This window comes from Phyllobates terribilis, unplaced genomic scaffold, assembly GCF_046119375.1.
Source record: "Phyllobates terribilis strain yellow unplaced genomic scaffold, ASM4611937v1 Scaffold_10__3_contigs__length_209671492, whole genome shotgun sequence".
Classification (NCBI taxonomy): Eukaryota; Metazoa; Chordata; class Amphibia; order Anura; family Dendrobatidae; genus Phyllobates; species Phyllobates terribilis.
In genome coordinates, this window is record NW_027362770.1 from 168,980,237 (window position 1) to 169,052,325 (window position 72,089).

Here is a 72,089-nt window from a genome sequence, read left to right on the forward strand (position 1 = left end):
GTTTCCAAAATGGTGTCACTTGGGGGGGTTTCCACTGTTTAGGCACATCACAGGCTCCCCAAACGCAACATGGTGTCCGCTAATTATTCAAGCAAATTTTACATTCAAAAAGTCAAATGGCACTCCTTCTCTTCCGAACCCTGCCGTGCTCCCAAACAGTGTTTTTCCCCACATATGGGGTATCAGCGTGTTTAGGAGGAATTGACAACAAATTTTGTGGTCCATTTTTTCCTGATACCCCTGCAAAAATAAAAAAAATTGGGGTCTAAAGTAACATTTTTGTGAAAAAATTTAAATGTTCATTTTCTTCTTCCACATTCCAAAAATTCATGTGAAGCACCTGAAGGGTTAATAAACTTTTTGAATGTGGTTTTGAGCACCTTGATGGGTGCAGTTTTTAGAATGGTGTCACTTTTGGGTATTTTCTGTTATAAAGGCCCCTCAAAGTCACTTCAAATGTGATGTGGTCCCTAAATTTAAATTAGAAGATAATAAATTCAAGGTGATCTAATTGAAAAAAAAAATCTATATATACTGTGTGTATATATATATATATATATATATATATATATAGAAAATACAATAAAAATTAATAATAAAATTAGCGCTGATCTAATTGAAGAGCATAGACAGTGGAGGAGTAAAATAATAACGTTTTATTTTTAAATAAAAGATACAATTAAAAATATCTACATGTGTATAGTAAATTTTGGTTGTTTAGAACAGGGTTCCCCAACTCCAGTCCTCAAGACCCACCAACAGGTCATGTTTTCAGGATTTCCTTAGTATTACACAGGTGATAATTCCATCACCTGCACAGGCAATAATTCCATCACCTGTGCAATACTAAGGAAATCCTGAAAATATGACCTGTTGGTGGGCCTTGAGGACTGGAGTTGGGGAACCCTGGTTTAGAATGCTAAAAATAAGGCACAAAGGGTCCTGGGGTATTGTTCAGACCTGGATGTAGATTAAGGTGGATCCTATTAAGAGAAGAGAGGAAGAATGAAGTTAATATGAATTACATGCTAGGGTGAGTTTAAAAGAAGTTAGAAGGACAGGGACGTACCTGTGGAAGGGTGCGGGTATTGTTTATCTTCTATTAACCCTAGGTGGGGTTTGTGTGGATCCTGGTTGGGGACTTGCTTGGGGTCTCTGGAAGTTAGTTCGTTGGCACAATAGTATTATCCTAGAACGATTTAAGGTATACTTGGTTTATGGGGGGTGTAACCGATGACATCCGGTATAAAGGTATGGTATAGGAGGGGTAGTTACCTGGTACAAGCAGCCATTACCTGGAGTATCAGGTGGACTGCCAGGTGGATGTATTCACTCCTGGTGTATCGGTCTGGGATTTTTTTTGAAGATTGGCCCAGTGGGGGCTAGGGGAAAGAAGTGTAAGGGACAAGGAAAAAATGACACAGTGGGTGTGAGAATCTGCCAGAGCTTGCTGGGGGTATCTTTAGGTGCAATAAAATGCAGGAGATATATAGTAAATAGTACCGTATATATAATGGATATAGGAGTCCTTGAAGGTACAGTGCTACTGAAGGCGATCCTTCAGGGGCAGGTAGAGGTTGTCAGATCTATTAGACTGACCTGTAGTTCAACCGATTTTTTGTTGGAAAAATTAGAAATCGCTGCTCAACTTTAACCCTTATAAATTCCTTACAAAAAAAAATTGGTTCCAAAACTGTTCTGATGTGAAGTAGACATGTGAGAAATGTTATTTATTAACTATTTTGTGTGACATATCGCTCTGATTTAAGGGCATAAAAATTAAAATTTTGAAAATTGCAAAATATTCAAAATTTTCATTTTGTTCACAAATAAACGCAAGTCATATTGAAGAAATTTTACCACTATCATGTAGTACAATATGTCACGAAAAAAACAATCTCAGAATCAGGGGGATCCGTTGAAGCGTTCCAGAGTAATTACCTCATAAAGTGACAGTGGTCAGAATTGAAAAAATTGGCCCGGTCATTAACGTGCAAACCACCTTCGGGGGTAAAGGGGTTAACATGTCTGAGAATGGTTCATAAATAGAGAACAGAAACTGGAAAGTTCGGGTTTCGTACCGGACACTTAGTGTCCGGCGCTAAACTATGAACACGGTCTTGTCCAAGAGAGAGAATTTTCCAGCTACAAAGTTCAAGTCCACATTGATTTCAATGAGGTTCTAGTTCGGATAAAGTTCTGGTACTCGAATCAAACTTTGGACTAAAGTTTGGTCGGGTACCAGAATCAGAACTTCAACTAGTCCGCTTATCCTTATTCATAAATGATCCAGATCCTTTTCAAACTTTGCTGCTAGGATATCCCTGACGTGTTCCCTCACTCTCACTTTTATTTCCTGGGTAGTGAGTCCCACAAATATTTTGGGGCATGTGCAGGTAGAACAGTAAATCACTGCTTGGGTGGTGCAGGTAATAGTCTGAGTAACATGATAGCTTTTATTGCCAGTGGAATCAGCCAAATCAGTGGCCTCCTCGATATTCAAGCAGGCCACAACTCTTCCACGGGGAATGCAGACCTATTGAGGACCAGAGGGTTGTTTTTTGTCTTATAATAACTTCTAACAAATAGATCTCTTAAATTCCGTGTTCATCATGCTGTGAAAGTCGGTTAAGAAGATAAAAACTTCTGTAGAAAAGAATCTGGAGGACAATTGGCCAAAATATTCTTAATACAATTTTTCATCAAGCTCCAATGTGAATGGTGCTGAGTCGTAAATCTTACCTTTGACTCTACTGGTCACTTCTTGGCGGAGTGTACTAGTTCATATTGACTAGTATTTCTGGCTCTAATTATGCCTATTTAATAGATCATGGTATCCACTTAATCCTATGCAGCACGATCTATACTACTGGATGACAGAGACTCTAGATCAGTAAAATCAATTTTATTTGATAAATGCAAATTTAAAAAAAACAGTAAAGAAAGAACAGAGTGGGGACAAGAAACCTCCAATGCAGAGAGGTGCAATGTAAAGCTGCGTTGCATCAATCTAAAATTACTACATAAATAAAGATCCTAACAGGTATGACTAGGAGCTAGAACAGAGCCGAACAATGTACAATTCAAAAAATTGGTACTATATAGATGGGAATATCCATAAACTGCCAACAGTGCATGGTGGGGTACGTATTACCAGAATGATAAATATCCAAATGCTAATTACTACCAGCCAAAGATAAAGATAATATAAAGTAAAGTGCCTGTATACTTTGGTGGTCATTAAGCTCCTATCTACCAATACATCCTAACAGAGTATCTAAATGAGTACAGCTCTGCTTACATATACTTCCATCACAATAACATACAAACAAGGGATCACTTAGGTGTAGCAGTAAATTAATTGTAGTTGTGTGGTATGTCAGGGACAACACGCAAGTGTATAGCTTCACTTCTTAGAACCCGTACGCCGTTTCGCATCACGCTTCTTCCGGGGGTGTGTCAGTACGCTAAGGGGCCAGTGTATATGACGCACCCCTGGACCTGTGTCGCACAGCGTTGCGCATGCAGGAGCTTACCCGGAGCCGGATCTGTTGAGGGTTGTAGTCTCGTGGCGGTGACCCGGTCCGTGCCCAGGGAGTCAGACTAAGTAGCGTTGTATTAGCGGTAGGTGTTGGACGACTACGCCACCCGTTGAATGCAGCGAAGGAGCTGCCGCTGCAGGACAGACCGCTGAGGCCGGTGGTAGGATTGTGCAGCGTGATAGTATCACCCCCAACGGGAGGGGTATGGCCTCAGGGCAGCCGACGTGGATGATGGGGGAGCAGGAATCACTCAGAGACGATGCGGTGTAGTTCAGGGTCTTTACTGGTGATAAAGATAGACCCTCCCGGAGTACTGGCTAGCGATCGGGGCCTGGTCAGTCCTTGAGCAGATGGGATCTCCCCTGGCCAGGCGGAGTTGTAGGCCTCCCAAACTGACTGTACTCTTCTGGCTACCTTGCTAGAGGCGGGTATAAGTAGCCCACGTCCCTGAGTGTACCGTGTGGTGCTCACCCGTATGGCCGGTGACTCGGGGCCTTCTAGTGGCGTCCGCTCCACGATGGCGGTGCTGGTCCCACGCGTGTGACTGTGCCTTCGGGTTTCTTGGCCAGAGGACCTGAAATCCCCTGCCGGGCGGTTTCTGCTGCTGGGTAAAGATTAGTCCCCACAGCCTCGGACTCCGGGTCCGGTGATAGCTTCCCAGTCAGGGCGAGCTCTGCAGCTGCCAGCCCCTGACTCCTTATAGCACTGCTCCCACAGAGCTCCTGATGTTCTTTTCCTAGATCTGCTTCTCTTCTCTGTCTCTACTTCTTCTCTACTCTACTCACTAACCCTGCCTCAGCCCTAGGTTTATATAGGGGAAGTTCTTCCCCTCCCAGGACTGGGCAGGAGGTGTGGCATGCATAGGATCCCTGACCAAGAGACCTCCCACCTGCTCTCAGACGTAATATCTCTATTACTGTGGCAACCAGACCCCTGGGGTGTCACATATATATAGTGTGATCTATCCAATCCGGTTGCTTAATGCATAGGAGCAGAAAGGAACAGTGCCAAGGATAGGCGTAATCCTAGAAGGGGCGGTCAGCATTCAAATGAACTGACGTGATATTGTACCAGGGCAAATTTTGAACAGCTGCGGGATTGACTGTAGCGGGGCATCGCGTGCATGTTCAGTCCCCATAAGTGCCAAGTAATGCCCATGGGCAGAGTATTTTCCCAGCGGCTGTCTTTGGCTACCAGGGGTATATCCATGTCCGAGCACCGTATTATGGTTACCAGTTCAATGAAAAAGGATTTGAATGTTTGGAAACACTTTCTCCTCAATTTTAATGGTCGCACTTGCTGTCAGTCAGCCGAAGTCTCCAACTCTGAATTGCAGACGTTCACCGACTCTGTGGGGTCCACCGGTGTTGGTGCTATTTTTGGCAGTGAATGGTGTGCAACACAGAGATTACTAAATAAGTGCCTGTCAGTTACAATGCTGCAAGCCCCCAAACCATTGGGAGAGAAACACCTCTATAGTATAGCCAGCAACAACAATCCAAATCCTAATAAATGGGTGCCTATCGGCTGCAACCCTATAATTGTCCCAAGCCTTTACTACACATTGCAAAAAAAGGGGGAGACATCTATAAGATATAACGAAAACCAATATATAGATCTTAAACAGGTTACCGCCAAGTCTCATCACAATCCTGTCTATTATTGGAGGTCACCCAAAATCTTCACATATCTTAGAAAAGAGTCTTTTTCTTTTATCTTATTTGCAGGAGAAATTGCTATTCGTGCCTTAACAACCTGTCCAGAGGGGAACCCAGGATACAGGTAAGTGGAGGACAGGATGTGGGGGGAAAATAGTCCATTTCATGTGGTTTCAGGAATCTCATCTTCTTCTTTTCCTTTTTGCAAACAGTGTTGCCAACGATGTCCTACAAATACTCTCGCAGGAGCTAAACCTCAGGTAATTCTGAAAATGCAGTCTTCATTTTTTCTTGTTTTCAGCCAATATTGCCATCCGTGTTACAGCGAACTCTCCCATGGGAGCCCAAAATAACGGTAAGTAAATGGCCGGGTTGAGGATAAAGGTGCTCCGCTCTGAAGTCAAAAGATACAATGATATTAATGAAAATACAAGTACTAGGATTACTTGGTGCCAAAAAAACAGAAAACTAAATTAAAAAGATGTGGGAAGTAGTGATGAGCGAGTATGCTCTGTTAACCCTTTCAGCGCACTTGCTCAGGCGAACACCAAGCATCTTCAGCGTGCTCGGGTGTTATGTTTCATTCTCTCTGTGTCCATGATTTGCGACTGTTTGACAGATTTAATACATGTGAGGAATGCTTAAGAAACAGACATTCCTCACATGTATTAAAGCTGTTTCAGAGAGACTGAAGCATAACACCTGAGAACGCTGAAGATACTCATCGTTCGCCTGAGCAAGTGCGCCGAAAGGGTTAACAGAACATACTCGCTCATCACTAGTGGGAAGGTTAAAATATGGCATTAACCACCAGGAGATAAAAGCAAACACCAATAAAAATAGTCACCTAAGAACACATGAAACCTAACTAGCATTAAATAAACATTACAAGATTGATCCAAAGCCGGGGGTCTTGTTAAGGCCCTATGGGCTTAAAGTGCAGTCGAAAGATCCATCGGCTTTCGAACTGGGCTAATACTTTTCCAAAATCCCCTCCCCTTTGACCCAAATCAATCTGGTCGATAGCTCTAACTTTAAGACCTTTAGGGCTACAATTATGGTATAACTTAAAATGCTGCGGAATAGTCTTAAGTACAGTGGGGTCATCAATACTACTTGCTTTTTTGATGTCCCGCACATGTTCCCTTACCTGTATTTTCAGTTCTCTGGTGGTAAGGCCAAAGTAGAGCTTCTGCCAAGGACATTCAGCATAGTAAATAACTCCTTTAGAGCTGCAGTTTAGATGTTTACGTATCCCAAACGTTTTTGTACCATTGAAGTTCTGTAAATCTTTGATTTGAATTAGATTCCAACAGGCCTTACAGAGGCCACAAGGGAAGAAACCATTAAGGATGGTATTACTGGAAGGTTTTTTGTTATTACGAGCTGGATCGTAAAAACTGTGGACAAATATGTCCCTAAGGTTCCTACACCTCTTTGCCACCATTGATGGGGCTATCGGGAGAGTTTTAGACAATATGGGATCTGTAAATAAAACCTTCCAATGCTTTTTCATAATTGATGTAAGTTCGTCCCATTGGTTGCGGGGTGTGGATATGAAGCGTACTGCATTATCATTCTTTGCAGGAATCTTTTTTTGGCATATTATAGACTAATTGTTCTCTTGGTGTCCCCTTGGCTTTCATATATCCTCGTCTAATTTGTCTCCGACTATAGCCCCTATCAAGGAAACGTTGTACTAGATTAGCGGCCTGATTTTCAAAATCGTGTTCCTCTATGCAGATCCTCTAAGCCTTAAGGAACTGGCCGATGGGAATCCCCCTTATAGTGGAAGACAAATGGGAGGATTCCGCATGGAGCAGTGAATTGGTAGCCGGAGATTTTCTGTAAATATCAGTAATAATGCGTAGCAACAGGCTTTGATTGCATCAAAGTCATGACCTATGTCAAAGATATTGCTGGGGGGGCATATTAATCTTCTGCCCAATGATCATGGGATCATTGGGCAGTAGGTTTTTCATCTGGCCATCTGTTAAGGAGATAAAAAGCTAGCAAGGGTTGAAAGGGGTGTCTGTACCTGGACAACTTCTTCATTGGTTTGATCCCTGCTCCTCCTTGTCTGGCCACCTTTTCTGCCTTTCTTCCTTCAGAAGTGGTTTTCAACCTGACAGCCAAACTTCTGAAGAATTGCTGTCATGGCCTCAACAACCTGTCTGCTTCTTCTGCAGAGCTTCCATGGGTTGGTGCAGTCAATGATGCTCCAGACTCCCCTGCAGGGACAAGTATTGGAGGAGGCAGCTGGCAGTCCCAGCCCAACTATGACACATTCTTAATGTGGGTCAAAGATGCTCCGTCCCTGCGACTCCACTTCTCCTGAACAAAGGCGGACTTCTGGTGGTCGGGATGTACATAAGGGGGTCACTTGCCGTTCTTGAGTGGTGGCACTTGGTGTAAAAAAAAAAATAATTTAGTAGATCATAAATTAAAACGTGAGTCATGAAGTGGATGACGAAACACAGCAGGAGGCAACGCATTATATAATAGTGGTATAGGGGTCCAGAATATTAAGGTAACAACATGTTCCAAGTGCATATCAAAAGAGCTGAGCCTATAGACAAGTATAGACAAGAAACTGGACATAGAGTATGATAGAAATACCATGGAGAAATAGGCAGTTGGACACCTCTAAATATACAGTATATGTATATACTCATGGACTATCCTACCCCTGACGTGACGCCAACCCTGGTGCTTGTTTCGGCACAAACTGGCTAATAGAGCAGACTTGATTGGCGCATGCTATGATTAGAGTTTGGGATCAGGCGCAACTCTCTGAATAAGTCATGAACCGTGTAACGTCAGAACATGCGACCAGAGTCTCAATCCACGTGAAGTGATACGCGGAAGGGAGTCTGATCACACGACCACAACAGCCGCTGCTCTAGATACAGCCGGGGATGCAGCCTGTCCTCCTGCCCCGCACATGTGCACTACCGGTAGTATGCCAGTGTATCGGCCAGAAAGGAAAACTTACAGCAACTGGCAGGACTCCTAGCAATGAAGTCTGGTCATACCACATACTGAATATCACAACTTGACTGTGACATCATCCTCCTACCTCCCCTCTTATACTCCAACCTACCCGCCTTCATCAGTGTACAGTCATGGCCAAAAGTATTGAGAATGAGACAAATAGTAATTTTTCCAAAGTTTACTGCTTCATTTTTTGTAATGGCAATTTGCATATACTCCTGAATGTCAAAGAGTGATCAGCTTAACAGCAAATACTGTACTTGCAAAGTCAATATTTGCCCAGAAAATGAACTTTAACCCCCAAAACACATTTCAACATCATTGCAGTCCTGCCTTAAAACGAGCAGCTAACATCGTTTTAGTGATTGATCCATTAACACAGGTGTGGGTGTTCATGAGGACAGGGCTGGCGATCAATCAGTCATGATTAAGTAAGAATGACATCACTGGACACTTTAAAAGGAGGCTGGTTCTTGGTATCATTGCTTCTCTTCAGTTAACCATGGTTATCTCTAAAGAAACACGTGCAGCCATCATTGCACTGCACAAAAATGGCCTAACAGGGAAGAGTATCGCAGCTACAAAGATTGCACCTCAGTCAACAATCTATCGCATCATCAAGAACTTCAAGGAGAGAGCTTCCATTGTTGTCAAAAAGACTCCAGGGCACCCAAGAAAGACCAGCAAGCGCCAGGACCGTATCTTAACACTATTTCAGCTGCGGGATCGGACTACCAGCAGTGCCGAGCTTGCTCAGGAATGGCAGCAGGCTGGTGTGAGTGACGCGCCCCCTGGGACATATTCCGTTTTGAGGGGAATACCCGGCACCGGATCAGATGGGGGGGGGTTGTAGTCTCCGAGCGGCTGTGACCCGGTCCCGTGCCCAGGGCGTCAAGCTCAGGGTTATGTGGCAGTCTTTACTGATGTTATTAAAGTTCGTTGTGTCGACTACGCCACCCGTTGTGATGCGGTCACTGTGGCCGCCGCTGCAGCAGGGTCCGCTGAGGCTGATGGTGGATGCGCAGCTTGGTGGGATAACCCCCAACGGGAGGGGTATAGCCTCAGAGGGGACAGGCGCAGAGGATGGGGGTTGTGGTGGTGCGGTGCAGCCGGTAATGAGGACAGACTCGGGTAGTGCAGTTAAGGGTCTTTACTTACTGCAGATGTTCCTGGTCACTCTAGCTCCAAGTGACCTCCCGAGCCGTGCTGCGTCCACCAGGTCCTGGATCCGGCCAACCCCCAAACAAGTCCGGAGCGTGGCCCTGAGCTCTCCCTCTGTCCTTCCTTCAGCCGTCCCCACCAGTGATTCACCTAAATCCAGCTCCCTCGGGCCTTCTGTTGGGCAACCTTTGGCCTCAGGTTCCCTGACCCTCCATGTGGTGTGCCTTCAGGGTGAATGTAGTGGGTGACCGTGACAGACTCTGCCCACGGTCTCCGGTCTCTGGCTGGGGAATGTCTTTACCCCCACCAGCTTGGGTTCCGGTACCCTTCTGCTGACTCCTCACCCGGTGTTCTTATTTGGGTTCTTGGGTCCCTTCTTTGTCCCCCTCTGGGTCTCCTTCTTTACTCCACTCTCTCTCCAGGGCTGTTGTTTCTTTCTGCAGGCTTGTCCTCTGCATCTGACTTACTCTCTGCGTCTGACCCTGATCCTAGTTGGTGCCCTCCTTATATATCCCTCTATGTGTGAGCTCAGGTGACCAGCACCCAATGAGCTCCTACCACTACCCAGACTGCTCCCCCTATCTGCCCCTACACTACATGGGATGTTCCTCCCCCCTCCCACTCCAGCCAGGAACAGGCTCGGTCGCACCTGCACATTTCTAAGTGGGAGTGCCGTCGGCCTGCTCCTCTGGAATGGGATGTATGTAGTGCATGCAGTCTATCTGAGCTCAGTTCCACACTCCATCCTTACCCGGGAGTGGAATATCACACCTCTGGGTTGAGGTGCAATACCCCTGTAGCAGCCGAATCCTCAGGGTGCTACATTCCCCCCTGGTAAATCACAGCACGTCCTCGGGCTGCAAAGACAAAAACACCAAACATACAAATTTTTATAAACATATAAAACATATAAAATATTATATATATATAAACTTTTTCATATAAACATCATCATAACATTCTCGTCGTCTCTTTCTTTCTTCCTCCTCTGGTCACCGTGCAACTCGTGACCAGGTAAAGTGCGACAGTCTTTTGAAAAGCAGTTTCTCATAAAACCAGTAGGGGGCGCCTTAGGAAGCGCAACTATGTACAGGGAAGTTTTGGCCGTTCTCAGTCCCCGGCCAGGTAAGGGAAAGGGATGGCTGCTCACAGTCCTCAGCCTGGTTTGGGTAAGGGACACATGGGTTAAACTGTTCACTGGTCCCAACGGGGACTAAACGTTAAAGCAGCCACGGTTTCTTGTGTACCCCGACGGGTAACTATATACAGTTTTTCTTTACTACTGTTCTTAATCGTAGTACCTCCTAGCCTTGAACCCGTCCGGGTCTTCTGGCTCTTCCTCCCTACACCGCAACTCCTCCTCTGTCAGGCGATGCACGTGGAGGGCGTAAGGTCCCTTGGCACACTTGTGCCGGGTGAACGTTACCTCGTCACCGACGTAGAGGTCACGGCCTTTGTGACCCTCTGGCAGGTGAGACTCGACATCCCGTCGGGTAACGAAGACGTCACCCATGGTGTTCTGGTCCTTTATGAAGCCCCACCCATGCTGCGCATTAAACTTTATTACCGTCCCGATGGTACGGGGACGATCTGCTGCACGGGGGTCCCTTCTGGTCCGGCTCTTTTGCTCCGCGCTGCGGGTCCGGGCCCATTGCTCTCTGGCCCGCCTCTCCTCCCGCTCTCTCTTGAACTCTGCCAGCTGTTGACGGCAACACTCGGTACGCTCTGCTGCAGCTGCCCGAGTCTCTCCGGTGAACCCCATCAAATCTTCTCCCGTGGGGTCCCACACGAACTGGGCTTCCTCGAGTGGAGGCGAGACCCGAGTCACGGGCTTTGGAGCCGGGATCAGGGGCTCACACAAGGGCCCTAGTCTTTGCTGCCGCTCTAGCTCAGGGTACCCTTCGGGCCAGATGAAGGGCCGCCCGTCCGGCCATGTGAGCTGGCCGAAGAGGTCCTCCCCCAGGTGTGGCACCCTTGGTATTACGGGCGCGGGCGCGGTGGTGATGGCGCCCGGGTTGCCCAGGCCTTGCGGCCAGGCCTGGGGCACCTGGAAGGTGAAGGGCACCGTTAGGACGGCGGCGCCCTGGGTTACCTGGCCTTGCGACCAGGCCGGAGGCTCCGCGGAGGTAGATGGCTCTGCTTTGGATGCGGCGCCCGGAAACGCTAGGCCCTGTGACCAGGCCGGAGGCTCTTCTTCCTGCGCCACGCTCCGGGTCACGACGCGTGACGTCACTGGGGTCGCGACGGCGGCTTCCGGTCGGGGCCTAGTCGGTGGCGGTGTCATGGCGGTCTCGGGTACGGCAGGGGGACTTTCGGGCTCTGCGACGGGGAGCTGGGGCAGGTGGGTGGTCTTCCGGTATGGGGTATAGGCATCCCCCTTACCTGCTGCCATACGTCTCGCTCCCTCTTCTGCGCCGTCTCCGGCCTTGGGTCCTCCCGCGTCATCCGCAGAGGTAGTCGGTGTCTTCTTCCAAGGGAGCGGGTTCCGTGGGCGGATTCCAGCTTGCTGGGCCATCTCCCGGCCCCACTCCGCCAGGATCTCCCTCTGCACTCGGGCCATCCTTCCCGCGAGGCCCTCCAGGGCACTCCGCGCGCACTCCCGATCTCGGGGAAGCTGCGCCAGGATCTCCGCTAAGCCTAGCGGGGTTGTTGACTCTAGCAGGCTCCTGACCATCGGGTCGGTGCTGCTCTGCTCTTCTTCCGGCAGGCTCCTGGCCAGCGGGCCGGTGCTGCTCTGCTCTGCTCCTTCTTCCTTCTGCAGGCTCCTGGCCAGCGGGCCGGTGCTGCTCTGCTGCCGCTCCATTCCCGGGTCTACTCTTTCTCTCCTCGACTCCGGGTGCTCTCGCTCTGGACACCTCGCCTCCGGGTGCGCTCGTTCTAGACTGCTCCAAGCGACACCCATCTTTGCTCTTTTCTTTCGTCTCCTCCCACTTCGAGGGCGGTCCCGGGGCAACTCGGTGACTGTCAGCTCCAGGGGTAGTTCTTTCACGCTGACAGACACCTCCAGCATCACAGTCTCTGTTGGTGGGGGCGGTTTCCACTTTTGGCGCCATTTTCTGTCCCGGCCCACGATGGGAGGTGGCCTCTCGCCCTCCTTTGGCACGCCCATAATGGCGTCCGCTGCTCTTCCAAGGCGGGAAATCTGCGGTTTTGGCGGGAAGCGTCGCCCAGTGGCGGGAAACTCTGCAGATGGCGGGAACAAGCTGGAAATGGCGGACAATCGGCGGGAAACGACTGGTGATGGAGTCCGATGGCGTGGACCCTCCGGAACCGGCAGGAGTCTTCTTTCTGAGGTAAACTTGCACTTTTCTTCAGGCACGCAGTACCCGGGTGTTGCGGGCACGTAATCCTGCCGACTACGCCAAAGTTGACGCGCCCCCTGGGACATATTCCGTTTTGAGGGGAATACCCGGCACCGGATCAGATGGGGGGGGGTTGTAGTCTCCGAGCGGCTGTGACCCGGTCCCGTGCCCAGGGCGTCAAGCTCAGGGTTATGTGGCAGTCTTTACTGATGTTATTAAAGTTCGTTGTGTCGACTACGCCACCCGTTGTGATGCGGTCACTGTGGCCGCCGCTGCAGCAGGGTCCGCTGAGGCTGATGGTGGATGCGCAGCTTGGTGGGATAACCCCCAACGGGAGGGGTATAGCCTCAGAGGGGACAGGCGCAGAGGATGGGGGTTGTGGTGGTGCGGTGCAGCCGGTAATGAGGACAGACTCGGGTAGTGCAGTTAAGGGTCTTTACTTACTGCAGATGTTCCTGGTCACTCTAGCTCCAAGTGACCTCCCGAGCCGTGCTGCGTCCACCAGGTCCTGGATCCGGCCAACCCCCAAACAAGTCCGGAGCGTGGCCCTGAGCTCTCCCTCTGTCCTTCCTTCAGCCGTCCCCACCAGTGATTCACCTAAATCCAGCTCCCTCGGGCCTTCTGTTGGGCAACCTTTGGCCTCAGGTTCCCTGACCCTCCATGTGGTGTGCCTTCAGGGTGAATGTAGTGGGTGACCGTGACAGACTCTGCCCACGGTCTCCGGTCTCTGGCTGGGGAATGTCTTTACCCCCACCAGCTTGGGTTCCGGTACCCTTCTGCTGACTCCTCACCCGGTGTTCTTATTTGGGTTCTTGGGTCCCTTCTTTGTCCCCCTCTGGGTCTCCTTCTTTACTCCACTCTCTCTCCAGGGCTGTTGTTTCTTTCTGCAGGCTTGTCCTCTGCATCTGACTTACTCTCTGCGTCTGACCCTGATCCTAGTTGGTGCCCTCCTTATATATCCCTCTATGTGTGAGCTCAGGTGACCAGCACCCAATGAGCTCCTACCACTACCCAGACTGCTCCCCCTATCTGCCCCTACACTACATGGGATGTTCCTCCCCCCTCCCACTCCAGCCAGGAACAGGCTCGGTCGCACCTGCACATTTCTAAGTGGGAGTGCCGTCGGCCTGCTCCTCTGGAATGGGATGTATGTAGTGCATGCAGTCTATCTGAGCTCAGTTCCACACTCCATCCTTACCCGGGAGTGGAATATCACACCTCTGGGTTGAGGTGCAATACCCCTGTAGCAGCCGAATCCTCAGGGTGCTACATGAGTGCTTCTGCACGCACTGTGAGGCGGAGACTCTTTGAGCAAGGGCTGGTTTCAAGGAGGGCAGCAAAGAAGCCACTTCTCTCCAGAAAAAAACATCAGGGACCAACTGATATTTTGCAAAAGGTACAAGGAGTGGACTGCTGAGGACTGGGGCAAAGTCATTTTCTCTGATGAATCCCTTTTTCGATTGTTTGGGACATCTGGAAAACAGCTTATTCGGAGAAGAAGAGGTGAGCGCTACCACCAGTCTTGTCTCATGCCAACTGTAAAGCATCCTGAAACCATTCATGTGTGGGGTTGCTTCTCAGCCAAGGGAATCGGCTCACTCACAGTCTTGCCTAAAAACACAGCCATGAATAAAGAATGGTACCAGAATGTCCTCCAAGAGCAACTTCTCCCAACCGTCCAAGAGCAGTTTGGCGCCCAACAATGCCTTTTCCAGCATGATGGAGCACCTTGCCATAAAGCAAAGGTGATAACTAAATGGCTCATGGAACAAAACATAGAGATTTTGGGTCCATGGCCTGGAAACTCCCCAGATCTTAATTCCATTGAGAACTTGTGGTCAATCATCAAGAGACGGGTGGACAAACAAAAACCAACAAATTCTGGCAAAATGCAAGCATTGATTATGCAAGAATGGACTGCTATCAGTCAGGATTTGGTCCAAAAGTTGATTGAGAGCATGCCAGGGAGAATTACAGAGGTCTTGAAGAAGAAGGGGCAACACTGCAAATATTGACTTGCTGCATTAACTCATTCTAACTGTCAATATAACCTATTGGTACTCATAATATGATTGCAATTATATTTCTGTATGTGATATAAACATCAGACAAACACTAATAAAAACCAGAGGCCAGCAGATCATGGGAAAATATAATTTTGGTGTGATTCTCAAAACTTTTGGCCATGACTGTATGATTGCGTGTTTTTTCATAAGAAAAAAACTCATTTGTCACCACCCGACTGTTTATATAATAATTATTGAAAACTTAAGATCATACTGAATAGATTTTTTGTAAATCTTAAAATCATTCAATAAAAATTATTTTAAAAAAAACTTACCTTTTTTTTTTTTTTTACTCTGCCGCTGTACTGCTGAAGCAGCATAAGAAAGCTGTGAGGAGCCTAAGAGGAAGCCAAAAAATTGTTCAATAGTGTTTAGAATGGAGAAGAAAGGACGGGAGGGTCGGTGAGTTTAGAAGTCGGGAACTGAATAGGGAAATGATTTTCTCCCACTATGGGCAACGGCCCACCAGTAACTGTGATTCTTTAGGCCCACTATTCAGCTACATGCAAAAATAACCTGAGCCTAGTAAACAAATTTACTTTTGCTTCTATGTAATATTAACTTGGTCGCTTGTTCAATGAATGATAAGATGATACTTTTTTCTGCACTACTCATTAGCACTTCTTCACAGGGGCGGCCTACCGGAGGATTCTCCTGTTCTCCTGTGGGCCAGTCCAAGCCTGGATGTATATAGATAGACATTTAAATATTGGTTTCTTCCATTAAAATATACAATATAGTATAAAGATATAAAGGGAAGACACAATATTATGAGCCTCAGTGTAACAACACTTCACATACTATAATGGGGGAAGCTTTTACTTACTTTGGTGGATGTTGCACATTTTCATTATTATCTCTTCTGCTGCTGAAGAAATAGAAGAAATGATCACAAATAAATACCTTGTAAAATAATTATTGGGAACAAATCCTAGTCCCAATAGGACACAGACAATAAACATAAAGTCTCTCCTATACATTTCTACATGATGTAGATATATGGATAGATGTCATTACGAATTATTAGCTCCTAGCATAAATATCACTTTCACATTCATGGGGACTGATCTTCTGCCAGGATGAATCATTGAATACTTTTGCATCTAGAAGACAGCAATTAGGACATAAGGGGGCGTCCATTTGTGGGAAGAGGGTAAAGTACCTACATGTATTTGACATGGCTCCTGCTCGATCTTGTGATGCATTTTAGTATCCACCATTTACGTTTGCATCTTAAAAAAAATCCAAACAAACAAATTGAGATACAGACAGTTCACATTATCATCCTGATCAGTCTATGAGGATATATACAGTGATAGTGTCCAGGTCACTGGAAGTTGAATAAAATGACACCTTGATATCTGCGATCCGATGTCTTATTCCAGAGAAATCCACGTTTTCTTGCCTCTCCAAAGTGGCCATGGGGCACTGGAAATGGTTTTGCTGATGGCCACTGTGACTACCAAGGTTGAAGGTAGAGGAGATGATGGCCACATTGAAGCGGCATCGCTAATCAGACAAGACCAGGAGCTCAGAAAATTGTTCTTACTATAACCCTGGTGTAGGGGACCCCCAAGTCAATAACCCCCCAATATGTACAAACATGTTTTATATCCTCCTCAGTCTAAGTGATAACAAGTCATTCATCAGCTACTAAACCATATGCAGCCTATAATATCCGTATATGTCACTGTCTCTCTACTTACAGGCTGGTGGTCTCTGCGCTGTGGTCTTCTTCTCTACTCTCCAACTCTTTTCCATCCATTTCTTCCTCTCCCTCCTCTTCCTCACTGCTGGACACATAACATAGACTATATGTAGTAACGCTCTCATAAATGACCACTGTTGTAATCGCTCTTTTATGGGGAGTGTTGTAGTGGGTTCATGCCCCTATTTCTCCCCAAATAACAATCATTGATCCCTTTACAGAGGTAGAACTACAGACGAGTGTATGGGCATCCATGTTTTATATGTTCCTCCATCTCTACCCCGATATAATCAGTCATTCATCAGTTACTAATAAGCATCTACGATCGTATACATCCCATAATATCTGTATATGTCACTATCTCTCTACTTACAGTCCGAAGCTATCTCCGCTTCCATCCTCCTCTCTTATCACTGTTATTATGTGAGCCATGAATATTTTTCCTTCCTCTTCCTCACTACTGGACACATAACAAAGACTATATGTAGTAACGCTCTCATAAATGACCTCTGTTGTAATCGTTATAACAAGTCATTCCTAATTTACTATCAAATATCTACAATCGTCTACAATCTATAATATCAGTATATGTCACTGTCTCTCTACTTACAGTCCGATGTTCTCTTTTCCGCCATTTTCCTCTCCTCTCTCTGATGTTACACGCTCTATAATCACTTCTCCCTCCTCTATCTCACTATTGGACACATAATATAGAACAAATGCAGGAGGTTTTGTTATTTGCAGTATTTTTATAATTGAATTCATAAAACAAAGTAAAAAAAAGCAGCATTCAGAGTTCTGCACATTTATAGTAGACGTCCCATCCCCAGAAAACTCCATCTTGTATAGTAAATAGTTTATTGCTCCTTCTGTGACCTTCCGTTCATTATCTCCATTCTCACCAATTGAAATTAATTATCCTTTTTACAGAACTGCAGCCGTATCAGCCATAGGGACTGCAATAAAGAAAGCAAGTTGGCCTGAGAGGTGGAGCCGGGAGAGAGAGACAAGTGCAGGAAGAGAGCTGCACAAGTCTCCCTCTCCTGCCTGACAATGATCGGTGCAGGAGAGGAGGCTGGAGGTTACCTGGAAAGGTCCTAATCAGCTCTAGGCCCCTCCCTGATGTCACTTACTGCAAGGAATTTTATAGAATGGAGGAACAGAAATGGAGAACAACTTTATAGACGGTAGGGAAATGCTCATGAATAAAGGATCTCAATGGTCTTTTGTTTTTGGCTCCTCCATCAGTTATTATTATGTATATGCAGTCATGTTTTATACTAAGTGACTGAATGTGCCATAACTATAAGTATACAACGTTCTATATTGTATGTATATATCACTTATTATATATTTAGTCTCACACTCTCCACTTACCTAATCACACTACTATTCTCACTCTTCCCAGTTGTTTCCTCTTCTTCCTCGCTGTCATCTTCCTCACTATCAGACACATAAAATAAGTCATATAAATAATATATAATCTACTTTGACATCCAGAGGACAGAGGGTTATATGAAGACTGGGGTAGTATAGTTAACCCCTTATTGAGGGCGCACTATCTCTCTATGATGCGGGCTCAAGAGTTGAGTCTGCTCCCTGCATCACTGGTGATGACTGTTACATAGCTGGCACCCAACAGTAACTGATGCAATAGGAGCTAGTCAAGATTACATTAGTTGAACCCTTTAAATGCTGTCACTTTGTATGCCGGTCAGCTCCCCACGCAAGGCGATTGTAGGGTGCCTATTGGCTGCCATTGCAGCTAGGGGTCTGCTGGAGGCCTCCACTTCTGCCATATGTTATCTCCTACGACGTCCAGCCTGAATCTTCTGTACCCATACCAAGTCATTCATCAGTTACTATTAATCATCTATAATCATATCCAGCCAATAATATCTATATATCTCACTATCTCTCTACTTATATTCCGATGTTATCCTCTCTGCTGTTCTCCGCTGCTATCTCTACCACTTTATTAATGATGTTATCTTTTCTTTCCCCTTCCTCTCTACAGAACACATAACATAACCCTTTATCAATGAGGGTCAATGAGGGTCCACGCATTACAATCATGGTGCATTTTTGCAATGATTTCCCAAAATCATTGCAAAACTGCAATGTTTTTACTGTGATTTTGGAAAAACCTGGTAAGAAATATACTGTGATCGAAGCAATTAACACATCGAAGTGAAGATAACTACACCATTCATGAATAGGGGAGATTTTACTGTTGAATTTAGAATTTTACAGGAGAGAGTTCTGCACAGCCCCAGTAGGTGGCGCTACTAAGCCTAAGAGCACTGCGGATTGTACAGTAAATAGTAGTACAGATCAGCGCAAATATGACATCACCCTGGTCAGTATCCGCAGTCAGGAGTTAGGATGTAAAATGGAAAACTACAGCAGCCTTCTCCTTCTATGGCAGTGGGGCAAAGGGGCTGCACGAATACAAAACCTAAGTCTGATCCTGAGTCACTTCTTACTGACAAGCCGGGAGTCTGGGTAGCCAAGGGGTCCAATGTCAGGAGGGTACGTCATAAACAGAGGGAAGAGATGAAGGCACAGTCAGGTGATGGTCCGAGGTCAGAATACCAGGAAGATAGCGGATCAAAGCAAAAGGGGTAATACAAATAGGTAGTCAATAGGTCCAGGGTCCGTCAACAAAGTATCAGAAAGTCAGAATGCTAAGAACAAAGCACAGAGGAACAAGTCTCACAGAGCTGGAAGCTACGACTGGCATATATCTGGGCCAACAGCTCAGTTAAGTAGCTAAGTAATCACTGGAACAGGGAACACCTGGAGGGAGCTCAGCACCTCCCAGACTCAGATTCGATGGCCGAGCTGTCAACAAAACCCAGACAATTCAGCACGCCACTGCACCAGATGGGACGACTGAGCTGTCAATCACTGCGTCCAAAATATACTGAACGGTGACAGTGTGACACTAAGTCAGTCATTGCGAGCCTTAGGTGATTCAATGGCTGCACCTGGGCAGAGAATAGAAATAAATGGCCTCCTTAGTGTCCACTTGTCACATGTCCATTTCTTAGCGCTCTTCTGTGCCATTTGGGTGCTATAAGAGCTATAAATTGGAAATGGGCATCCAGTAGACACTGAACAGAATGATACTAAAGGGGCAAACGGGCACTTAGGAGACATTGAATTCAATGGCCATTTTTCATTTCTTGTCCCTTTTATGCCTATTATGTTCGTGATCTACTTTCTGACATATATTTACCCCTTTAGACAGACAAGTGCAGGGCGTGGGGCAGTAATTGTGTATTGGGAACCAATGTGTTATGGGGATTAAATGATCAATGGATTAACCCTTAAAACATGATAATTCTCTGCCTCTGTTCTGAACAGAAAAAGTGTTAGAAATTCTTTTAAAGTAGCTTCTCACACAGATCTAAAAATATATACTATTTTTTTCCAGTATTTCCCCAGTCCAGGTCTATGGGTTCAATTAATGCAAATGCAGCAATGAAAGTTCTGATAACTTACTTGATGGATTCCACGCTCGCCCAGGCTGTTTTTATTTTTTTTGGCCTATAAAAATGTAGCTTTTGTTAGAAACAGTGTGCACTTAAGAAACCTACAGAAAATAACACCTATATAGTGTATCTATAATGCCATAACAAATGATAGCATTCAGGGCCATAACTATATGGAGTAATTAGGAAAAAAATTGTTTTATGGCATCCGAGATGAATATTTACATATACAGTAGCTCTAGGGAGTGTAGAGCGAGCAGTTGCATTGGGACCCCCTCATCTGCCACATATATATTAATCACTGTTACATATGGTTTATGGTAGTTGAGGGGCCCTGTTACATATTTTGTATTGGGGCCCAAGAGGTTGAAGTTACATCTCCGATTGCATCTATGTCTCATAGTTTAAAGAAACTGAGGACTACAAACAATGAAAGTCGTGGACCATGATTGCACCAGTTACTTACGGCAATGACTCTTCATTAGGCCCTCCGATGTCTCTATTGGACTCAACGTGCCTGAAATGAAAAAAATTCAGCTCTGGTTAGAAGAATTGATGCTTAGGAAGCCAATGGATAAAGTTATCTGCCGTGATGCGCACAAAGGCTGTGCACTCTCTCACCGGCAGTAAAACAGAGCGCACTGTCAGTGCACATTGGAAGATGAATTCCCAGCTTGCAGAGACCAGCACCGCCTCTGTAATTAACGTAACTTGTGGGGGCCGGTGCTTGTTTCTGCAAGCTGGGTATTCATCTTACAAGGTGAACTGATAGTGCGCTCTGCTTTGTTGCCGGCTCATTGCTACTGATCTGAGCTGGCGTGAAAGTGCACTGTCTTTGTGCACAGCGCACAGTGCACATCGTGCAGGGGCTAGTCCAGCCCCTGAAATGAAGGTCACTGTTGATGCTTCATTTCAGGGAGAGGGCAGAGGAAGTGACCTCAGCTTCTGCCCCCTGATGGTGTTTTGTTTGAGTGTCCCAGCATGCACTGGGATTTGCAAATGAAGCGTCATCAAAAAGGAAGTAAAAAAAAAAATATCTCACATGCCTGCAAGGAATTTTATAGAATGGAGGTACAGAAAGGGAGAATAACTTTATAGACGGTTCGGAAATGCTCATGAATTCAGAATTTGATGTTTTATACCATGTGGCTGAAAATGCCATAACTATAAGTGTATAATGTTCTATGTTGTATGTATTTATCACCCATTATATATTTAGTCTCAGACCCTCCACTTACCTACTCATAGTCCAATTTTCACTCTCCCAAATTGGTTCCTCCTGTTCTTCCTCACTCTCATCTTCCTCACTATTGGACATATAAAATAAGTCATATAAATCATATATAATCTACATTGACATCCAGATAAGACTGAGTTATATGAAGACTGGGGTAGTATATCCTGAATGAAGAGTCCCGGTTAACCACTTTTTGGGGGCGCACAGTCTCTGTATGGCGCGGGCTCAAGAGTTGAGTCTGCTCCCTGCAGCACCGTTGATGGCTCTGTCACATAGCTGGCGCCCAACAGTAACTGATGTAATTGGAGCTAGCTGTGATCGCATTAGTTTAACCCTTTAAATGCTGTTGTGAAGTTTGACAGCAGTATTAGAAAGGGGATTTAACTTGTCGGCTGTCACTTTGTATGCCGGTCAGCTCCCCACGCAGTTGATTGTAGGGTACCGATTGGTTGACATTGCAGCTAGGGGGTCTACTGGAGGTCTCCACTTTTGCCTACAAAGCCCAGCCTGAATCTTCTGTACCCATAACAAGTCATTCATCAGTTACTATTAATCATCTACAATCATATCCAGCCAATAATATCTATATATCTCACTATCTCTCTACTTACATTCCGATGTTATCCTCTCTGCTGTTCTCCTCTGCTATCTCTACTAATTTATTAATGATGTTATCTTCCTCTTCCTCTCTACTGAATACATAACATAACTCTTTATAAGTGAGGGTCAAAGGGGGTCCACACATTACAATCATGGTGCATTTTTTTTAAATGGTTTCCCAAAATCATTGCAAAACTATGATTTTGGGAAAACCTGAGACAGCAATAAAAGTTCTGATAACTTACCTGATGGATTCCACGCTCGCCCAGGCTTTTATTGGTGTAATTGGCCTATAAAAATGTAGCTTTTGTTAGAAACAGTGATACTTAAGAAACCTACAGAAAATATCATCTATATAGTTTATCTATAAAAATGATAGCATTCAAGGTAAAACTATATGGAGTATTAGGAAAAAATCTAGTTTTATGGTATCTAAGATGAACATTTACATATAGCTATAGAGTGTAGAGCGAGCAGTCGCATTGTGACCCCCTCATCTGTCACATATATATTCATCACTGTTACAAATGGTTTATGGTAGTTGAGGGGCCCTGTTACATATTTTGTATTGGGGTCCAAGAAGTTCAAGTTACATCTACGATTGCATCTACGTCTCATAGTGAAAAGAAGCTGAGGACTACAAACAGTGAAAGTCGTGCACCAGTTACTTACGGCAGTGACTCTTCATTAGGCCCTCCGATGTTTCTATGGGACTCCATGTGCCTGAAATGAAAAAAGTACAGCTCTGGTTAGAAGAAGTGATGCTTAGGAAGCCTATGGATAAAGTTATCTGCCATGATAAGGCAGTGCACTCTCTTTCCGGCAACAAAGCAGAGCGCACTGTCAGTAGTGCACATTGTAAGATGAATTCCCAGCATGCAAAGACCAGCGTCGCCTCTGCAATTGACGTAACTTGTGGGAGTATTGGTCTTACAAGGTGAACTGACAGTCGCTCTGCTCTGTTTCCAGGCTCATTACTGCTGATCTGAGCCAGCAGTAAAGTACACTGTCTTTATGCACAGTGCACATCGTGCAGGGACTAGCCCAGCCCCTGAAATGAAGGTCAATGCTGTCGCTTTGTTTCAGGGAGAGGACAGAGGCAGTGACCGCAGCTTCTATCCCCTAATGACGCTTTGTTTGAGAATCCCAGCATGCACTGGGATTTTCAAATGAAGCGTCGTCAAAAAGGAAGTAGGAAAAAGAAAGAAAAGCAGTTAAATAGTGTTGTTAGGGAAGGATAGGGAATTTTTAATTAAAGTATATTAGAAAATAGCTTAGATTATGGCATTAAATAGATAGGGATTTAGAATGAAAATCACTTTGTATTTCGGACCACCCCTTTAACACCTTGGCTAATACAAACAATAAAGAAATATCTATATAACCTGCCTCTCAGATAACAGCATGGACATCACCTCCAGAATCTATATAGCTCTACGTTCACATAGGTTGTACTGCACAGTAGGATTATCCTTTCATCTAGGGCTCCAAGACAATATTTGGTCGCTCAGGAGTCCGGGTAAATTTTTGGTGTTACTGTAATTTGTTCATGACCTCATTGTTATCCTACAGGGGAAAGGGATGAGCAACAGTATGAAGAATTAAATGGGGTCTAAATTCTTTATTATTGAAAGCAATTGTATCCTTCATATGGAAACATTGTAAATGGCCATGAGTGAGAGCGGTAATGCCATGATACCATCACTATGGAGTCCTCCCCTTATTGGGACACATACTACTCCTATAGGAATGTGGTAGGAAGATAAATACCTGAATGTTCTCTTGTTGTTCTCTATTTTCTCAATCAATCTGTTATAGAAAAAGGCAATGAATAATATTACACACATACATTTACCAAAATGGTAGGAAGATAAATGACACTATTAAGCCTTAATATAACCAGTGTATTATTACAGGGATAATATGGGAGAATCAATAATCCCAGTAATATCAGATACATACATCCCATCCGGATATTCCTCCTCCTCCACTGCTGGCTTCATTTTATTAAAGCGTCAGGGTATGTGCCCACGATGCAGATTTGAAGCAGAAATTTCCTGAGTATTTCTGCATCTCCTTGGCAGAAAAAACGCATGCAGATTTTACATGCGTTTTTACATGCGTTTATGCATGTGTTTTTTTCAAGCGGTTTTCCAAGCGACTTTGAGCTTGACAAGTTGGTCACACAATATAAATCCATGCAACTGGAAAAAAAAAATCTTATACTCACCTCTCTGGCGGCCCTCGATTTCCTTTGCCGGCGATCCTCTCTCCTCGGCGGCCCACTGTGTACTGGCAGGACCTGCGGTGACATCATTTAGTCAGTTGATGGTCATGCGACCACTGACGTCAGCGGTCAGCTGATGGTCGCGTGACCATCAGCTGACTAAATCGCAGGTCCTGCCAGTACACCGTGGGCCGCCGAGGAGAGAGGATCGCCGGCGAAGGAGACCGAGGGCCGCCGGAGAGGTGAGTATGAATATTTTTTTTTATTTTTTACTTTATAATTCTTTTTTTACTTGCAGGTGCGATGGTACCCGGGTCGGATGAGAGTCTCCTCTTCTCCCAACCCGGGTACCATCCGCGCATTGGTACCCGGGTCGGATGAGAGTCTCCTCTTCTCCCAACCCGGGTACCATCCGCGCATTGAACCGCATAATATCGGCATGTATACATGCGGATGTTATGCGGTTCAATTCAAGTCAATGGGCGCGGTTTCACCAGAAAATCGCGCCCAAATTGGTTGTGATACGGATTTTTCCGCAATGAAAATCCGCAGCGGATATTTCCGCAGCATGTGCATAGCACATACAGATTAGCATTGGGAAACATGGCAGACGTCTTAACAAGTGATTTTAATGCGTTTCCACAGCAGAATTGCCACCGCGGAAATGCATTAAATCTGCATCGTGGGCACACAGCCTCAGGAAGACAATGAGAATTGTTGGTATCTGCTCCAGAGCTGATAACAGGAGATCATCAATGGTCACTAGAGGGTTTGTATAATCAGATATAGACAGTAGTTATAAAATAGAGACCCCAATTTATAACATAATTATCAATATTACAGTAGCCAAAACTGGGACACTTAGGCCAGTAGTGTCTCCGCAAACCAACAAGCCCTCCAAACATAACCCCAAACACCGGACTTTTGGTGGAGTTTGCCCTTTTTACACTTTCTTTTGCATATGATAACTATTCTGTTGGGCCTTGCCTTTCCCTGCCTTTCGACTAGGCCATACCCACGTTTCTGAAAAGTGTCAGGGCTGGTGTAAAAAAGCTAAAATGTGGTAAGTTGGATTTGGAAGCTCGTGTTACATAAAAATGTACAACTTTTGTGGCAGAGTGTTCGATGAATTCCCCCTATGAATGAACTTCCAAACCTTTGGATTCTAGAAATCTGCCATACCTGAACTTGGCCTTCGGGAAGAGTCAGAGGGTTGTATAACTTGGACGAGGTTCGCATCGCAATGCTTGGACTGGCTGACGGCCTTACCACCCAAGAGTGACGGCGTGTATTCCTATGCAGCTGTCACGCTCGGGTCAGGAGAGCTGACAGCCAGTCCAAGCATTGCGATGAGATCTTTGACTCTTCCCTAGGGCTAATGCTCGATGGTAACGCGGAGTCACCTGCCATTCTCCTTACTCACATGGAGCTTCAATGTTTCTCTATGGGAGGAGAACTTGCAGGAGATTATGGGTGACATGGACGGTGACTCTCCGCCATCAAGTGACCCCAGTCTATCAGAGAAATTGTAGATTTAGGATAATTAAGCATTTACCTTATTTTTATCACAATTCTCTCGCTCACAAATAATAAAACCCTAAAACAATAGAAAAAAAAAGAATTATAGTAGACATCAAATTTCACTCCTGTTTTGATATTTGTGAAGAAGTGAAGGGGGGAAGGGTCGGTTACTGACGCCTCAGCTCATTAACTAAATAAAGGTTCAGTTTTAAATAAGGGGAAAAAAATCTATAAGGGGGAAGAGACATCCTGATATTACAGGGTTAATATCTACAGATAAAGAGAAAGAAACAGAACATAATAAAAGACATAAAAAGAGGCTAATATAAGGTTTACTTACACTTCACTGCCATCTGCACCCCTCTAGTCAGTGGCCCCTCGGCAGTTATCATGATGTCACTGTGTGATGTCATCATCCCATTCCATGGATCACTAATCACCAGTAACAACAGTAACTGTCCGAAGTGGCAAAAACCTGCAACCAATCCAGTTTACATGAAATGGTCCTTTAAGGGATTGTGAGAGGATTAGAAAAACATAACCACTTTCTTCCAAAAACAGCGCCACACCTGTCCACAGGTTGTTTGTGGTATTGTAACTCATCTCCATAGAAGTGAATAGAGCTGAGCTGTAACACCGGACACAACCGACAGTTTGTGTTTTTGGAAGAAACAAGACAGAATTTTTCAAATCTTGTACAAGTCCCCTTGGTTCCTTCCCTTATACCAAAACCTTACATAAGAGATATCAATGTAATTATTGAAATATCAAGAAAATAGCTTCTTAATAGAGGAACTCTCCTAAAAGTAAAGATCGACCCTTTAAAGGGCCTCGTTAAATGACTTAGGATAGAAAACTAAAACAGAAACTTTATTTGCAGACAAGTGTTTTTGGGCTTTTTTGCTTCTCATCAGTGCAAAGTTATGTCCTATAGGCGGCACTACAGCTCTTGTCCTATTCCTCTGAACAAACTACTTGCATATTTAAATTCCTAGGGAAACATTTTATGGCTTATAAGTCTCCCTACACCAACTTGACACTCTCTTCAAGGAGACACTTTACCCCTTCAACCATTTAAATATTATGTAATTGTGATTAAAGTGTAATAGATAAAGATTTATGACAGTTATTTCTATATTCCTAATTACACTTCATCTATACATAATGATGTATTGTACCCGTGTATGGATGGTGGATACAAAGACAAAAGGCCGGGTGGGTACATGACACAGTTATTACAGAATGAAGGAAATGAGGAGCGAGAGTGAAAGACACAAGGGATATGATAGGAGATAAATCAGCAGATAATAGAAGGTGACTTACACTCCACTAACTGTAAACCCTCAGAGGATTCCGTCCGGCAGCTGCTTATATATCAGCGTCACAACATTCCGTGACCTCATAACCGACTATCACCTACAACCAATGCACTGGACATGAAGGGTCTTCTAACCCCTTATGGACACAACTGGTTTTAGCCTTAAAGAGACAGACCATTTTACTTTATTTATGTTTTTGTCATTGCATTGCATTATTTTTTCTAGAATTTAGTCTTATTTTGCCATGTTCTTTTGTGACATTTTTTTTCTTATTTGGCATTTAGTAAGGAGTGAAATTATCCTCCGAAACACGTTTAGTGAATACTATATCCAACCAAATTTATCCAGCCGTTGAACTACAAGTTACAGCATCTTTGAGTGTACTATTATCCAATTCTAATGCATTAATAAGCATTCTGTATAAACTGTAATACCACGAACTGCAGCATTTTCTTCAAACAGTCGTTTTAAAAAAAAAAATAAATAAATAAAAGATGAAAATTCTAAATCCCCACTTTTCCTGCTATAATAATTCAGAAATAAAAAAAAAAATAAGCATTTTTGGTATCGCTGCATCTGGAAAAATCTTGATAAAAATATAAAATTAATAAACTAAAACCGGAAATGCTGTAATGAGAAATAAAGCACAAACTTGATTCCATATTCTATGGAAGTCTATGTGGGGGCCATTATATTATACTAGATGGGTATGGGCATCGGGTATTCTAGAATAGGTATGCGGCCGACGGGGCGCAATTAGCAGAGCGGCGTTTAAATTTGGCGCCCAAATCGCTGATTGGTCGCTTTAGGCAACCGCGACCAATCAGCAAAGCGGTGTTTAAATTAGGCGGCAATATCGGTGGTTGGTCGCGGGCGGCGGCCGCGACCAATCTGCGAACCGTGTTAGTGAGGACTGGAGAGCGTGTTTAAATTTGGCACCAAAATCGCTGATTAGTCGCGACCAATCAGCAGAGCGGTGATTAAATTTGGCGCCAATACTGCTGATTGGTCGCGGCCGCCGACCGCGACCAATCAGCAGAGCGATACAGAGCGGGGTTTAAATTTGGCACCAAAATCGCTGATTGGTTGCGGCCGGCGACCAATCAGCAGAGCGGTGTTTAAATTTGGCGCCAAAATCGCTGATTGGTCGAGGCCGCCGGCCGCGACCAATCAGCGATTTTGTCGCAAAATTTAAACAGCGCTCTGCTGATTGGTCGCGGCCGTCAGACGCGACTAATCAGCGACTTTGGGGCCAAATTTAAACCCCGCTCTGCATCGCTCTGCTGATTGGTCTCGGTCGCCGGCCTCGACCAATCAGCAGAGCGTTGTTTAAATTTGGCGCCAATCTCGCTGATTGGTCGCGGATGGCGGCCGCGACCAATCAGCAGAGCGGTGTTTAAATTTGGCGCCAAAATCGCTGATTGGTCGCGGGCGGCGGCCGCGACCAATCAGCGAACCGTGTTAGTGAGGAATGGAGAGCGTGTTTAAATTTGGCACCAAAATCGTTGATTAGTCGCGACCATGACCAATCAGCAAAGAGGTGTTTAAATTTGGCGACAATACTGCTGATTGGTCGCGGCCGGCGACCGCGACCAATCAGCAGAGCGATGCAGAGCGGGGTTTAAATTTGGCGCCAAAATCGCTGATTGGTCGCCGGCCGCGACCAATCAGCAGAGCGGTGTTTAAATTTTGCGCCAATCTCGCTGATTGGACGCATCTGGCGTCCGCGACCAATCAGCAGAGCGTTGTTTAAATTTGGCGCCAAGCTCGCTGATTGGTCGCGGCTGGCGTCCGCGACCAATTAGCACAGCAGTGTTTAAATGTGGCGGCAACATCGGTGATTGGTCGCGGCCGCTATTTAAATGTGGCGCCCAAATCGGTGATTGGTCGCGGGCACCGCCAGCGACCAATCAGCGATTTTTAACACAAATGTCTGGATCTTTGTAACACCATGCGGATACTGTGGGGACATCAGCGGCTAGGGTGTGAAGGGAGGACCGGGGAGCGGCGCTGCGGGTCGGGACACTTCTGCTGCGAGCAGTCGCTCATCTCCAGGCTTCTCGCAGTGGAAGTATCCACACAGGCAGCGGCGCTCCCCGGTCCTCACTAATACGATTCCGCTCCCCGTTCCTCACCAATACGATTCGCTGATTGGTCGCGCTCTCCGCACGCGACCAATCAGTGATCTTGGCGCTAAAGTTAAACACCGCTCTGCTGATTGGTCACCGCCGCTGTCCGCAACCAATCACCGATTTGGGCGCCACATTTAAATAGCGGCTGCGACCAATCAGTACAGCGGTGTTTAAATGTGGAGCCAAGATCGGTGATTGGTCGCGGCCGATATTTAAATTTGGCGCCCAAATCGGTGATTGGTCGCGGGCACCGCCAGCAACCAATCAGCGATTTTTAACACAAATGTCCGGATCTTTGTAACACCATGCGGATACTGTGGGGACATCAGCGGCTAGGGTGTGAAGGGAGGACCGGGGAGCGACGCTGCGGGTCGGGATACTTCTGCTGCGAGCGCCCGCTCATGTCCCGGGTTCTCGCAGCGGAAGTATCCGCACAGGCAGCGCCGCTGACATCCATGCGGCAAGGGTGTGAAGGGAGGACCGGGGATCGGCGCTGACATCCAATTGGTCGCGGCCGCTATTTAAATGTGCCGAACAAATCGGTGATTGGTCGCGGTCTTGGCCCGCGACCAATCACTGATCTTGCGGCTAAAGTTAACCACTACTGTGCTGATTGGTCTCGGCCGATATTTAAATTTGGCGCCCAAATCGGTGATTGGTCGCGGTTTGCGTCCGCGACCAATCAGCACAGCGGTATTTAACTTTTGCGCTAAGATCAGTGATTGGTCGGGTCCGAAGACCGCGACCAATCATCGAATCGTCTTGGTGAGGACCGGGGAGCGACGCTGCCTGTGCGGCTACTTCCGCTGAGAGAACCCGGGACATGAGCGGGCGCTCGCAGCTGAAGTATCCCGACCTGCAGCGCCGCTCCCCGGCCCTCCCTTCCGCATGGATGTCAGCGACGCCGGCGGTCCTTCCGCTGCTACCGGCCGGGACATGAGCGCCTCGCGCCACTCATCTCCCGGCTGCATCTCCATCCCGCAGATGGGTCCGGCGGTCGGGGTCCTTCTGCTGGTACCGGCCGGGAGATGAGCGCCTCGCGGCGCTCATCTCCCGTCTGCAACGCCGCTGAGCTCCGTCCCACAGATGAGCTGCTAACGGCCGCCATCTTTTTTCTGAAATCCCGCGGCGCTGATTGGCCGCTGCCGGACCAATGAGCGACGCGGGATTTCCTGGACAGACAGACAGACAGACAGACGGGATAAGACAATTATATAGTAGATGGAGGGCAATGTGGGCCCATTATATTATATGGAGGACAATGTGGTTCCATTATATTATATGGAAGGCTATGTGAGGCCATTATACTGTTTGGAGGGATATATTGGGGTCATTATACTGTTTGGTGGGATACATGGGGCCGTTAAACCATGTGGTGGCTATTTTACTGTTTGGAGGGCTATGTGAGGGCCATTATAATGTTTGGAGAGCTTTGTCGGGCCGTTATACTGTTTACGATGGTTAGTGGAGCCCATTATACAATATGGATGTTTTTGTGGGGTCCATCATACTATGTGGGGTCATCATATTGTATGGAGGGCTGTGTTGGAGTCACCGTTAAGGCATCTTACTGGGTTGGGGTCACCATACTTTGCCAGGTGGCATGACAGCAGGGTCATCATACTGTGCATTTGGAGGGTGCTGTGTAGGAATTCACTGTGGTGGGTATCATACTGTGCTTGGGGGACACTTTTGGTGCTATCATATTTCATGAGGGCAATGAAAGAGAAATCTAGGGGCTTCAATAGAAGGAAAATTACTGTTACATGCACGCCGCTAGGTTCAGATAGGGGCGAGACAGGTTACATGAATTCTTTGGATTCCTGGGGGACCCGTTACGCAGGGTGACCATAGACCATGTGCTGCAACTTCTCTCAGGCACACAGGGGTATTGACCCTCAGGCACAGACACGCAGATTGTTTCACTTGCTGACCAGACACACTTGACAAGATTCCTCATAAACGGTAGAACAGTAGCATTTAATAAGAAGCTGCACAGCCAGTGCAAGTTAAGTCTTTTGAGCAACAGGCTCCAGTGAAAAACAGTACAGTTTCCTTAGCAGCACAGAAGTTCACAGTCTTCCCAGTAGTACAGAACAGCACAGTTCTAATGCAAAGGCACATTAATGAACACTGCATTCTTTACAGCACAGTGAGACGGAGGAGGGGGGGGGGTTGCTGAGGGAGATGATCCCTATGACACCACTTCTTACAGTCCTTATATTTCTGCTTGACAATACTCTGCACTGCTAATTCAGTAACTATACCTGACCTGTGCTGTGCTTCATTCCTGACTTGAATCCTTTTCACTTTTTCTCCGTGGGTGTTGTCGTCTCTGTCGTCTCCCCCAAGAGAAGGTATAGTGGGGTGGCAATTCTGGAGAAGTTCCTAATGTAAGTACAATAGTAGGAGAGAAATCCTATTATCTGTCTCAACTCCCTGATGGTAGAAGGTCTCTTGTCTTTTAAGGCCAGTACCAGAGCGATTTCTGCTGGGTCCATGGTATATCCTTATCCGGACACAATTTTCCCTAGAAATCGGACTTGCTTTTTGAACAGTTCACACTTCTTTGGGGTCAACTGAACTCCATGTTGTTGATACCGTTGTAATACGGTCCATACTTGTTCAACATGCTCCCGGAAGGTTTTGCTGTGTACCACATTGTCATCCAAGTACGGCTGGCAGATATCGTCCCTCAATCCTTCTAAACATGTCTCCATGCTCCTCTGGGATTCTGCTGGAGCTGAACTGAGCCCAAACGGTATGCAGATCCACTCATAGAATCCCCATGGTGTGATAAAATGCTGTCAAGGGTCTACTGGACTCTTCAACAAACCCTTGGTGGTATGCCTTACCCTGATTGAGGACAGAGAACCATGTGCTTCCTGATAGGTTATCCAGCATATCTTGAATCTTTGGTATTGGGTGCCGATCAGGTACTGAGTTTCAGCTTAGTTCCCGGTAATCACAGCAGAGTCTCAACGTACCGTCCTTCTTCCTAACACAAACAATAGGACTCAAACTTTGTTGATTTGGTCTTGTAAATACTCTTTCACTTCACGGTGTAACGGTTTCGGCACAGACTTGTAACTTCTGGTTACTGGGGTCGTGTCTTTCAAATTGATTTTCAACTGCAACGGTGGGATACAGCTTATATGGCTGTGTGCCCACGATGCGTTTTTTAAGCGTTCCTGCAGCGGAATTGACGCATAAAAATCGCTTGGTAGAAGGTCTGCAATGTTCCCCAATGATAATCCGCATGTGCTGTGCACATGCTGCGGAAATTTCCGCTGCGGATTATCATTGCAGAAAAATACGCAGCACTACCAATTATTTTGCGGAATCGCAGCGATTTCGCCGCCATAGACTTGCATTGAGCCGCTTCAAATCCGCAAATATGTAAAACTACTTGTGGACTTGAAGCTCATTTGCTGCCATTTTGGAGCACAAAACCGCAGCAAATGGGAAGTGACCTCATGTGGGTGCGTTCCAGCCATCCCATGACCATCCCATAAATTCAGGAAGACGAGAATCCCATACTATTCCCGTCTTCCTGGATCATGGCTGAGCACCTGGGATGGTACAAGAGGATGGATGTCCATGTCATGATTAGTATGATAAGTGTCTGCGTGTGTCTGCGTGGGGTCTGCGTGGGATCTGTGTGGGGTCTGTGGGGGGTCTGCGTGGGGTCTGCGTGGGGTCTGCATGTGTGACACCCCAGGGGTCTGGTTGCCACAGTGATAGAGATATTACGTCTGAGAGCAGGTGGGAGGTCCTTTGGTCAGGGATCCTGTGCATGCCACACCTCCTGCCCAGTCTTGGGAGGGGAAGGACTTCCCCTATATAAACCCGGGGCTGAGGCAGAGTTAGAGAGAAAGAAGACAGAACAAGAGTAGAGAAGAGAAGCAGCATAGCAAGAAACATCAGGAGCTCTGTGGGGAGCAGTGTTACAACGAGTCAGGGGCTGGCAGCTACAGAGCTCGCCCTGACTGAGAAGATTTCTTACCGGACCCGGAGTCCGAGGCTGTGGGGACTAACTCCTACCCAGCAGCAGAAACCGTCCGGCAGAGGATTTCAGGTCCTCTGGCCCAGAAGCCCGAAGGCACGGTCACACGCGTGGGACCAGCACCGCCATCGTGGAGCGGAAGCCATTAGAAGGCCCCGAGTCACCGGCCATACGGGTGAGCACCACACGGTACACTCAGGGACGTGGGCTACTTATTCCCGCCTCTAGCAAGGTAGCCAGAAGAGTACAGTTAGTTGGGAAGGCCTACAACTCCGCCTGGCCAGGGGAGATCCCATCTGCTCAAGGACTGACCAGGCCCCAATCGCTAGCCAGTACTCCGGGAGGGTCTATCTTTGTCACCAGTAAAGACCCTGAACTACACCGTACCGTCTCCGAGTGGTTCCTGCTACCCCCATCATCCACGTCGGCTGCCCTGAGGCCATACCCCTCCCGTTGGGGGTTATACCATCCACGCTGCACCATCCTTCCACCGGCCTCAGCGGTCTGCCCTGCAGCGGCAGCTCCATAGCTGCATTCAACGGGTGGCGTAGTCACCAACCATCTACTGCTAGTACATCGCCGCTCAGTTTGACTCCCTGGGCGCGGACCGGGTCGCCGCCACGAGACTACAACCCTCAAGAGATCCGGCTCCGGGTAAGCTCCCGCGTGCGCAACGCAGCGCGACACAGGCCCAGGGGCGCGTCAACTTTGGCGTAGTCGGCAGGATTTCGTGCCCGCAACCACCGGGTACTGCGTGCCTGAAAAGCAAAGACTGTTCAAACTTACCAGTGGTGAAGATTCCCGCTATCCGTGGAGGTTTCCCGCCATCCGGCGCCATCTTCTACCTTCTTCCCGCCATCCGCGAAGTTTTCCCGCCATCCGGCGCCATCTTCGACCTTCTTCCCGCCATCCGTGGAGTTTTCCCGCCATTGGACGCCATCTTGAGGACGCCGCGCGGGAAGAAGAGGGGCGTGGACTCCGAAAGCGCGCGAGAACTGAAGCCCCGCCTCACGTCCGGACGTTGCGTAAGGTCCTGGAAGGAGCCCAGCAGACGCCGACGTCACAGGAGCGCGACGGAAGGTCCTCAACCCTGACGATCCACTGCGGAGCCGTGGCCTACGGAACAGGATCATCGCAAGGTAGGCCACGGTCCACTAGGGGGGAGGAAGATGTCGGATACGGAGGAGAGCTTCACTGCCTCAACCCCCGCCAGCGCTACCGCTGCTGCAGTTATGCCCTTCACCATGCCCTATATCCCGGGAGCAGCTTGGCTACCCCAGTACTCAGGGGAGTCACATACCCTGCATGACTTTAGAGAAAAGCTGGATAGCCTCTTCCAGGTGTACCCCCTCACAGAAGAGCAAAAAGTGAGCATCCTGGTGGCCCAACTAACCGGGGCAGCCAAAAGGGAAGTAAAGTCCTGGCCACCTGGGAGGAAGACTGTCGCAGGGATACTAACCCGGCTGAAGGACACCTTTGATACCCGCACCTCAGCCGAGATTAAGCTTAGATTCTACGGGTGCAAGCAGCGAGCGCATGAGAGTATAAGGGACTATGCACTAAACCTACAAGAGGCCCTGAGGGCCATAAAGCAGACCGACCCTGATGGGGTGGGAAACGAGGACAGGCTGTTGACTGAACAATTTATAGAGGGTTTATATTGCAATGCCCACCGAACCCAGTTGCGGGCAATGGCCTTACAGGATCCCCATCTGGACTTTGCACAGTTCAAGGACAGAGCCATCCGGGTGCTTCGAGAACCGGCACCGGGTGGCGTTGTGACCCACAGGCGCCCAGCTATCACTTACCACCAGGAGGCGGCGCCCTTGTCGGCAGGGCCTGTGGGAGCTGATGCGCAGGCTTTGGACAATGACCCGGCTCCAGACCTACGCCATCAGGTCCAAGAGCTAGCTAAGAGCGTTGCTGCGCTAACCCGAACTGTGCAGTCTTTACAGGTTTCCACCCCAGGGAAGATCCAGCTGGCATCCGGACCGGAGGACATCCCGTGGCGTCGACCAAGGAGGACCCCACCGGCCAGAGGAAGACCCAGTGACCGATACAGCGAGGACGGACGACCCATCTGCCGCCGCTGCAATCAACCCGGACATATGGAAAGGTACTGTTCTTTAAACGGGCACAACCTGGGGTAGAGGGCCAACCCCCAGGAAAAAGATCACCAGGCCCATCGAACTGGCGCGACAGATATGTGGGAGGACGTCCAGTCTTGCCTGTGGTACTGGATGGCATTCCCATGAGTGCCCTACTGGACACCGGGTCACAGGTCACCACTATCCCGTACATGCTCTTTAAGCAGTACTGGAATGACTCGGATATTACCCGCTACCCTGACGACGACTTGAGTATCATCGCCAGCAATGGCCAGCCCGTGTCACAGATCGGATTTAAAGAGGTGACCATCAAAATCGGTAGAGTCGAACTGGCAGCACAGGGACTGATCATTGTAGACATTGACAAACATGAGAGCCACCCAAAAATAACTCTAGGAACTAATGTAATTGAGAATTGTCTTGCAGAGGTGATTTTCCTTCTACAGCAGGTTGCCAAGAACGCCAGCTCCGGCGAGCAGCGAGTGCTCCAGAAAGAGATCCGGGCACTGATGCGACGGCAACAGGTGGAACTCTCCGGCGGTGAGATTGGTAGCGTAAGAATGTGTGACCCTTTCCCTATTGCCATGCCCCCAAAAAGCGAAATGATGATTTGGTGCCGGGCAGCTATTGGTCTGAGAGGTAGAGATTACCAGGCAATGGTAGAACCAGTTTACTCAGACAGTAGGCCCACCATTTTGACAGCACGGGGGGTGGTCAATGTACGCCATGGGAGGGTGCCCGTTCGCATAATCAATATCGGGGAGAGGGAAGTGTACCTGCCCCGGTATGCCACGCTAGCAAAATTATATACCATCAACCAAAACTCTATACAGTCTGTGGAACCCTTGCCTCCATCTCACCCGGAGGAAGGTAACGGCTCTAAGAAAGTAATGGAGGATTGGTGTCAGCAACTACACTTGGGAACTGACTCCACTCCCTCCCACCAGAAACAGGGAGTCTACCGGGTGGTTCAAGAGTATGAGAGAGTGTTTAGTAAACACCCGTTAGACTTCGGGCGAGTCAAGGGGGTAGAACACCGCATCCCCACGGGAGATCATCCTCCCATAAAAGAGAGGTATCGACCCGTACCCCCTGCACATTACCAACACGCCAAGGGGATGCTTAGAGACATGAAGGAGGCTGGGGTAATCCGGGATAGCTGTAGCCCCTGGGCAGCCCCGCTAGTTTTAGTCAAAAAGAAAGACAACACCATGAGGATGTGTGTAGATTACCGGAAAATCAACCGTATCACACACAAGGATGCGTACCCCTTACCAAGGATAGAGGAGTCATTGGCTGCTTTAAGATCTGCTAACTTCTTCTCTACCTTGGATCTCACTAGCGGGTACTGGCAGGTTCCTGTAGCAGAGGCGGACCGGGAGAAGACCGCATTCACCACCCCGATGGGACTTAGTGAGTTCACCTGCATGCCGTTCGGACTCTGCAACGCCCCAGGAACCTTCCAACGATTAATGGAGTGCTGTCTGGGCCACAGAAACTTCGAGACGGTCCTGTTGTACCTGGACGATGTCATCGTATACTCCAAAACTTATGAGGACCACCTGAAACACCTGGCGGAGGTGTTCGAAGCTCTGGCGAGTTACGGCCTAAAGGTGAAACCCTCCAAGTGTCACCTCCTGAAACCAAAGGTGCAGTACCTGGGACACGTGGTGAGCGCTGACGGAGTGGCTCCCGACCCCGATAAGATCACCGCAATTAAGGGATGGCCAAGCCCCTCCAGCGTAAAAGAAGTGCGGCAGTTCCTCGGGTTGGTAGGCTACTACCGAAGGTTTATTCCCGGTTTCACCAAAAAGGCAGCGCCTATGCAGGACCTCCTGATAGGCCAGTCCCGGAAGGCCAAGAACCAGAAGCCGCCCTTCAAATGGGAAGAGCTAGAAGAAGAGTCCTTCCGCCAGCTGAAGATGGCCCTCACGGGGGATGAAATCTTGGCGTACCCGGATTATAGCCAGCCCTTCATCCTCTACACCGACGCCAGTAACATCGGGCTAGGAGCCGTACTGTCCCAGATCCAGCAGGGGAAAGAACGAGTAATCGCCTACGCCAGCCGAAAACTGCGACCCACCGAAAGGAACCCCGAGAATTATAGCTCATTTAAGCTAGAGTTCCTGGCCGTGGTATGGGCAGTCACTGAGCGCTTTAAGCATTACCTTGCTTCTTCCCGGTTCACCGTGTACACGGATAACAACCCGTTGACACACCTGGACACGGCAAGACTCGGTGCCCTGGAGCAGAGGTGGATGGCCCGTCTGTCCAACTACGAGTTCATAATCAAATACCGGGCAGGGCGCTCCAATACTAACGCGGACGCCCTGTCCAGGATGCCCAACCTGCCGGACGAAGGAGAAGATCCGGAGGGACTGGAAGAAATTGAACTCCCTGCGTTCCACCGTCATGGGACTATCCAGTATTCCCACCGGGTAAGGAGTAAGCAGGCTGCTACGTTGAACCCCTTACCTCACTACAACTGGGCGGAAACGCAAGACAGCGACCCTGCCGTCCGACTGGTGAAGGAGATGCTGACTCGGCCGGAGGCTCGCCTTGAACCAGACGCTCCGGAGGAAGCCAAACAACTATGGGCAGAGAAGAGTCGACTGTTCCTTTACAAAGGGAAGTTGTGCCGCAGAATGGTTAACTCCCGGACGCATGAATTACTCTGGCAAGTAGTGGTGCCACGAAGAGACGCAGCCATGGTGATGGAGGCATACCACGACGGAGCTGGACACTTCGGGTGGAAGAAGCTGGAGTTCCTGCTGCGCGAGCGATTCCACTGGGTAGGCATGAGGGGAACCATTGAGAAGTGGTGCAGAGACTGTGGCCCGTGCAACCTGAGAAGGAAGGACCGCGCCAGCCAGAAGACTCCCCTGCAGTCCATCGTCACCCGGCAACCGTTGGAACTGGTAGCCTTGGATCATGTAAAACTGACCCCAAGCAGAAGTGGCTACGTCTACGCGTTAACCATCGTGGATCATTACTCCCGGTTTCTGGTTGTCGTCCCCGTCAAGGACTTAACGGCTCAAACAGCAGCTAGAGCCTTCCAGCAGCACTTTTGCCGTCCACACGGGTACCCGGACCAAGTGCTGACGGACCAGGGACCTGCCTTTGAAGCGGAGGTCTTCCAGGAATTCTGCAATCTGTATGGCTGCCGGAAGATAAGGACGACACCCTACCATCCGCAGACTAATGGACTTTGTGAAAAAATGAACCAGGTGGTAATGGATCTTCTAAAAACATTGCCCCTGGAAGAACGCAGTCTGTGGCCTGAAAAGTTGCCCGATCTGGTGGACCTATACAACCACATCCCGGTAGGTTCCACCAACTGTACCCCGGCTTACCTAATGAGGGCAAGACCTGGTAAGTTACCTGTTGACCTGGAAATGGGAGTCCTGACACCCGAGGACACTTCACCAGAAACAGACTGGGACACAGAGAGGCAGCAGCAGTACCGGAGAGTACAGGAGAGCGTGGAGCGAAGTCTCTGTCAGGCTAGGGAAAGACAAGAGAAAACTTACAACCAGTATGCTCCCGCTGTTCCCCTGGTACCCGGAGAGCAGGTCTTGAAGAGGAAGAGACGGCTCCACAAGTTGGACGACCAGTGGGAGAAGGACCCGTACACCGTACTGCCCTCAAGCCACGAAAACCCGAAGGTCTGTACCATCAGTAAAGACGGAGGGGAAACCACAGCCATTGTATCCCGGGACCACCTGAAGAAGTGTCCCGAACAACTGAGGAACCCTGAAGAGGAACAAGAAGACCATCGACCCGTAGAGGAAAGGGAAGATATGGTTAGTACCGTGCTCGGGGACTTCCCTCGGTCTTGGACTCAAGTCAATGGTGCAGTTGTGGTACCCGTACTCACCTTCCTCCAACCATCATCCCAAGAACCTACGGAGCAACCGGTAGAGCTGGAAGAACAGCCGGTCCAGGAGGCAGAAGACTCTACACAAGCAGACCCGGAAAATCAACCCTCTGCTTATAGTGAGCATGCCATACCCCTAGTGAGCCAGAGGGCCCATGGACAGCTGCCCAGTTTACCCTTGGCAGCTCCTACACCCTGTAGTTCAGGGCCAGACAGTCAGCTCCGTAGGTCCACTAGGGCCACTAGAGGCCAGCTACCCGCACGTTGGAGGATCTAAATGTTTAAGCTATCTTATAATGTTTACTTGTTTATAGTTGCTTGTGTATAATTTTGTGTTTCTAGTTCTTTTTAGGAGTCCTTGGTGGATTTACCGGGAATCCTTGTACATAGTTGGAGCGTAACCCAGGATGGACTAAAGACTGTTAAGGACTCGGGGCAGGACAGGCCCCTACCTGGTTACGTCTCCCTGTTTTGGTGAAATGGACACCTTGCTTTTCAAAACTGCACCCGGTTGCGGACACGCCGTAACCATCTTATGTGTTTTTCTTATTGTATTGTCATTGTTATACCTTGTTATGTTTTTCTAAAAAAATATGTTTAGTCCCGGAGTACTAAATTTCACTAGGGGGGAATGTGACACCCCAGGGGTCTGGTTGCCACAGTGATAGAGATATTACGTCTGAGAGCAGGTGGGAGGTCCTTTGGTCAGGGATCCTGTGCATGCCACACCTCCTGCCCAGTCTTGGGAGGGGAAGGACTTCCCCTATATAAACCCGGGGCTGAGGCAGAGTTAGAGAGAAAGAAGACAGAACAAGAGTAGAGAAGAGAAGCAGCATAGCAAGAAACATCAGGAGCTCTGTGGGGAGCAGTGTTACAACGAGTCAGGGGCTGGCAGCTACAGAGCTCGCCCTGACTGAGAAGATTTCTTACCGGACCCGGAGTCCGAGGCTGTGGGGACTAACTCCTACCCAGCAGCAGAAACCGTCCGGCAGAGGATTTCAGGTCCTCTGGCCCAGAAGCCCGAAGGCACGGTCACACGCGTGGGACCAGCACCGCCATCGTGGAGCGGAAGCCATTAGAAGGCCCCGAGTCACCGGCCATACGGGTGAGCACCACACGGTACACTCAGGGACGTGGGCTACTTATTCCCGCCTCTAGCAAGGTAGCCAGAAGAGTACAGTTAGTTGGGAAGGCCTACAACTCCGCCTGGCCAGGGGAGATCCCATCTGCTCAAGGACTGACCAGGCCCCAATCGCTAGCCAGTACTCCGGGAGGGTCTATCTTTGTCACCAGTAAAGACCCTGAACTACACCGTACCGTCTCCGAGTGGTTCCTGCTACCCCCATCATCCACGTCGGCTGCCCTGAGGCCATACCCCTCCCGTTGGGGGTTATACCATCCACGCTGCACCATCCTTCCACCGGCCTCAGCGGTCTGCCCTGCAGCGGCAGCTCCATAGCTGCATTCAACGGGTGGCGTAGTCACCAACCATCTACTGCTAGTACATCGCCGCTCAGTTTGACTCCCTGGGCGCGGACCGGGTCGCCGCCACGAGACTACAACCCTCAAGAGATCCGGCTCCGGGTAAGCTCCCGCGTGCGCAACGCAGCGCGACACAGGCCCAGGGGCGCGTCACATGCAGGCAGACATAGGCGGATGTGACACTACTACTCCCATCGGCCTATGTCTGTCCCCAGTCCACTAGTGCCAGCAGGATCAGCTCGATGGGAGCAGTAGTTCCCATCAGCCTGATCCTGCTGTTAAAATTGCATAAGCGAGTTCACCGGAGTTTAGATAGGGCTACTCCGGTGAGCTCCTTTACGGCCCCTCTGACCGTGAGAAATTCCCACGGTACAGCAGGGCCGTAAAGGAGGTCTCCGGAGCTGCGCTGACTGAATGCACTCCGGTGACCTCAGTCAGTGGCTCACGCTGCCGGCAGCAGACGTGTTCCTGGCAGCGTGAGCTTACAGCAGCCATGCACAGCAGTCACATCTCCAGATGTGACAGCTGTGCATGGGAGTTCATCGCAGGAACGTGGACAGGTAATTATTTTTTTTAGCAAATTAAGAATTAAATAAAATTGTATGGTTTATTTCAAATAAATTATTTTTTTTCTGGGTGTGGTGGTTTTTTTGTTTTAACTCTTTGTAGGTTAGTAATGGGGGTGTCTTATAGACGCCCCTCATTACTAACCTGGGCTTCATGGCAGCTGGTGCTAACATGAACCCCACCGCTATTACCCCCTGCCACCACACCAGGGCAGCGTGGAAGAGAGAGGCTAAGCGCCAGATTTGGCACACAAATATGATTTGCCAAATCTGGAGCGGCTGGGAGCTGACATTATAGCCTGGGAGGTGGCCTATAACCATGGCCCCTTTCTAGGCTATTAATATCAGGTCGCAGCTGTCCGCCTAGCCTTTGCTGGCTACAATTTATAGAGTGACCCCATGTCATTTTTTGGGGGGGGTCCCCCTGTAGAATGGGCAGTAAAGGCTAAGCTAACTGCTGCGGCCTGGTATTAATAGCAAGGGAAGGGGCCATGATTATGGGCTACTTCCCAGACTATAACATCAGCCCTCAGCCGTCTGCTTTCCCTCTGCTGGTTATTAAAACTACGTGTGAGCCCACCCATTTTTATTTTTTTTTTTAATACATTGAAATGTAAGATTATTGTACAGCGTATGTAGGTTCATTCACTGAAAGCTCCTGCATACACTGGAAGGGCAGTTTCTCACGACCGCATATGTACATTACTGCAGGTATGTGTGACCAAGCATACATTGAAATGGGTCTGTGTGTGTCTCCGGTATATGTGGAAAAAGTCATCACCACTCATACTGGAGATTCTGACGTGTGAAAGAGCCGTAATTGGATATTGGGGGAGGGAGGGGTGGTGTGGTGTGTGTGTGCGCCCATGTATACACACATGCCTACATATCTGCATAGCTTATGTATGTATGTACAGTATATATATATATTTATTATCTTAATTACACCCTTTTCAGTTTATTAATTCACTGATGTAATGTTAATACATTGTAGGTGGAGAAGCATCCTGAGATATGGGACCAGACAAGCGAACTATACAAAGACAAGCAACGTCGAAGAGACGCTTGGCCTGCTGTAGTCCGAGAATTTTACCCGCTGTGGGTAGATGCGGATAAAGTGTCCCAAAAAAAAATTTGTACCATTTTGTAATATAGATGTGTAATTTTATTTATGTTTGAAATGCAGTACATAATTATTATTTTTTTTTAATTTCAGTAGAAGATGTTAAAAAAAGGTGGCTCTCAGTCACCGACTGCCTCATGAAATCAGAGGCCGGGCGAAGCGGCTCATCACCCCTGAAAAGAAAAGTCTCGTATGCAGAACTTGTACAAGACAGCAGCCAATGCTCTTGTCATGGCAATTGATGCGCCATCGCCTATGCCCTCGGCACCAGCACTAGTAACTGGGATATTTCATTTGTTTAATCCCAGTGGCCTCCACCACCACCAGCAGCTGCAACCCAGCGTTATGGGCAGGTTGCAGCATATCGGCCAGAACCTTCAGAGGCACATGGAAGTTACGGTCGCCCACCTGTCCCTGGAGCATCTTCTCATCATCCTGGCCCATCTCCGAACACCAGTTTCTCCCAGGATATGTTCCCAGAGTATGGGTATGAGCCGGACTTCCATCAGTTTCAGTAGAATTAATTACCCCCTGTCTACATTTTTGGGCCATAAAAAATACAGACAGCACTTGTAGGTCGTTATATACACCATTTGTTTTTTAAAAAAAAAATACTTAATGCATTCAAAAACACCCTTTCTTCTAGTCATGTACACCAGGCGTAGGTGACTGTAAGAAAAGGTGTTTAGTTTTATATACTGAAACGAACTACAGGTGCTGCCCGCACTTTATGGACCAAAACTGTTGACAGGTTGGCCTCTGAAGTGTTTCTTGGGACATTGTTAATTAATGGACAACGTTTGTCCGGATGTTTAATTCACAAGTTTGTTATTTTTTTTAGTTTCAAGTTTTTTGCACATTTTCTATACTATTTATATATATTTTATACAAATAAATTAATATTCAAAACCACTGTGTCTATTTTAATTAAAGTAAAATTTAGAGTATATACTTAATTATAGTATATCTGTTTGGGTGGTGCCATTGAAAAATTTCATCTCCAAAAAATGGCCCCTGATCTGCGCTGACCTGAGCGCATGTCAGGGGGACGCTAATTTTACGGTACATGTGTGGTCGTCTACATATAGGCGATTGGAATTTTAATTGAAAAAAATTGTTTAAAGGGATGAATATTCTCAACATTGTTCTTTGCTAGTTGTGCTCAGAGCACAAGCAAATGACAATGGTGAGTGATGACTTTAGCAGCCAGTACTTGGGAAAAGCGCTCTAGTAGTACTGCTGATTCCCAGGCACAGGTTTGAATATCTCAGGTTTTTTTGGGGGGGTCAAATAGCTGAAATATCTTCACGGGTGATGCACTGGAAAGCCATCTTCTGACCAAGCATAATCAGAGGTAGGGGTCACAATGAAAGTGTATGATAGTCACATTCTACCATTGTTGCGGCTGTCATAGACTTACATAAACTTATGTGTAGACGTATGGTCATAAAGCAACACATATAAGGTGATAATTGAATTTGGAGACAAGATTGTAAATTAAAACAAATTTATTAATTATTTAAAAAGGTTTTAGCAATTTTGACAAGAATAACTTTTCTTGAAGTTCTTCTTTTATTGGGCATCAGATCTTCTCTGCTGGTCAGGCTGCACACCACCGGCATAGGAGTATTGCCAGTGCACGGCACCTTCAGGACTCATGAAGTAGTCAGCGAAGGTTTCTCACACCCTGGCACCAGAGTTGGATGGCCTTCCCGGAGCCAAGTTGACCACTGGAATTAAGTCTGACAGCTGTGACTCCTCATCTTGCTCAGTGCTGTATTCACCAGCATAGTTGTGGAGTACACAGCATGCCTTAATTACAGTGTCAACCGTCTCCGTATCCAACTGGATGGCAGTGTGAAAGATCCTCCACTGACTATACATGATTCTGAAGGTGCATTCCACATATCTGCGTGCGCGACTCAGCCGATAATTAAAAATCCTCCGCCGGTCATTCAGTGCCCTTCGTGGGTATGGGCGCAGCAGGTTGGTCTGTAAGGGAAATGCCTCATCCGATACCATCACAAAGGGAACTGGATGTGTGGAACCCGGCAAAGGTCTTGGGGCTGGGAGCGTTCCGCCATCTTGAAGAATTTGCAGCCCAATCTGTGATGATCGCAACACCCGAGAGTCCCCAGTACTGCCATGAGCACCAACGTTGATGGCAACAAATTTGTAATGTGCATCTGCCACCGCCATCAGGACCACAGAAAAATACTTCTTATAATTAAAGAAGCGTGATCCTGATCGTGGTGGCTGCTGAACTCTCACATGTTTTCCATCCACAGCACCTATGCAGTTGGGGAAAATGGCCACAGTTTGAAAGCCTGCTGCGACCTGCAGCCAAGTCTCCCCGGTTGGGGAAGGCATCACAATGGGCTGCAACTTCTGCCAGATGACGGTACATGTGCACCTCACAATTCTGGAAATGGTGGATTTACCAACCCTAAATTGGAGGTGCAGTGATGTATAGGTCTCTCCTGTGGCCAAAAACCTGAAAAGGAAAAATATAAAATTAGAAAAGACACAAAAAAAGAAAAGAAATACAAGACAACATTATAATCCCACATTCATACTTACTATGGGAAATTTTTTTTTACTTATTACAAAATACTATTACAGCACTGAGTGCACATTTTTTTGGGGATTTTGTTGTTGTTTTGGTTGGACATTTGAAAGGTGCTTTTTAGTCATTTGTTTGCTCGTGAGTTCACACATATGTAGTCAGTTGTCATAGGCTGTGTTTGCTCTTCAGGTCACACATATCAATTCTATTCAGTGACCTTATCACTATCACCTTGCTATGATCCAGCAAATCTTATGTACACGAAAACATTAGACACAGAGAAGACATCACCAGAGGCTGACTCACCAAGGTAAACCTGAAGGGAGGGGTGAGCTGTTGTGCCCATTCATGGGAGGTGGAACTAATCATGCCATTTTGAAAAGACAAGGAGTGGACAGATTTTTTATTTTCAATTTGCCAATGTTGGAAGGAATACAACTAATTACATGGTTAATGTTCCTATGTGATCATTAATACAAAATCGCACATCATTAGGGCTCTTTCACACGTCTTTTTCTCCAGTACCAGTGGTGACAGTTTCTAGACGTACCAGAGACAACAGACGTAATGATAGTTATTATATCTTTCTTAATTTTACAGGTGGGGCCACACTACTAACCCCCTCATCATGGTCCCTGCTGGTGCTGATCAAAGCGCCGGCAGAGAACCATGATGAGGGCAGGTTTTCAGCAATAACTACAGGGAATAGCAATAATTGTACTGCTGATTCCCAGAAGTCTGTCCATGTGATCCAGGTGCGGCACATGTAACGCACACAGTCACAACACGTAAAACACACACAATCACACAGGGCTATGATATTTCCGGTACATATGGTGCTGGAGATATCTGTACTTGTGAAACCAGCCATACAGTCAGTATACCGTTAGTATTTTTCTTAAAGAGTATGAGTTAAAACCAGGAGTGGATGATAAATGCAGAATTAGTGACAGGTTTCTATTTAATTTCTCGCATTGTTCCTCATGTGGTTTTGTATCCAACTCCACAGCAACTATAGTGTCCGAATACTGAGAAAATACTTTCAGTGGGGACGTGACAGCATATGTTGATTAAGTTTAAAAAAATATATATACAGTACAGACCAAAAGTTTGGACACACCTCATTTAAAGGTTTTTCTGTATTTTCATGACTTTGAAAATTGTACATTCACACTGAAGGCATCAAAACTATGAATTAACACATGTGGAATTATATACTTAACAAAAAAGTGTGAAACACCTGAAAATATGTCTTATATTCTAGGTTCTTCAAAGTAGCCACCTTTTGCTTTGATGACTGCTTTGCACACTCTTGGCATTCTCTTGATGAGCTTCAAGAGGTAGTCACCGAAAATGGTCTTCCAACAATCTTGAAGGAGTTCCCAGAGATGCTTAGCACTTATTGTTGGTTCATTATTTTCATTGTTAAGACGTATCTTGGCCCTATGGAGTTCTGCTGCATTCTTTTGATATCTATATATATAATCGTCTTATCCCGTCTGTCTGTCTGTCTGTCTTTCTGTCCTGGAAATCCCGCGTCGCTCATTGGTCCGGCAGCAGCCAATCAGCGCCGCGGGATTTCTGAAAAAAGATGGCGGCCGTTAGCAGCTCATCTGCGGGACGGAGATGCAGCCGGGAGATGACCGGCGCGAGGCGCTCATCTCCCGGCCGGTAGCAGCAGAAGGACCTCGACCGCGGGCGCCGCTGACCTCCATGCGGAAGGGAGGACCAGGGAGCGGCGCTGCGGGTCGGGATACTTCTGCTGCGAGCAGCCGCTCATCTCCCGGCCGGTAGCAGCAGAAGGACCCCGACCAATCAGCACAGCGGTGTTTAAATTTGGCGCCAAGATCGGTGATTGGTCGCGGCCAGCACCAGCGACCAATCAGCGATTTTTAACACAAATGTCCGGACCTTTGTAACACCATGTGGATACTGTGGGGACATCAGCGGCTAGGGTGTGAAGGGAAGAACGGGGAGCGGCGCTGCGGGTTGGGATACTTCTGCTGCGAGCAGTCGCTCATCTCCTGGCTTCTCTCAGCAGAAGTAGCCGCACAGGCAGCAGCGCTCCCCGGTCCTCACCAATACGATTCCGCTCCCCGGTCCTCATCAATACGATTCGCTGATTGGTCGCGCTCTCCTCCAGCGACCAATCAGTGATCTTGGCGCTAAAGTTAAACACCGCTCTGCTGACTGGTCGCGGCCGCTGCCCGCGACCAATCACCGATTTGGGCGCCACATTTAAATAGCGGCCTCGACCAATCACCGATCTTGGCGCCACATTTAAACACTGCTGTGCTGATTGGTCGCGGACGCGGCCCGCGACCAATCAGCGATTTTGGCGCCACATTTAAACACTGCTGTGCTGATTGGTCGCAGACGCTGCCTGCGACCAATCATCGATCTTGCCGACACATTTAAACACTGCTGTGCTGATTGGGCGCGGACGCCAGCCGCGACCAATCAGCGATTTTGGCGCAAAATTTAACCCCTTAATAACATCTGACGTACTAATACGCGTCTGTGCCCTGGGACTTAAGAGCCAGACCCGTATTAGTACGTCATCGCGATCGCGCGCGCACACAGGCTGTGCGGGCGCGATCGCCGCCGGGTGTCAGCTGATTGTCACAGCTGACACCCGGTACTATGTGCAGGGAGCGGTCCTGCACCGCTCCCAGCACATTAACCCCCGCAATGCTGCGATCGAAGTCGATCGAAGTCGATCGCGGCATTGCGGGGGCAAGGGGAGGTGATCGGCGATACTCACCTCCTCTTCCGGCTTCCAGCGCAGTCTGAAAAGGCTTCCCGGGTGTTGCCATGACGACCCGATGTCGTCATGACAACATCCGGGTCACCAGAGAGCAGGAAGATTGCTTGGACATGCGCAGTGCATCTCCAAGCAATCTTCACACTGTGCACTTCTGACAGCCTTCATGGCATAGGGATGGTGCTCCATTCCTGTGCCATGCAGTCGATCAGAAAAAAAAAAGTGAAAGTCCCAGAGTGGGACAAAGTAATAAAGTATATAAACTGTCTGAAAGTGGAAAAAAAAAAAAATGTGCAAAAATATTATAAAAAAATAAAAAAAATAATACACCAAAAATAAAAATATAATGTACCCATCAATAAATATTATTATAAAAAAAATAAAAAAAAAACAATAAAAGTACACATATTTGGTATCGCCGCGTCCGGAACAACCTGACCTATAAAACTGTCCCACTAGTTAACCCCTTCAGTGAACACGGTAAAAAAAAAAAAAAAAAACGAAGCAAAAAACAATGCTTTATCACCATACCGCCAAACAAAAAGTGGAATAACACGCGATCAAAAAGACGCATATAAATAAAAATGATACCGCTGAAAACATCATCTCGTCCCGCAAAAAACAAGCCGCCATACAGCTCCATCAGCCGAAAAATAAAAAAGTTATAGCTCTCAGAATAAAGCGATACTAAAAAATATTTTTTTCTATAAAATAGCTTTTATTGTGTATAAGCGCCAAAACATAGAAAAATGATACAAATGTGGTACCGCTGTAAACGTACTGACCCGAAGAATAAAGCTACCTCATCAATTTTACCACACGCGGAACAGAATAAAAAAATAAAAAAAAAACAATTCCTGAATTGTTGTTTTTTGTTTATTCTGCCTCCCAAAAATCGGAATAGAAAGCGATCAAAAAATGTCACGTGCCTGAAAATGGCACCAATAACAACGTCAAGTCATCCCGCAAAAAACGAGCCGTCACATGACTGTCTGCCAAAATCTGGAAAAATTATAGCTCTCAAAATATGGCGATGCAAAAACTAGATTTTACAAAAAATGCGTCTTTTAGTGTGTGACAGCTGTCAGTCATAAAAACCCCATATGATTCTGGCATTGCTGTAATCACACCGACCCAAAGAATAAAGTCGTCTAATCACTTATACCGCACAAGGAACGTCGTCAAAAATAAACTCTTGGGTTAGGATTGGGCTAGGGTTAGGGCTGGGTTTGGGGCTAGGGTTGTGCTGGGGCTAGGGTTGTGCTGGGGCTAGGGTTGTGCTGGGGCTAGGGTTGTGCTGGGGCTAGGGTTGTGCTGGGGCTAGGGTTGTGCTAGGGCTAGGGCTGGGGTTGGGATTTTTTTCAAAAGTAAGAAAAAAAGATGACGATATGGCGACTAGTGTTGAGAGCAAGTGCTCGCTACTTGAGTTTGCATCGGGTGCTCTGGTATGCATTGAGTATCGTGGGTATTTGAGTGACATGCTCGAGTCTCTGCCCCATATGCTTCGCGGCCAAAAAACTTTACGGGGATTGCCTGCCATGCACGAGCGATCCCCGCATGTTTTTTTTTGGGTGTCTAATAACCGTGAAACATGCGGAGCAGGGACTCGAGCATGTCACTCGAGCACACGCTGTACATGGTGCATACCTGAGTACCCGATGCAAACTCAAGTAGCGAGCACTTGCGCTCAAGAATAATGACAACTTATTCAATATGATGACCTAATGTAAACAAATTCTGTGCCGTACCTCTGGGTTCAAAATGTTCACTATACACCTTAATAAAATCCTTGAGGGGTATAGTTTGGACACTTGTGGGGGAGCTCCACTGTTTAGGCACATCACGGGCTCTCCAAATGCGACATGGTGTCCGCTAACAAATTGAATGGAAAATCGGCTCAAATTGTTAGCGGACGCCATGTTGCGTTTGGAGAGCCCCTGTGTGCCCAAACATTGGAGCTCCCCCACAAGTGACCCCATTTTGGAAACTAGACCCCCCAAGGCACCTTTATAGATGCATAGTGAGCACTTGGAACCCCCAGGTGCTTCACAAATTGATTCGTAATAATGAAAAAGTGAAAAAAAAAACACTTTTTTTTTTTAACCCCTTAAGCGGGGCTTAAGGGGTTAAACAACGCTCTGCTGATTGGTCGCGGCTGCCAGCCGCGAACAATCAGCGAGATTGGCGCCAAATTTAAACAACGCTCTGCTGATTGGTCGCAGTTGGCAGCCGCGAACAATCAGCGAGATTGGCGCAAAATTTAAACAACGCTCTGCTGATTGATCTCGGACGCCAGCCGATTAGGCTGATGAGGCTATCTTTACTGACCGAGGAATCCTCCTCCCAGGAGTACATCGTTTGACCTCCGCACTGAGCATTAAGTAACTGATGCACCTGTCTCTCTTGCGGCTGTTTGTAGATGGGAACGCACTTGGGGATAGTACTGACGCAGCCGTTTTACGTCATGCGCCATTCTGGGGTTTGGTGAGATTTGGATTAGCTTCCAAACGACCGTGACCATTGGCATTCCTTGGCATAATGTCCTTCCTCACCACATCTTAGACAGTGGACACACACTGTACTCTGATTTGATGAACGGCACGCTTCACAAGCCGGGTATCTTCTGTTTTGGAACCCACTCCTGGGTCTGAGGGAACAAGTTCTGGCCTGGAACGAATCAACTTTTTCACCTCAATCAACTCGGCTCACAGTTCTCCTATTACTTCCTCCCAGCCAGCGCTGGCGGTCCTCTCTTTTGTTGGTGATTTAAGGTTCCCTCTCGGACTGGCCACTGGGGGTCTCCAACTTCACCTGACTCATTTTGGTGATTTTAGGAGCAGAGCCTTTCTTTAACTTCTGTTCGCTCTCTGACTCCAAACTAGCTGCCTCATTCATTTTTTCAATTAGGACTTCGTCCAGAATGCCAGGATCTTCTAGGTACTGCTTCAGCTGCAACTTGATGTCTTTCCTGATTAACCCCGTTCCCAATGATCTCAAGAACTTCTTCTGGACTAGTCCAGCATCAAACTTCTCTTTCACTTCTACATCTCTGGATGCAAACAACAGTCTATCCTTCAGTTCAATTGCTCTGAACAAGAAACTTTGGAGTGATTGATTATTTTTCTGTGAGAAGTTAATGAGTCGGTGGAACAATTCTGAAGTACTCTCTTCTTTATAGTGCCCTTTTAAAATCATCTTCAGCTGTTGCAAGGTCTTCCCAGTAGTACAGGACAGCACAGTTCTAATGCTAAGGCACATTAATGAACACAGCACTCTTTACAGCACAGTGAGGAGGTGGAGGAGGAGGGGGGGGTTGCTGAGGGAGATGATCCCTGTGACACCACTTCTTACAGTCCTTATCTTTCTGCTTGACAATACTCTGCACTGCTAGTTCAGGAACTCTACCTGACCTGGCTATGCTTCATTCCTCACTTGCAGGGGCACTTCTGTCAGATGCAGAACACACACACCACTTTTCTCTTCGGCTCCAGCCAGACAGTAAACAACTTTCCCACAATCCCCCTGGGGCTCTGCTAAAACACTCTCCTTCTCCAGAGGCTGTGTTATCCCCTCTAGTTGCTGGATACTTCTGGAGCACAACACTTCCTGTTTCATGTGCTTGTGTTACTTCTAATAGTTGCTGAATGCTTTTAAAGCAACAGCACTACATCTGCATGTCACACTCTGCAACAGCACTACTTCTGCATGTCACATTACTCTGTAAGAACTGCAAAGTTGTGCGATATGCTCTTCTGTGCCCCACAGAATATATATATATATATATATTTTATTTTTTTTAGAGAGGGGAGTAGGGGAAGGGGGTGATTAGAACCTCTGTAATGGGGTCCCATGTTTTTTATGTACGCCTCTGCTTGCCACACTAAAAAAAAGAAATGCCCCCATAAAGGTCCATTGACAGAAAAATAAAAAATTACATATCTCAGACAATAGCAACGGAAAACTAAATAAAAAATATATGTGGCGCCCCTGGGGGTTCGGTCGCCATAGAGGTACTGCACCTCACCCAGAGGTGTGGTATCCCATTCTCTCAGGTAAGGAGGGAGTACTGCCCGGAACCCCAACACCTGCATCCAACACTACACTGCTCCAGGCTGGCTGGAAGGGCAAGATGCAATGTCTTTTCCTGCTGAGCCCTGTCCCTGGCTGGAGTGGGGGGAACCCAGAGGTACGGGAAACCAGTAGTGGGTGTGGGTGGAGGAAGCAGTTTAGGGGAGCACCATGGTAGTAGATATAAAATGGGAAGCCATTTTAGGGAGGAGAGATCAGTAGTGAGAGGACAGTTCAGAAGAACAGTCTGGGAGCAGAGTCTCAGTAGGAGCTCTGCTCCACAACTAAGGCCTAGTCTCAGAGGCCCAGGAGAGGAGCAGGGAGTAGGCTCTGTTCTGTTGAAGGGATCCTAGGGGGTACGGCGAGTGTAGGACGGCACCCGTACGCCCCGAATCTGTCAGAAGACAGAGGGATCGTAGGCCGCAAGAAGGGGACTGGCCCCTGGCCCAGTCGTGTACTTCAAGTCCCGGCTGGAAAAACCGGAGGCTCCTGGCTTATATAGTCAGTTGCCAACATAGGCGGATTATGATGAGGTCAATCCGGGCTACCGCCCGGGGCTGCCATGGGGCCTGGGGCTCCCAGGGGCCTGTGGCCAGATTGACCTCATTATAATGTGTGACAGGAGGGCCAGGGAGTCGGAAGATGGAATCTGCTCTGCTGTGTCCGGCGGCGCTGCGAGGATGACTCACCAGCAACTGACTGTGTAAGTGCAGGAGAGGAGGCTCCGCCCACCTGCTCCGGCCTCCAGCAGAGCACAGAGCTAGCTTACAGCATGGCCACTGCTCTGCCTGCCCCCTCCCCTGCTCTGAATGTTACCTCTCCGCTCTCCCCCTCCTGCTCTGCAATTACACCAGAGCTCTGCAGTCGGGCCTCAAGAGGGGAGGCTGCCCCACAGAGAAGATGGAAGAACCTGCATCATGTACAGAAAGGGTAAGTCCATGTGCAGTGTGTGTGTGTTTTATATATATATATATATATATATATATGTGTGTGTGTATGTATATGTGTGTGTGTATGCATCTATATCTAAGTATTTGTGGACCATCAGAGGGGCTCACTCGCTGTCGTGGTCCGGGCTGCTTCCCCTGTGCAGGAACGCTGGCACTTTACCTGACATGGCCGTGAGCTGTGCGGCTGTGTCTGGTATTAATGACACGGCAGGGGCGACACTGCGCCTATAATTGTGCTTGTGTATTGCCCCTGCCGCGCCATTACTACCAGACACAACCGCACAGCGCACGGCCATGTCAGGTGAAGTGCCGGCAATCAAGCAGCGCCAGAGGTCCTACACAGATGCTGTAGAAACAGCCCAGGCCCCAACGGCGAGTGGGCCCCTCTGATGGTCCAGGGCCATGTCTGTGACATGCCGGTGGCCCTGCACTGAGACATGCATGAGGAGCTGCTGGACAGGACAGTTTTATGTGTTTATAAGATATGTACGTATGCATGTGTCTGTGCGCATATCTGCATACCGTGTGCATGTGTGCGCATATCTGCATATCGTGCGTGCGCACGTGTGCTGGCCTGGCCGCATCACAGCTAGAAGACACGGCCCTGTGTGCGGCAGTGTCTGCTAGCGTGACGTCATGCAGTGTGCCCTGCACTGCTTCTTACCACCATAGAGGAGCTGGACGACTGGAGCCGAGCAGGGGGAAGGTGAGTGATGTGTCAATGTGCGCAGATATCATTGTGTGGTATGTCTGTTTATATGTATTTTTGTGCTTCAAATGCGTTTATGGCTAAGTGCCCACGATGCAGAAATGCTGCATATTTTTTCCGCTTCTCCCTGGCAGGAAAAACGCATGCAGATTTTACATGCGTTTTTCCCGCCAGGTAGAAGCGTTTGTCAAGCGTTTTTGCATGCATTTCCGCATGCGGGTTATCAAGCACTTTTCCAAGCGATTTTAGCATCACTTGGAAAAGTGCTTGACAACTTGGTCACACTATATAAATCCATGCAACCGGCATATATAGTGTGACCAAGTAATAGTTAAAAAAAGAATAAGAATGGTAAAAAATAAAGATTATACTCACCTTCCGATGGCCCCCGGTCCCCTCAGCGATGCGTCCGGTGTGTTGGGTGGCTCGCGGTGGTGTGAAAGGACCTTTCATGACGTCATTTAGTCATGTGACAGATCACGCGACAGCCGATCGTAAGGTGAGTATAATCTTTATTTTTTTTATTTTAAATTCTTTTTTTTACAGGTACTATGGTACCCGGGTCTGGATGAGAGCCTCCTCTTCTCAAAACCCGGGTACCATCCGGACATTGAATCGCTTAATATCCGCATGTGCACATGTAGTCATGCGGATATTAAGCAATTCAATGCAAGTCAATGGCGGCAATTACGCTGCGTGTCCGCAAAATTAATGGACATGCTGCGTTTTTTTCCGCAATGATAATCCGCATTGGAAATTTCCGCAGCATGTGCGCAGCACATGCGGATTATCATTGGGGACCATGGGGCACGTATTACCAAGCGTTTTTTCAGCGTTTTCACTGCGGAAATTCCGTGGCAAAAACGCTTGAAAAACGCACAGTGGGCACGCAGCCTATGCGTGTATGTATTTGTCTTTGTATATGTCTGTATATGTTTGTGTGTGTGCGGCCTCCGGCTGTATCTGGGGGGGGCGCCGTGCGGCCTCCGGCTGTATCGGGGGGGGGGCACCGTGCGGCCTCCGGCTGTATCTGGGGGGGCGCCGTGCGACCTCCGGCTGTATCCGGGGGGGGCGCCGTGCGGCCCCCGGCTGTATCTGGGGGGGGGCGCCGTGCGGCCTCTGGCTGTATCTGGGGGGGGGCGCCGTGCGGCCTCTGGCTGCATCTGGGGGGGCGCCGTGCGGCCTCCGGCAGTATCTGGGGGGGGGGCGCCGTGCGGCCTCCTGCTGTATCTGGGGGGGGCGCCATACGGCCTCCTGCTGTATCTGGGGGGGCGCCGTGTGGCCTCCGGCTGTATCTGGAGGGGCGCCGTGCGGCCTCCTGCTGTGCATAGGAGGATTATGTGAAAGCTCATATTATACAGTATGAGACCCTACATACATAGGGGGAAGTCAGCATACTTAATTGTGCTCAATATTAAGTCATACAATTAATATAAAAAAATAATTATAATTAATATATTAATATTGTGCAGAATTAATTTCACATGAACTATCACATGATCTATCAAAGGGGGATCATGTGACAAGTCATGTGATACATCAGGTGTGTGTGTGTGGGGGGGGGCCCATGCCGTCTAAACTGCCCGGGGCCCTTGCTACTCTTAATCCACCCCTGGGTGCGGCACCCACAGGATGGACTACAGCTGAGGCTATTCGGTCTTTAACGTGGTAAGCTTCTAACCTCCATTCCCCTCTTCCCCACACTGGATTTAACTGTCTGACATAGTGTGAGCTGACACTGCCTGACACAGCTGATGCATCGAGTGAGTGAATAAAAAGACCCCCATTGCTGCCCTATTTGTAAACTCTTTTTACGCACGTAAAAGGGTTGATTTGGGTTTGGGTAATATATTTATGTTTGAACTTGTCCCTTATCTTTTGGTATATTTATTCCCTATGTGGGCATTGTGAGGTGTGTCTTGGTCAATCTGAATATGAACTTATGCACTCGCAATTGAAACTTTATGTATGGCTATGACCATGCCACGCACACAATGATACACTATCAAGGTGAGGGAAAGACTAAGTGCACAACGATGGTAAGAGGGGGAGGAAGCCCAAACACTAGGGAAAGGGGGAGTGGAGACCCCTAGGCAGATCTGACAACACACTGACTGCCCTAACGTCCCTAAATAGGTTCCACACCTATCGCCGAGCAGGAAACCTAAGTCCTGACTGCCCCCAGCGATAGGCCCTATTTAGGGAGGGGACGGGGTGAGCACTAGTGAGCCCCTACTGCAACTAACGACAAGCAGGTAAACAGACAAGGGAATACACTTAGCTTGAGAAGACACCAGAGAGATCACGCCAGCTATCCTCCAAGGGAACTCCAAGAAGACACTAGCCGACTACTAGTACTTCAGGACAGAGGAAAATAGAGCTATCACCGGGGACTCTCTGGAGTGACTGAAGGTATTTTAAACATCCAGCAAGGGTGTGTCAATTAGCAGCTGAAGGTGGAGGTCCTGCTAGGTCCTAGAAGGAGAAGGATATCACTACACTACAGAGATGAAAATATCAAGAATGTGCCTGCAGAGCCAATCCCAATGACCTTCTACAACTGGATCCAGAACGACTGTCTGTCACACCTGACACACCCGTTACATACACAAATCCTATGGAAGTGGAATGTTATGAACCTAATGGTCTAAATCTAGCTATTGTGGAAAGTTTGTGTAGACATATAGAAATCCTATGTATTTTGTACTGAATGCATATGGACTGATTTATTCCCGAATCTGACCACTAGATGGAGACATCATACCAGGAATACCTGTGACTGAATTGCATGAAGTATTATATTCACTCCATAGGGGTCTAATATACTGTATTTTTTCTATTTATGTACAATTAATTGTCTATACCAGATCGTGGGGCGAATGTATATACTGTGTATTTATTTACCTGATGATTTTTTTCTCTGCATAAACTCTGTATATTTTTTAATATGTTTTTATATATTGTGTCTAAATAAAGGATTTACTATTTATATAATTCATGTGCGGGAATAATTTTTGTAGGCTATATCATTTGCGTTACACTCCTAAGTATATATGGGACCGTGTTTTGGACTTCTAACTATTTCTTTTACACTTGATGAAGACTCATAGAAGTTGAAACGCGTTGTGTTTTTAAATGTTTTTTATGGTAAATGTGGTTTGACAGTAAAATCTGTTTTTAAAACCAATAAAGTTAATATAGCTACAGTTGTGCTCAAAAGTATACATACACCGGCAGAATTTTTCCTTTTTTGGCCTTGTTTCAGAGAATATGAATGATAACAAAAAAACTTTTTCTCCACTCATGGTTATTGGCTGGGTGAAGCCATTTATTGTCAAACTACTGTGTTTTCTCTTTTTAAATCTTAATAAGAACCAAAAACATCCAAATGACCCTGATCAAAAGTTCACATACCCCGGTGATTTTGGCCTGATAACATGCACAAAATTTGACAGAAATGGGTTTGAATAGCTACTAAAGGTAAAATCCTCACCTGTGACCTGTTTGCTTGTAATCAGTGTGTGTGCATAAAAGCTGAGTGAGTTTCTGGGATCCAGACAGATTCTTGCATCTTTCATCCAGCCACTGACGTTTCTGGATTGGGAGTCATGGGGAAAGCAAAAGAATTGTCAACAGATCTACGGGAAAAGGTAGTTGAACTGTATAACACAGGAAAGGGATGCAAAAAAATATCCAAGGAATTGATAATGCCAGTCAGCAGCGTTCAAACTGTGATTAACAAATGGAAAATCAGGGGCGCTGTAAAAACCAAACCACGGTCAAGTAGACCAACAAAAATTTCAGCCACAACTGCCAGGAAAATTGTTCGGGATGCAAAGAAAAACCCACAAATAACATCACCTGAAATTCAGGATCCTGAAAACTAGCGGTGTGGCTGTTTCAATATGAACAATAAGGAGGCACTTGAATAAAAATGGGCTGCATCTGAGAAAATAAAAAACCTCATCCACAACTACCACAAAAGACTTCAAGCTGTCATTGATGTTAGAGGGGGCAATACACGGTATTAAGAACTGGGGTATGTGAACTTTTGATCAGGGTCATTTGGATGTTTCTGGTTGTCATTAAGATTTAAAAAGAGAAAACACAGTAGTTTGACAATAAATGGCTTCACCCAACCAATAACCATGAGTGGAGAGAATTTTATTTTTGTTATCATTCATATTCTCTGAAACAAGGCCAAGAAAGGAAAAATTCTGCCGGGGTATGTAAACTTTTGAGCACAACTGTATATGGACGGTCTGATCTCCACATTCAAACGGAAGCGCCATCCCAAGATCTCCTTTTTTTTTCCTTGTATATCTCCACATGGAGCGGCTTCAGGGCCAGGAAAAGCACACTACCATGGCATTGATGAGCAGCACACCGGAGGAGAAACTCCAGTCCTCTTCTAAATTTTCTGCCAGTGTTGTGCCTGTCCAGCACAAACACTTTGGGTGAGTTCATTATATATACACTTCACCTTTCCACAGTGTTATAATTAATTACTACGCTCAGGCAGAACTTTCTGTTCTTTTTCCTCCTTCTATCTTCTCCTATCAAGGGATAACAAAAAAATACCAACCTAGGTGATCGAAGGCCTTTTCAGCATCTAAACTGAGTAATAATGCTGTAGTCTCAGATTTCTTCATTACGTCAATAAGGTCTATCACCTTTCTAGTATTATCTCAACCCTGTCTGCATGGTATGAATACTACTTAGTCTTTATGTGGGGCAGCCAATTTGACAAGCGTCATGCTAGAATTTTGGTGAAAAATGATAAATTTGCATTAAGGAGGGCTATGGGTCTTTAGTTAGCACAATCTAATGGGTGTTTCCCACATTTAGGGATGAGAATGATAAAGGAATGGAGCATCGTGGGTGCTATGAGTGAATCTGTGAGGAATTCATTGAATAGGTCAGCTAAAATCGGAGTTAGAAGCATTTGGTATGTTTTGTAATACAAATAAGTTAGTCCATATGGGCCGGGGATTTACGTTAGTGAGTGATGACAGTACCTCTGTTATTTCCTCCGGAGAGATCTCTTTATTATGGGAAGTTATGGCTTCCATGGAGCAGGCGGGGAGTTTGCATTGTTGGAGGGAGGTTTGGATGACTTCCCTCTTCTTAGTTGGATTAGTAGGTATTGGGTCAGGGAGAGAATATAGTTTGGATAAGTACTCTTGGAAAATTTTAGCTATTTTAGTGGCATCATATAATACTGTCCCTTTATTGTCTTTAAGTGCATATGACGCGCCCAGGGGATGGGGAGGACTACTCGGCGCCTGGGCCTTGCTGTTAGTTTTGGGGGATGCCGCGGTGGCCGGCTCCCGTGCCCGTACCCTGGGGTCACTTTTAAAAAGGGAGTAAAGGAGGAATGGGGAGGAAAGAGTTCGTGACGCCACCCGTGGTGTCTGGTGAGGATCACCAGCGCTGCTACAGTCCTCTGAGGCCAGTGGTCAGGCAGCTTAGTTGGTCCGGCTCCCCACAGGTGGAGCGGGGACTCAGGGCAGCGTAGGAGAAGGGATGCAGGACAGAGGGGACCCAGCCGGGTCGGAGGAAGAATAGGCACACACACGACTGTTCACTTCAGTACCTTTACTGGTGGTGTTTCAGGCACGATCCAGGGCACTGTGCTACGGGTCCGGGTGGTGGAACCTCTGTGCTGCGGTGAAAGGAGGGACCCAGAGGGGCGTAACTAAGTATCAACCCGAACCGACCTTGGTCGTACGGCGGCTAACGACTCCGTGACCAGGGAGGGACCGAGCTGAGGGACCTGGTGCTACTCTGGGGACGACCTTGTAAGAGAGCAGGTGACTCCCACGGTACAGATGGTAGGGACTGACCGGAATTGCAGATGGGCACAGCAGGCAGGCTGACGAGCAGAAGCCTCCAGGTAGGCTAACAGGTAGACACGGCAAGTCACGGCAGGAGTCTCTAGGTAGGCTGGCAGGTGGTCACGGCAAGTGACGGCAGGAGCCTCCGGGTAGGCACGGCAGGTAACAAGCGGGTAACAGGCAGGTAACAAGCAGGTGCTCCCAGGTGAGCGGGCCGGCAGGCACGGCAGGTAACGGGCAGATAACAGGCAGGTAACAGGCAAGTGCTCCCAGGTGAGCGGGCAAGCAGGCACGGCAGGTAACAGGCAAGTGCTCCCAGGTGAGCGGGCTGGCAGGTACAGCAGGTGACAGGCAGGTAACAGGCAAGTGCTCCCAAGTGAGCGGGCTGGCGGGCACGGCAGGTAACAGGGAGGTAACAGGCAGGTCACAGGCAGGTAACAGGCTGGCGGGCAGAACTGGTAGTCAGGCTAGCAGCGGGACCTGAGGGCTGAAGCAGAAGTCAGAAACACTGTGCAACAACTTTTGCTCGGGCGCCTCCATTTTGGAGGAGGTGCCTCATACTGTATATGGGAGGACCCTCGGCTATTGGCCGGGGACTCCTTAGGACGGCGCGCGTGGCCCCTTTAAGAGGGAGGCGGGGAGCTGCACGCGCCGGCAGCAAGAAGGGGAGCGCTGGAGATCGCAGAGCGGGGAGCGAGGAGGTGAGTGGGACGGCGTCTCTGCCTGGCAGGGGGCAGAGACGCCGATGCTACAGTACCCCCCCCTTTACGCCCCCTCTTTTTTAGGCCAGAAAGGAATTTTTCAAGGAGAAGCGGGGCATGAATGTTCTCCCTGGGTTCTCAAGTTCTCTCCTCTGGGCCAAACCCCTTCCAATCCACCAGAAAAAAGGTTTTTCCTCTTACCCTCTTAGTGGCCAGAATGTTCTCTACCTCAAAAACGTCCTCAGTGGAAACGGGAGCAGGGGGAGTACCTGGATTGTTGGAAAAAGAGTTAAACACAACTGGTATGAGGAGAGATACTTGGAAGGAGTTGGGAATCCGTAAGGTGGCCGGCAGTTTTAACTTGTAGGCCACTGGGTTGAACTTCAAATGGACCGATGAACCGAGGACCCAACTTATAGGAGGGTATTTTGAGTCGGACATGTTTGGAAGAGAGCCAGACTTTATCTCCTGGCCGTATTTGATGTGGATCCAGACGTCTCTTGTCAGCATGTTTCTTCATCCACTCGGAGGACTGAAGAAGTGCGGACCTAGTATTCTCCCAAATAGTGGAGAATTCGCTGACAAGAGCCTCCACGGCAGGGTTATCCACCGAGGCGGAGATGGGAAACGGAATCCGAGGAAGTTGACCGTAGACCACGAAGAATGGGGATTTAGAAGTAGATTCGCTCTCATGGTTGTTGTAGGAGAATTCGGCCCATGGTAGAGCTCCACCCAATCGGTATGGTGAGCGTTAACAAAGTGCCAGAGGTAGCTGGTAAGGATTTGGTTGATACGCTCCACTTGGCCATTGGACTGTGGATGGTAAGCAGAGGAGAAATCCAGGGTGACATCCAGTAGCTTACAGGTAGCTCTCCAGAAACGTGAGGTGAACTGAACCCCTCGATCCGACACAATGTGGAGGGGTAGGCCATGGAGACGGAAGATATGATGGAAGAAATCCTTGGCCAGCTCTGATGCAGACGGGAGACCAGGCAGAGGGATGAAATGGGCCATCTTAGAGAAGCGGTCGGCGACCACCCAAATGACTGAACAACCGGCAGAAACAGGGAGATCAGTAATAAAGTCCATGGAAATGTGCTGCCACGGCGCACGAGGTACGGGAAGAGGCAGGAGGCGACCGTCTGGAAGATGTCTGGGAACTTTGTTGCGGGCACAGGACGAACAGGCCGAGACGAAGTCTACCACATCCTTGCGCAGGGTAGGCCACCAGTAATGCCGGGTAATGAGTAGGAAGGTCTTCTTTTGGCCAGCATGGCCGGCTAGTTTAGATGAATGACCCCAGTGAAGAACCTTCTCATGATCTGGTACCGCTACAAACGTCTTACCGGGTGGAAGACAAGTCAGATCCAAGGGGGCCACATTCATCACTTTGGAGGGGTCGATGATGTGCATAGGCTCCTCCTCTTGATCGGAGGACAGGAAGGATCGGGACAAGGCGTCGGCTTTGACATTCTTGTCCGCCGGGCGGAAATGTAGGACGAAGTCGAAGCGGGCGAAGAACAAAGACCACCGGGCCTGACGCGGATTGAGTCTTTGGGCATTCTGGAGATATGCCAGGTTTTCGTGATTGGTATAGATGATCACTGGGTATAGAGCCCCTTCAAGCAGGTAACACCACTCCTCCAGTGCCAATTTTACGGCTAACAGTTCTCGGTCTCCTATGGAGTAGTTGCGCTCAGACGAGGAGAAGAGTTTGGAGAAGAAGCCGCAGGTTACCATTCGCCCAGATGAAGACTTTTGGGTGAGCACCACTCCGGCTCTGGAGGAGGAAGCATCAACCTCCAGGTAGAACTGTTTGTTGCAGTCCGGACGGTGCAGCACCGGGGCAGAGGAGAATGCTTGCTTTAAGGAAAGGAAGGCCTCCTCAGCTTCGGGCAACCATTCCTTGGGATTTGCTCCCTTATGGGTGAGCGCAGATATGGGAGCAGTCCGGGAAGAGAAGTGCGGGATGATGAGACGATAGTAGTTGGCGAAGCCCAGGAATCGCTGAATCGCCTTCAACCCCTCCGGACGGGGCCACTTTAGGACAGCAGAGAGCTTCTCGGGATCCATTCGTAGGCCCGTCTGGGAGATAACATAGCCCAGGAAAGGAAGAGAGGTCTGCTCGAAGAGGCACTTCTCGAATTTTGCATAGAGGTGATTCTGCCTGAGCCTAAGCAGGACCTGACGAACATCCCTCCGATGTATGGGAAGATCCGGAGAGAAGACCAAGATATCGTCCAGGTACACCACCACGCAAGAGTAAAGAAGATCACGGAAGATGTCGTTGACCAATTCTTGGAAGATGGCGGGAGCATTGCAGAGACCGAAGGGCATCACACGGTATTCATAGTGACTGTCTCGGGTATTGAATGCCGTCTTCCACTCGTCTCCTTGACGGATTCGGACCAGGTTATACGCCCCACGTAGATCTAGCTTGGTAAAGATCCTAGCTCCCTTAAGACGGTCAAACAGCTTGGAGATGAGCGGCAGGGGGTGTTTGTTTTTTACCGTGATTTGGTTGAGTCCTCTATAGTCAATACAGGGGCGTAATGAACCATCTTTCTTCTTGACGAAGAAGAATCCGGCTCCAGCCGGGGAGGTAGATCTCCGGATGAATCCCCTGGCCAGATTCTCCTCGATGTACTCCGACATGGCCCGGGTTTTGGCCGACGACAGCGGCTAAATACGCCCACGGGGCGGAGTGGCGCCGGGTACCAGGTCGATCGGGCAATCATATGGCCTATGAGGTGGCAGTGTCTCTGCTTCCTTTTTACTGAAGACATCTGCATGGGACCAGTAAGGTGCCGGTAGTCCGGGTAAATTAGCCGGGGTAGGTGGAGGACGAGCCGGGCGAACCGGAACCAGGCAAGTCCTATGGTAATCCTGCCCCCACCGGAGTACTTCACCGGATTGCCAGTTCAGCACGGGTTCATGTGTCTGGAGCCAGAGTAGACCTAGCAATAGGGAGTGAGAGAGTCCGGACAGCACATGGAAGGAGATCTTCTCAGAGTGCAGCATTCCCACCTGCAGGGTTATGGGTTCAGTGACGAGCAGGATGGTCACCGGAAGGAGTCTTCCATCCACGGAGGCGACTGACAATGGTTCAGCCAGAGGTTTGGTGGGAATCCGGTATCTCTCTACTAGGGACTGGGAAATTAGGTTTCCAGCAGAATCCAGGTGAGCAATTTCAAAGTGACGGTTTTCTCCCCAGGAGATAGAGACAGACAAAGTCAGGGACGGAGAGGGCTTACTTTTGCCTAGGACGACCTCTCCGAGCGGTCCTAGACACTGGAGTTTCCCGGGCAGGAAGGGATGAAGTGTTCCTTACTGCCACAATAGAAACAGCTCCCCTCGGCTCGGCGTGACTCTTGGCGAGATTTGACCATCTTGGTCTGGTCGATCTGCATGGGTTCGGGCGAGTGCGCCCGGGGAGTGACTGGTTGAGAGGCAGGTCTCTGGAAAGTAAGAGCAAGGCGAGGAAACTTTCTCTCCCGGGTAGTCTCTTTCTTTGGTACATTCTTGGAAACGGATGTCAATCCGGGTAGCTAGTGACACCAGGTCATCCAGGGTGGTGGGAATGTCCCGACCGGCTAACTCGTCCTTAATCCGACCGGAAAGACCCTCCCAGAAGACGGATACCAGAGCCTCGTTGTCCCAGGCAAGCTCAGAAGCAAGGGTGCGGAACCGTATGGCATATTGGCCCACGGTGAGAATCTCTTGGCGGAGACACAGCAGAGAGGAGGCTGAAGAGGATTTTCGTTCTGGTTCATCGAAGACTTTCCGGAAAAGCAGCGAGGAAAGATGATAGGTCGGACACCAGAAGATCCCCTCTCTCCCACAGGGGATTTAGCCATGCCAGTGCTTCCCCAGTGAGATGGGACATGATGAATGCCACCTTGGCCCAGTCGGAGATGAACTGATGTGCCAAGAGTTCAAAGTGCAGGGTGCACTGGTTTATGAAACCTCGAGCTAAGGCGGGGTTGCCAGCAAAAAGTGGAGGTGCCGAGAGCCGGAGTCCAGGACTGGATGCCGTGGTGTTGGTGGGCAGTGGTGCTGCCGGAACGGAAGTCACACGACTCGAAGTGGATACAGGTGGGACAGACAGCGTGTCCAGATGGGAGTTGACATTCCGCAGGTAGTTCTGAATGGTTTCCTGTTGGGATCTCTGATGAGAAACCTCCTGGTACAGGTCCGTAAGCGAGGGGGCTTGGGGGCCACCGGGTTCCATGGCCCGAGCAAACTGTTACGGGTCCGGGTGGTGGAACCTCTGTGCTGCAGTGCGAGGAGGGACCCAGAGGGGCGTAACTAAGAATCAACCCAGACCGACCCAGGTCGTACGGCGGCTAACGACTCCGTGACCAGGGAGGGACCGAGCTGAGGGACCAGGTGCTACTCTGGGGACGACCTTGCAAGAGAGCAGGTGACTCCCACGGTACAGATGGTAGGGACTGACCGGAATTGCAGATGGGCACAGCAGGCAGGCTGACGAGCAGAAGCCTCCAGGTAGGCTAACAGGTAGACACGGCAATTGACGGCAGGAGTCTCTAGGTAGGCTGGCAGGTGGTCACGGCAAGTGACGGCAGGAGCCTCCGGGTAGGCACGGCAGGTAACAAGTGGGTAACAGGCAGGTAACAAGCAGGTGCTACCAGGTGAGTGGGCCGGCAGGCACGGCAGGTAATGGGCAGATAACAGGCAGGTAACAGGCAAGTGCTCCCAGGTGAGCGGGCAAGCAGGCACGGCAGGTAACAGGCAAGTGCTCCCAGGTGAGCGGGCTGGCAGGTACAGCAGGTGACAGGCAGGTAACAGGCAAGTGCTCCCAAGTGAGCGGGCTGGCGGGCACGGCAGGTAACAGGGAGGTAACAGGCAGGTCACAGGCAGGTAACAGGCTGGCGGGCAGAACTGGTAGTCAGGCTAGCAGCGGGACCTGAGGGCTGAAGCAGAAGTCAGAAACACTGTGCAACAACTTTTGCTCGGGCACCTCCATTTTGGAGGAGGTGCTTTACATATGGGAGGACCCTCGGCTATTGGCCGGGGACTCCTTAGGACAGCGCGCGCGGCCTCTTTAAGAGGGAGGGAGCGCGCGCGCACCCTAAGCACAGTGCCCGGGGAGCTGCGCGCGCCGGCAGCAGGAAGGGGAGCGCTGGAGAATGCAGAGCGGGGAGCGTGGAGGTGAGTGGGACGGCGTCTCTGCCTGGCAGGGGGCAGAGACGCCGATGCTACACACTGTAGGGTGAAGGGTGCATTTCAGGACTCTCCCCAGTGAGCGGGTGTGGGGCCTCCTGTTTCTTGCCTTTTCCTGTTAAGTTTATGACCTGCCTGGAGCTAGGCCTAACTTGGTCTCTGTCTTGCACCGGCTGACCTGGTGGTAGGGCCTTCTGTTGGAGTTCACACTCCCTGGCCTCTTGGGCCTCAGTGACTCCTGACCCTGGTATTACAGTCAGCTTTTGGTGTTCCTGGGACATGTAGTTCACCAGGAGTTCCGGTTGTTTCTGCTGGTCCTAGAGATCCTTGCAGACGCGGACCTGGTGTCCGATAAATGCTTGTGGGGTGACCTGGTTAAGCTCCTCTGCCCCCTATGTAGCTCGCTTACTCCACTTGCCTTCGGCCGCGCTCGGGGCCCTCACTAGGCTTCACACTGGCAGTAGGCCTCGCTACTCTTCACTGCTCTTATGGCGTCGGCACGCCTTAGGCTCACTAACCTGAGCTCCTTGAGTCTGGGCTGTCTCTAGAGGGACTGGAACTTCCTCTGTCCCCTGAGAAAACTGTTCTCTAGACCAGAGGTCCCCAACCGCCGGTCCGCGGACCAGGACCGGGCCGTTGGGGTTTTTCAGCCGGTCCGCGGGGAGAGGGGGCCCCTCCAGCCTCCAGCAGGGCCGCCATCAGGGCATGACTGCCCTGACTCCAGTATGGGGCCCGGCCGGTAGGAGCCCCCTCGGAGCCCCCCTCTTGTGCGTCTCTCTCCTCATGGGGCCCCCGGCCGCATGCTAAGCGCCGGGTCCGGGACATCTTAGCGCTGCGCTGCTGCGGCAGCACCTTCATGATTCCCCTGACTTCCGGTCATGTGACGGCGCCATCACATGGCCGGAAGTCAGGAGAACCTGGTGTCAGCGATTTGGACGAGCGCCAGGATTCTGCAGGGATCGCATGGGGGTAAGTATAACAAGTTTTATTTTTTTTTAAATACAATTAACTAGGAGTGGGGGGAATGGGAGATGCACATGGGGGGAGGGGAGAGATGAGAGATGCACATGGGGGAGGGGAGAGATGAGAGATCCACATGGGGGGGAGGGGAGAGATGAGAGATGCACATGGGGGAGGGGAGAGATGAGAGATCCACATGGGGGGGAGGGGAGAGATGAGAGATGCACATGGGGGAGGGGAGAGATGAGAGATCCACATGGGGGGGAGGGGAGAGATGAGAAATGCACATGGGAGGGAGGGGAGAGATGAGAGATGCACATGGGGGGAGGGGAGAGATGAGAGATGCACATGGGAGGGAGGAGAGAGATGAGAGATGCACGGGGGGGTGAGAGATGCACGGGGGGTGAGAGATGCACGGGGGGGATGAGAGATGCACGGGGGGTGGATGAGAGATGCACGGGGGGGTGAGAGATGCACGGGGGGATGAGAGATGCACGGGGGGTGGATGAGAGATGCACGGGGGGGTGAGAGATGCACGGGGGGGTGAGAGATGCACGGGGGGGATGAGAGATGCACGGAGGGGATGAGAGATGCACGGAGGGGATGAGAGATGCACGGGGGGTGGATGAGAGATGCACGGAGGGGGATGAGAGATGCACGGAGGGGGATGAGAGATGCACGGAGGGGGATGAGAGATGCACGGGGGTGAGCTGCACATGGGGGGGTGAGAGATGCACATGGGGGGGTTATGTTTACATAACTTTGTTGCCTTATGAAGGGCGGGGGGGGCCCCCAAAAATTTCTTGCACAGGGGCCCACTACAGTCTGTGTCCGCCCCTGGGATGAAGTAAATGCAGCTGAACAGCAGCTGTCAGGACAGCTGCCCTGTCCTGCTGCAGGGCGTGATGGGGCCTCAGTGATGCGGCTCCTGGCACAGCACATTATGTGGGGCTCCTGGCATAGCTCCTGGCGGGGACCTGGTCTACACTATATGATAAGTATGCACTAAACTCCAAATCCCTCCATTACCCCGCCCCCATATGACCAAAGCCCCGCCCACACCACCCCCTCCTTGCTGGGCCATGGAAAAATGATCTTGCTTCAAGCCGGTCCCTGGTGCAAAAAAGGTTGGGGACCACTGCTCTAGACTGAGCTCCACTGCAGGCTGACCTCTCAGGCTCATCTACTGCAGGAACTGACTGACTGCCTAGTTCCACCTTCCCTATTTATATCCCTAACGGGCTCCCTCTGGTGGTCTGAGGTGGAAGGTGGAGGTGTGTGTATGCTGTGAGGGCCTATTGTGGAGGAATCCGTCCATGCACCCCTCTAGGATCTGTGGCACGAATGCGCAGCAGGGGCGCCACATTCCCCCCTAGCAAAGCTCAGTACTTCCGGACTGAAGTACTTTTTATAACAACAATAATAACAATCTTCCCTTTATGGGAGGCAATTTGGCTTGAACGTTGCATATAAAACATTATAAATAATAAATAGGTATATATATACAATAAGCAACCTCAGAATTCAAGTCTCTTTTGGTGAGGTTCCCCGATAGGATGTCCATCTCACAGGGAAGAGTACTTGGTAGCTTGAGGGACCTGTCCCAAACCCTCCACGTAGGCCCTGGGGTGGCTGCAGGGCATGGAGGTCCTGAGTTGGACCTCCGTTAGTGCCACACCAGACAGGTTTTCCTTCTGAGGTCACCTAAAGGGGGCACTCCAGGGAGTGCAATTATTTACAAGAAGCAGTTTTTGGGCTGCACATAGTCCTCAGCCACAAAGTTCTTAATGTACCCAGACGGGTAGTTAGAGGCAAACAAGGAAAGTGTCCATTTCACTTAGATTGTCCCTTACAAGGCAAAACACAAGTTAAGATATACATACATGAAAATACACAATATAATACCCCAGAAGCAACTATTTACACTGTCAGAGTTTCCTTCTTTACTCTCTGTATCTGACAGGGGTCTGACCTCGTGTGCTACGTGTCGACCTACATGGTATTGGGATGCGTGAGGCACTAGTATTTGCACTACCTCCCATTCTGTCAATACTAGGTGTGGGGGGGCTACAAGACTGCCTTGGCCTCTCTGCGGGACTGGCAAGTATACCATTAGCTGGGCCTTCTTGCTCTGCTCCAGCTGGGGATCCTTCTTCTGGGGACTCTTCTTGAGCAGGCTCTTCTGAGGCACCTACAGGTTCTTCTTGCTGTGGGTAGAAGGTGATTACAGGTATGATTACTGCTCCTCCTAGTTGGGGCCAATCTGCCGGGAAATCTCCTAGTTCAGTGTGTATTACTGCTTCTTTAGGCTCCTCCGGTACGGTGAGAGGCACTTCTTCTTGGGGTTTTAGCAGACCTGGACACAACTTCAGATGGTCTCTAGATACCGCTGCAGTCATTATTCCTCCGTCTTTGCTAATCAAACAGGTCTTCTTGTTATCAAATCTTGAGTTTAACACAGTGTAGGGTTCTCTCTCCCACTGGTCATCAAGTTTGTGGTTTCTCCTTTTCCTCTTTAACACCACTTCTCCTGGTGTGAAGGGTTCTGTGGGCACACTTTTATTGTAGTGGGCTTCCTGCTTGTCCCTCACCCGAGTGAGACTGTCTTCGACACAGGCCTGTACTCTTCTGTACTGCTCCTGTCTGGTCGTGTTCCAGTCCTCAGTGGACATATCTGCTTCTGGTTCTATTACACCAAGCTCCAGGTCCATCGGCAACTTCCCGGGTCTTGTTCGCATGAGATATGCTGGAGTACAATTGGTGGAACTCACAGGTATGTGGTTGTACAGATCTACCAGGTCAGGTAGTAGGTCTGGCCACTGATTTCTCTCCTCTAGTGGTATGGTCTTCAGCAGGTCGATGATGATGTTATTCATCTTTTCACAGAGACCGTTGGTTTGGGGGTGGTAAAGTGTGGTCCTGATCTTTTTACACCCGTACAGATGGCAGAACTCCTTGAACAATTCGGCCTCAAAGGCTGAGCCTTGGTCTGTCAGCACCTGCTCCGGGTATCCGTGGGGCCCGCAGAAGTACGCCTGAAACGTCCTCGCTGCTGTCTCTGCCGTCAGATCCTTGACGGGGTGACCACCAGGAACCGGGAGTAGTGATCCACCATGGTCAGGGCATAGGAATATCCTGACCTGCTGGGTGACAGCTTGACATGATCCAGGGCCACGATCTCCAAAGGTCGAGTTGTCTTGATGAGTGGCAGGGGTGCCTTCTGGCTGCTGTAGTCTTTTCTTCTGAGGCTACAGGGTCCACATTTCCGGCACCACCTCTCAATGGAACTGCGCATTCCTACCCAATAAAACCGACACTTCAGCAGGGTTTCTAGCTTCTTCCAGCCAAAGTGCCCCGCCTGATTGTGGTAGGCCTCCAACACCATCTGGATGTCTGTCTTGGGCACCACTATCTGCCATACCATCTCATGGGTTTTGGGATTGACGTACCTCCGGCACAGCTTCTCTCTATAGATGAACAGCCGGCTCCTCTCATTCCACAGCAGCTTGGCTCGGAGAGACGCTTCCTTCTCTAGGGAGGAACCTTCCTGGGTTATCAGTTCTTTGATACGGCTGACAACTGGGTCGCTGTCCTGGGTCTCCTTCCAGCTGTGGTGAGGCAGGGGGTTTAACGTTTTACCGCGAGGCCTCCTGGAGGCTCGTTGCTCGTGGACCATCCCGTTACGATGAAAGGCAGGTAGTTCAATCTCTTCCAAGTCATCCACTTCTTCTTCAGTGTCCGACTGGTGAGGCATCCTGGATAGGGCATCGGCGTTGGCGTTCTTGCGGCCCGCCCGGTACTTAATAGTGAATTGGTAGTTTGACAGCCGAGCCATCCATCGTTGTTCCATGGCCCCTAGCTTGGCTGTTTCCAGATGAGTCAAGGGGTTGTTATCAGTGAAGGCAGTGAACTTACTGGAGGCTAGGTAGTGCTTGAACCGCTCGGTGATGGCCCAGACCAGGGCCAGGAACTCTAACTTGAAGCTGCTATAGTTCTCCGGGTTCCTCTCGGTCCGGCGGAGCTTCCTGCTTGCATAGGCGATCACCTTCTCTCGGCCATTCTGCTTCTGACTCAGTACAGCTCCTAATCCTTCGTTGCTGGCATCAGTGTACAGCAGGAATGGTTGGCTGTAGTCAGGGTAGGCTAGGATCTCTTCGTCGGTCAGGATCTCCTTCATCACATTAAAGGATTCAGCTTGCTCCTTACCCCACTGGAACGGGGGATTTCTGCCTCTGGGGGACTGTCCTACCAGGAGGTCTTGCAGAGGCGCTGCTTTCTTAGTATAGTCCTTCACAAACCTCCCGTAATACCCGACTAGTCCCAGGAACTGATGTACCTCCTTGAGGCTCTTGAGGACCGGCCATTTCTGAATGTCAGTGACCTTCTCCGGGTCTGGTGCTACTCCCTCTGGACTAACGATGTGCCCCAGGTACTGTACCTTTCGCTTGAGCAGGTGGCACTTTGAGGGCTTCAGCTTCATCCCATACCGGGACAGCGACTCAAATACCTCCGCCAGGTGCTTCAAGTGGTCCTCATACGTTTTGGAGTACACTATCACGTCATCCAGGTATAGTAGTACAGTCTCGAAGTTGCAGTGTCCCAGGCAGCACTCCATCAATCTTTGGAACGTTCTGGGGGCGTTGCAGAGTCCAAACGGCATGCTATTGAACTCGCAGTGTCCCATCGGGGTGGTGAAGGCCGTCTTCTCCCGATCCTCCTCAGAAACAGCTACTTGCCAGTACCCACTAGTGAGGTCAAGGGTGGAGAAGTAATTTGCAGACTTTAAGGCAGCCAGGGATTCCTCTATACGTGGTAAAGGGTATGCATCTTTATGTGTAATGCGACTTACTTGTCTGTAATCTACACACATTCTCATGCTTCCATCCTTTTTCCAGACTAGAACTAGGGGAGCTGCCCAGGGACTACAACTATCCCTTACTACCCCTGTCTTCTTCATGTCGTGCAACATCTCCTTCACCTTCTGGTAGTGCGCTGGTGGTATAGGCCTGTAACGTTCTTTGATGGGTGGATGGTCACCTGTGGGGATATGGTGTTGAACCCCGTTAATCCTCCCAAAGTCTAGTGGGTGCTTACTGAATACCTGCTCGTATTCCTGAACCACCCGGTGTACACCCTGCTTCTGATGGGCAGGAGTGGTGTCTGTCCCAACATGGAGCTGTTGACACCAATCCTCCACCTGGGTTCCCGGGTCATTATCCTCTACTTTGTCTGGTGAGGTTAAGGACTCCGCCGTGTGTATGGAGTTGTTATTTACTGTGTACAGTTTGGCAACAGTGGCGTAGTGTGGTAATCTAACCTCGTCCTCCCCATAGTTTAGGAGACATACGGGCACCCTCCCGTTGCGTACATCCACTACCCCTCTGGCAGTCAAGAGTGTAGGCCTATGTTCCGAGCTAAGGGGCTCTACTACCGCCTGGTAGCTTCGTCCTTTGAGACCTATTGCTGCTCTACACCAAATCAGCATTTCACTCATCGGGGGAATCACAATGGGTACCGGGTCTGTCACCTGTACATTACCAATTTCACCGCCTGTTAGCTTTACTTGTTGCTGGTACATAAGGGCTCGGATTTCTTTCTGCAGCGCCCTTCTCTGCCCTGGTCTGGCAGTGTCAGCTATCTGTTGGAGCAAGAACACAACTTCTCCCAAACAGTTACTAACAATGTTAGTGCCAAGTACCATATACAAGTTTATATCATCAGGATTAGTCTCTACTACAATTAGTCCCTGGTCCTTCAGTTCCACTCTTCCCACCTTTACTGCCACATCCTTAACCCCGACTAGGTTAAGGGGAGGCTGTTGGAGGCATAAACTGAAAGGTTTGGAGCTGGTGGGCTTAGGTCATCCATGGACCAGAACCTTTTGTAGAGGACGTCAGGCATGATGGTTACCTGAGATCCTGTGTCCAGCAGAGCGGATGTTGCGATGCCATCCAGCACAACGGACAGGAAAAGTCTTCCTCCCACGAACCTGCTGTACCAGTCTGTTGGGCCTGGGGAGTCTACTCCTGGGTGTCGGCCCTCGGCCCTGGGTTTTCTCGTTTAAAGGACAGCTCTGGATAGTGTGGCCTGACTTGTGGCCGCGGTGGCAGACAGGGTCCCTCGGTGGACGGCGTTGGTCGCTGATCCTCCCAGGGGGTAGCGTTGTCCTCTTCCTCCTTCTCATCCAGGGGACATCCTCAGTGCTGTCGGCTAGCAGGAACCTT